Here is a 72,089-nt window from a genome sequence, read left to right on the forward strand (position 1 = left end):
CTCCATCACATTCAGGAGCATGGGGGATGCATGGGTGGGAGAGAGTTTTCCAGGGCATGCATATAGGGTATATAGATATGTTCAGATGTTGACTGAGTATTGACATAGTGGGTAGAGTTTCACACAATAACAGAGGGAGTGCTGAGTTCCCATCCTGGGGAACTCTGTTCCATCCCCCAATGGAATAGCAACAATCTGCCAAGTACAAGGGCAAGATCAGTAAAGAAGGATGGTCCAGTGATGGGCCCTTGATACTGATGACTTTGCTTATGAGTTTGTGTGCTTAAAATTTCAAATTGGTCTAGCGATGCAGAGTGCCTAAGAGTTACCACTTGAGAGCCTCCATTTTGCTCAAATGTAGCCACTCTCTAAGCCAAACTCAGCATATAAATGCATTACCTTCCCACCACATGGGACATGACTCCCAGGGATGAGCCTCCCTGGTGCTGAGGGATTACTACCAAGGGTCAGCTGGTGATGCAAGTAGAAAAAGATCTTGAGTAAAAGGGAAAAATGGTAAAGACAAATGAGTTTATATGGTTAAGAGGCTTCAAAATGAGTTGGGAGGTCATCGGAGGGGTTGTACTTACACATGTCTCAGCAGGATCTCAGAGACAGCCAAAGTAGATACAAACCCAGGTAGCCATGCTCCTGAGGGCTATGGAGACACCCAAATCCTACAGTCATGGCAGATAGCTCTTAAGTTCAGTGCCTTGCCAGTGGGTCCTACTTTGGAAACCATAGTATTTTTGAGCTCTAAAGGCCAGGGCAGAAAAGTGATTTTCTGACTGTGATTCAGAATCTGACTCATGTGGGTGCCACAAACCTAGAGTAGTCAGTCCTGGTGTCAGTCAGAACCAAAAAAAAAAAAAAAAACTTTTTAAAAATTGCTCAAACAAAAAATGTCCAAAGTATGAAGCCAAAGTAAATCAACTAGGCTGTGAGGAAAGAAGACTTCCCTTCAAGGAGAAAAGCAACCCTAGACCTAGGAGTAGTTAAATTTAACATCAATAGCATATCAATAAATAAGAGAGGACCTAAGGGACATTTGGTGGACTGTTTGAATACTAAGCCAGAATTGTTTGTTTCAATCACTTTCTAGACTCAATTTTGAACCTTCAGTAGTTTCCTTGTGGCTAACTCAGCCTTTGAGTCTCAGCTTAAATATCACATCCCTAAGGAAGACATCTCCCTACCCCCAAATCCTTACTAGATTAGATCCTTTGTTAATGTTGCCATAATATTCTTTATTTCTTCATAATGCTCATTATAATTAAAATTAAACCCTTATGCAATTATCTTCTGAATTCCTGTCTTTCTGCTGTATTTAAACTACAGGAGGCAGTGGTCAAGGCTATCTTACTCCCTGAAACATAGAATGTGGCCAATATTTATTTATTGAATGATCACAATTTGGATACAGGTTCTCAAGACTGACATTTCTAAGAACCTTGGAAATTAGACCTAGGTCAGACTTTAAATGGCAACTAGTCCAACCTCTATTCCACCATAAGAATTCACTCTCAAAATATTCAATTGATGATCATCTGGTCCTTGAACACTTCCAATCAAAGGTCAGTAAGTAATTTGTGAGACATGGAGTTCTACCACCCACTACTTGTCAGAATTTACTTTTATGGCGCTAATGTCTATAACTTATATTCCTGTGTCTTCATTCTAACCTCAGAAGCAATCCAGAATAAAATCACTACTTTTCCAAATAGAAGTACTTGAGATATTGTAAGGAAGGCATCATGTTCTACAATAAGTCTTCCTTCAGGAGTAAATCCTTAATTCTCATGTATATGAAATGGGAAAAATAATTCCCATACAATGTGGTTTTGATTCTCCTCATAGTCATTGCTCTTTTACTTGACATGTATCCCAATTTGCAGCCAGATCTTACGAAATTCCAAATGTGGTATAATCCAAGCAATGTTCAGTGAAACCATCATCTTCCTTGAGCTGGACACCGTAACTGTATTAATATAGCATGTCTTTGCATTGTATTTTACCCTAGAAAAAGTGAGTTCTATTTTGCTTGGCACTTGCTTAGTAAAGCTGTGATATCCCCTGGAAATATTTGAGTTACTTTTCTTTCCCATATGTGGAAAGGAAGTAGCTATCTTAATTCCCATTGTCTTGGGAAGATCATATGACATAATAGGTAGAAATGTCTTAAACAGAGCCTACCCCATAAGGCGCCTACCCCACAGACACAAAAAAGATATAGTATTTGTGGATTGTATTTTCTCTTCATTTCCTCCTGCTTATTTTCACCTGTCTTCAAGACTCCACCAAACCAGGTCTTTTTATAATGCTTGATGATCACTCCAGATAGTCAAGTTCTAAAGAAATGCCTTGGGCAGCTGTGAAGTCCTCATTTCAGTGGTGACATATTTTCCAGGCTTTTTAAAAGAAGTCAAGTTCAAGGAGGATGCCTTACACCAAGCCCCGAAGTCCATCCATGTCTACCATGCTAGCCTGGTGTTGTCACTGCCTTTCCACTCCCAACAAAGGTCCATCACAAAGGCCTATTTGCTGCTCCCCACAACCGACAAATGGAAGTGGCCTTCATGGCACTATCTTCTGTTTCTTAAAGGCTTGCAAATTATACCATGTGGATTTCTTTGGAAAATAACATATCACCTTTCCTCTACGCTGTAAAGAGCCTGTGTTCCCATACTTGCAGTTACTCTGATGCTTTCTATATGGCTTCATTTGTTTATTTCTTTTCCCTCTTCCTATAAGGAACGATAAAGAGCTCCGATAAGGTTTTCTACCTGTTTCTCACTACCTTAAGCAGAGAGAAGCCCAATCCAAGAATATTACTGGTTTTAAGACACATTTGAACAGCCTTTCAATTCTTAGATGATCCCTGAACTCAGAAAGGGCTTCAATACTTTGGTTTCCAGACCTTGACTCAAGATACATGGCTGGGAATTGCTGGCTTATTCTGCCTGGGACCTTCCCTGATTCCCTAATGGTGTGATGACAAAGAGGAGCAACCTGACCAACCCAATGCCCCATTAAATAATATGACTTTCTAACATCTCCTTTACAGTTGTGAAATGAAATTCATAGGTAATATCTGTCCTCACACGAATTTTAATTAAAAAATTAAATACTCTTACTGAAATATTAAAAAGCTAGAATTAAGTTATAATAAAACAAATATTTCAGTGTAAATACCAGGGCAATACTACATTAGAAGATGTAATAAAGAAGTCAGATGCTTGCACTTATGAATAAAACTATAATGGGTATAGCCAATATATCATAACTATCAAAGCAGGGATATATTGACTATTCAATTATTGTGTGCAGCATTGCTGCCCAGTTATGCAATTTTCTCAAATGATTAACTTCTTAACCAAATAAAATAGTCTTTTTTCAGTTTACATGGAAAATTCAGTGAATATTAAAACCATGGGAAAATATATTGGGTTAGTACATAAAATAGAGTTAGGTTCTAGGTCCAGATAGCTATGAACAGATTTTCACCATCACAAATGTCCAGTAGAACATTCCAAGATATTTTTTCTTATGCAAGAATGTCAAACACATGGCAGGATATCTAGAATCCTTGGCTTCTGTCTACTAAGTACCAGCAGTGTCAGCAGTCACTGTGATAACATTAATAATATTTCCTGTAATAAGGGTTGCCACCCACCCACTCCCTACTCCCACTGAGAACCACCTTGCTGGACAGAGTGGACATGGGAGCAGTAAGTCCAACTGAGCACTACCAAAGATCACGCTGTTTACCCCACTGATACTTGGTGCTGGAAAATTTGTTGAATGCTTAAATCTGAAAATGTAATCAATATAATTTTTACTTATTAAAAATATTTCCATTTTATGCTTGTAATAGGGTACCATCTTAAATATGACATAATGAAATTGGATTGAGAGGGGGTGCCTGTCTGAAACACACCTATTCTCTACATTCTCTGCAAAATTACTGTAGGGGAATAAAATAAATTCATAAGAACAAAGAGAATGGTAATGGAGATGACAAGTAGATGAAAACTATCAACAGCTTTTTGCAAATGACAGATAACTTATTTTACAGCCTGAAAAGACTTGGACTTAATTGTATGGATGCATGTGAAAGTGTGTGTGTGTGTATGTGTGTGTGGTTGGTGATATGAGAACAAGTTGAGAAATTACCACATAATAAATGTACTTTAAAATTAAAATTATTAAGTGGGGCACCTGAATGTATCAACAAATGGCCCATAATAAAATATCAAGAAATAAACCCAAGTACTTCTACATATATACCTAAGTATACATGTAGAAGTGACATTTCAAATTAAAAAGTCAGCAAATGATGCTAGAATAGCTTGTTAGTCATAGGCAAATAAATAGTTTCCCACTTACATGTAACAAGTAAAAGTCCTCTTGGATTAAAGAAATAGGTATGAATTTTTTTTAATAAATAGGGAAGCATTAGAAGAAAATATACATGAATATGTACTTATCCCTTAGGTAGGAAAGCCTTTCAAAACATTTTTTAGTGTACTATAATAAGATAGAAAATATTGAGAAAGATGATTGATATGGAGAAATTTGCTCCACCAAATATCCTTGAAAACAATAAAAGAAGAAGTGTGATATTTGCTCAAAAATAAAGAGAATAATAAATAATAATAGAAAATCTAGGAAAGAAATCCCTGTGTATGTGAGAATTTAGTGTAAGATAAATACAGCATACCAGTACCAACAGGAAGGACCGTTATTAATAATATTGGAAACTGACTACTGAATTTACAATAAACAAATCCACAGGTATGTGTAAAAATTTTAAACTTACATTTAAAATCTTACCACAGATAATAAACTTAAATAAGCCCTCCTGGTATGAATTATTAAAATATTATTTTAAAACTATAAAGAAACTAAAAGAAAAGATAAGAATACAGTTTTAAACCTCCTTCACTGGCAACACAAAAGCCCCAAAAGTAATGATCAGATTTGGCCACCTTTATTTAAGCTCTGTAGAATAAAATACGCCACAGAAAAATTTAAAAGGCAAGCAATGATATAAGAGAAATATACTTACAAAATATTTAAGAGACAGGGTCAATATTCATATTGACAAAATAATTTTAAAAGCAAGACAATAGAAAAAATGAGTACCTCATAGAAGCAGGTAAGTCACAGGGAAAAAATAGAAAGATTAAGAGTTTGTTCACCTCTGCATAATATGTAATTAAAAACCAGAAAAAACATGAAAGTATGGGTAAACAATGAAAGAACATAATGGATCATGGATTACTGTTAATCAAACTATGTTCAAGTTCAAAATAAAATAATAAATATAAAGTATAATTCCATTAAAATAATATATACATGCATACGTCATATATAAAACATATATTAAGGTTGTGATTATGTTTTTATTTGCTTCTTTGTTCATTTCTTTATTTTTCTTCTCTTTGTCTAGTATTTACAATCAACATGTAACACTTTTGTCTGATTATTAGTTCATTGCATTGTTATTCATTTGCTCATTTATTTGTATCAAAGGAATATATATACATAATCTTAAAAGTCAAATACCATTAAAAGTAATAAAGAAAAAAATTTTGTCTTCAGCTCCATTCCACTCTATTCCCAAGTTTGATCAACAGAAGTAATATTTTCTTCTCTTTGGTTTTTTTCTTATTGTAGCCATCTCTAAGGTTTTTTGTATTATCTAACCAATTCCTCCCAATAATGGAAGAAAAGAATTTAACACTGCTAAACACACTTTCACTACTCCATCTTATCAAGCTATATATAGCATCATTTTAAATCAAATCAATATTTAATATTCACATCATTAAAACTATAAATATTTTTCATAGCTCAGCCAAATAACATAATATGATCATCTTCCCTCTATTGTAATATTTTGTTTTTCTTGAGTTAGCAATTGCATCTTTTTTCTCTATTTGCTTGTTTTTCTAAGTAATGAACATTATTTTATCCTCAAATTTTCAAACATAAGTTTAAAAGTAATAAGGAAGAGGGGAAGGAGTGAGGGGGTTGGGTATATGGGAATCCCCTATATTTTTTATGTGAGTTTTCTGTAGCCTAAAGCTTCTTTGAAGATAAAGTAGAAAAAAATAAGACACTGGGGGACATAAGGAAGAAATTGTCACTGTATATAAAAGATAATCTTACAGTTATGAAAGACATTTAAAAATTTATTTTATTTTTCAATTTTTAATTTTACTTCTATTTTTATTTATTTTATTATTATTATTTGTTCATTTTTTGGCTTTGGGGGGAAGTTTTGGATCACAGAATGGTCACAACTGTGGCAGAATAGATCACTGGTACAGGGTATTGGTGATAAGGGTATGGCTGGGAAGGGGTGCACCTGGGGCATGCCTCCGTGGCATATGAGTATGTTCAAGTGCTCATAGGGTATTGTCTCAGTGGGTGGAGACACACATATTAACCAATAGAGTTTTGAATTCCCATCCTGGGAAGTCCTGCTACATTCTCTAATAGAGCAGCAAGGATCCCCCAAGTACATGGGCTGTGCCTTACGAAGGAGGACAGCCCATTACACCAGGCCCTTGATATTGATGGTTATACTTATGAATCTTTTCTTGTGAAATTGAAAACTTAACCTATGATTATATATTGCCTATGACTTACATCCTGAAAGCCTCCTTGTTGTTCAAAGGTGGTCTCTCTCTAAGGCAAACTCAGCAAATAAACATACTACCTTCCTCCGGAATGGGACATGGCTCCTAGGGATGAGCCTCCTGGCTCTGAGGGATTATTAGCAAGTGCTGTCTAGCAATGCATCTGGAAAAAGACCTTGACCAAAAGGAGGAAATATTAAATACAAATATGTTTGTATGGCTAAGAGATTTAAAAGTGAGTCAGGAAGTCATTCCAGAGGTTATAGTAATGCACATCACAGCAGGATCTCATTGACTGTCACACTAAACAGTGCCTCAGTGGAGTTTCTGAGGGCCCTAGAAACATCTAGACACTATAGGAAGGGCAGACAATCCCAGGAATTTGGCACTCTGTCAGTGGGCCTTACTTTGGAATATATCTCCCCCAATGCAACAGAGTTAGACTCATTTATAATTTTCCTACACATGGCTCTTCTGCCCCTTTTATTTGAACCTAAGTCAGGACTGTACTTCTTAAATATATGTCCCAGAGACTTAAATCTTTGTTCATATGCTGATTGAGCCCTGAATCTCAGCAGAGTTGCAACACCTACTCTCCAGTTCATTGGACTCGCCCAGGACAACTAACAAAAGAATGATGATGGATAACACCCATCCCAGGAAGCGGAGGGTGTCTGCAACTGCAAGCAAGATAGTCCCATCCATCTGCCCCATGAAATCAAAACCCCCTCCCAATCAGAGGCAGGGTGGGCATCACCATCCCCAAACCCTCAAGACTAACGAATGAACAAACATAAGGGTGGGGGGAAGGCAAATATGGACTAAAGTAGACTTATTATTATTCTAGCAATGGAAGAACTTGTATCATTGATATAAAGGCAATGGCCACCAGAGGTTCTGAGGGGAGGGAGAGGGAAGAATAGGTGTAACATGGGAGCAGTTTTGGAGCATTGGAATTGTCCTTCATGACATCGCAATAATGGATACAGGTCATTATATATTTTGTCAAAACCTATAAAATTGTGCGGGGCAAAGTGTAAACTATAATGTACACTATAGTCTGTGGTTAGTTGCAATGCTTCAATTTATGGGTTCATCAGCTGTAGCAAATATACCACATTAAGGAAAGATGTTAATTGGCAAAAGTAGGGAAGGAGGAAATAGTGGGGTATATGGGAATCCCTATATTTTTTATGTAATATTTATGTAATCTAAAGCTTCTTTTAAAATAAAATAAAAATTTAAAAATTTAAAAAGAAATTAAAAATGTATACATTAAATGTGGTCAGACAAATCAGGCAACAATTTCATTTGTTTCTTGGAGGCTTATCTACTAGAGCAGTCACTCCTGTCTACTATGGATTTGCTCAGAAACCATGCTCCTGGAATTTTCCTTCACTGTTATCCTGAAAATTCTCCTCATCTTCCTCCTGGTGAGGTTCCTGAGACTGAGATTCATGTTTTACTCTTACTTAGTTTACTCCACTTTGATACTAGTGTATCTTTTAGAGGCTGCCTGAGAATGTTCACGCGAGAAGTACATTTTTGAGATATTGTGAGTCTGAAAAGTTTTTTTTTTTTGCCTTCAAACTTCATTGATGGTTTAGCTAAATAGAATATTCTAGATTGGAAATTATTTTCCCTCAGGATTTTTGCATATTTTTCTACTATTTGCTGGCTTTTAATAATTCTATTGAAAACCCTAATGCCATTTTGATACTTGAACTATTGTGGTAGATTGAATTATATTCCCCAGACAGAAAACAAAACAAAACAAAACATGTTCTTAATCTTAATCCACATTCCTGTGGGTATGAATGCATAGTAATTAGGATCTATTGGAAATGTTATTTTTAGTTAAAGTGTGGTCTACTGAAGTATAGTGGGTCTTAATCCAGAGTACAGGAGCTGTTTATAAACAGAAGAAATTCAGACATAGTAAGAGAAAGCTAAGGGGAGGAGCCAGAGCCTGGAAGTCAATGGAACTGGAAGAGAAAGAAGAGGACATTGCTGAAGCAGAGATACAAGCCAAGAAACCCCAAGAATCACCTGCAGCCAGCACCAAAATGTTATAGACTTTGGAGAGAAAGCATTACCTTAACATCACCTTGATTTGGGATTTGTCCTGGTGTTAAAATGGTGAGCCAGTAAATTCCTGTTATTTAAGCAAACCCATTGTCATAGCAGCCTGGCAAAACTAAAACAACTTAGTGTTGCCCACCCTCCTTCTTTCTCTCTCCCTTCTTTGGGTAGGGTCTTTCAGGAATTTTTTGGTCTTCATCTCTGGTATTTCGACCTTCTTTATCCAAGTCTAGTGTTGGCTTTTTTTTTTTTAATGTGCATAGGCTTATTTTTTGGGGGCTCCAATCTGAAAATTTATGCCCATCAGTTTTAAGAAATACAATACTTCTTGATAAAGATTTTACTTTGTTCTGTTTTCTATCTGGAATTCCTATTATTCAGTTGTTATATTTTTTGGCAAAAGATAATTTTCTTAGTCTTTTTCTTCCAGTTTTCCATCTTTTTTGTCTTTTGATGTTATTTATGGAAAAATTGCCTCAAAAATATATTCTAAACATTTTATTGCCATTTTCTGTAATCCTCTTTGTAGGTCATAAGAACTCTTTCTTATTTTAGAGACAATCCTGTGTTAAGCTAACCTGTTCTTGTTTCAAATGCAATTCCCTACCTTACTAAGAATTTTAATTGTAGTTTCTGTGTTTTAAAGTTTTATTCTCATTCCTTATTCAGCTTTGTTTCCTCTGAGACCCTTTTCTATTTGTTCATATTGATCTATGCCTTTCACGTTAGAGGATTTTATTTCCAATGTTTGTTTTTCTTTGGCTGCAATTACTGTCAGTTATTTGAGCAATGTTCCCATTTTTGATAATGATTAAATAAGTAATTATTAGTCTAAATCTTAGGGTTTGCTATAGTCTAGGTTTCATGAATAACCATATTAATTTGATTAATTTCCTTCCAGCAATAATTTCATTTAACAAGAGTGATAAAGGCAATATACAGAAAATGTAACATTACTAACTAAAGTTTTGAATATAAAAATATACCATTTTCACAAAGGTGAAAAATGAAAAATAAGAAAGTACCATAGCTCTAATAACTATGCATAGTAATATCAAATAAACTTAATATATGATGTATGGTTAATGATTACATATCAAGTCAAACTGCTTGACTTCACACATATAATGCTATTGTAGTCTCCATGTGTAATACTGTAGGGTCTCTGAATTTCTCTGGTAATAAAGAAAATAAAATTACTATACACCCACTGCACCTCATGATCTTAGAGGTAAAAACATATCACTTTCTGGACATCCAAATCTGCAGAATTAGTCATTCTATAAAGTATTGAAACAAGTTTCCACAAAGCACACATAAATTCCAACCTTGTTATTTTAAAGTCACATGTTGAATCCTTTCTCTTCTTAGTTTTTTTGTTTGTTTGTTTTTCTTTCTTACTACAGGAACATCTCAAGGAAAAGAAGAATATGATAACAATGTTGTAGTTCCAACAAAAGTTAGGCTTTGCATGAATTATTTATGTTTAAAGGTTTGTCCTACTTAGAATTCATAATCTACCTTATTTTACAGCAGAAAGGGAAATTATGGCTCAATTTACTAAAATAATTATAATCATAATCACATCTGTTCTTGAAGACTGTCAGATATCTCCAGAGTGCACTGCATACATTTCCTTTACTAGATTCCCTCTTTTATGAGTTAATTAAACAATTTCACAGCATTATTTGTACATCTATTCTGCAAGGCATATTGTTTGTGCAGAATCTTCCCTTTAATAGCACTATTCTTCAAACATATGTTCATTTAAATTTTTTTCGAGATTTTATTTAAAAACAATTAGTGCATTTACCCTACCATGTTATCACCTTCTTTGGATTTTGAAGCACCTCTGTTTCTACCTCATGGAAACCCTAATGTGGCCAACTATTTCTGAAGAGAGAAAAAAAATAAACCCTCCTTATCAAATGTCTCCATTCAATACACAAAAATGTCAGAGCAAATTACCCCCAAGTGATGGCTGCTCAAGATTACCCTGGAATTCAAGTACAAAGTCAATAAGAACTTTCCTCAAAGACACATAAAAATGATAATGCATGATGGTGCACTTCTCCACTCCACTCATTTTGTTTTCACGAAGATTTACTTATAACTCCAACCAGATTGGATTCATTATAAACCAGAGTAAAATGACAAATTAAAGAGAAAGAAATGGATGCAAGAGCTCTTTAAGTTTATTTATCAAAGAACAACTGAATCAGTCAATCCCCAAGACTTATTTTCCAGGGAAAGTGACACTGCACATTGTTATGAATTGGTTTATCTTACCTAAACATTTTAATGGAAGGAGATATCATTTGCCATATATTATGAGGGGGAAGTTTCCCTCCCTGCTTGACTCAAGTTGTGCAGGATTTCTTTGCCTGGTGAGGTTTGCTCTATGCAACTTACTCAATGGATTTATCTTCTTGTTCTGCCTGTCTTAGAATGTTACTGTGAAAAGACAGAAGCTTTCACCATTGTAGATGATGTATCTCATGTGAAGAAGGGACATTTGGTTTTCCTTTTTTGAAGAGTAGGGTCACAATGAAATCAGAATTATATTTTTACACTTGTTTAGATAGCTGGTGGCACAGAAACACACTTTGCCCTTGCTTTTGAACAATGGACAAATGAAATATGATCCTCTATCTGTGACTTTGAAAGTCTGATATGCATTCACTTTGATGGAAACACAGTGTGTGAAAAATGAAGAACCAGTATGCTTCCATCACTAGTCCTCTATTTATTTTTTATTTCCTTTCCTTTCCATAACCTGAACTTGGTTTTAAAGGAATAAAATAACCTGAGATTTTGAGGCATCACTAAGAATTTAATTATGTTCATGAAATGAGCATCTGATGTTATTTAGGTTACAAATGTGACGTGGTAATTATTTGAAGGTTTTAGAACAATTGCAGCCTAGATTAAGTACTGATCTTGAAATATTTCTTCAACTAGACCTTCTAAGATCTCCAAACAGGAACGGACTCCTATAACATTATCTTAGAACTTATGAGATGCCATTTGGGGAAAGAAGAGCTCTCTGATGATTACGATCCTTGGATCCACTGGGATGGCATTTCTATCACATGTGAATGGTGTGCTTCTGGCAGTGCAGTGTATATCGCCGTTCACCAGAAGCGGAGCACAAGTTATTTAAAGGGAGCTCATATAGGGATTATTTAGCATGGTAGCAATTTGGAAACTACTGAAACTAAAAGTGTTTTGTTATATGGATATTAATATATCAATATAATAAAGTGCTCTTTGGACATTAAAAATGATAGTTACATATTTTTATTTATTAACAATAATAGATTTTATTTATTGATACTGTGACAGTTTGAGTCTTTTATGGATGCCAGAAAATTCTGTTCATAAAGGTAATCCATTCCTGTACATGTAAACTTATTGTAGGTAGGAGCTTTTGATTAAAATTACTTCAGTTAAGGATCTGTGATGAGATTGCATGACCCTGGGCGGGTTGTAATCCTTCTACTGGAGTCCTTTATAAATGGAGAAATAAAAAGCCACAAACACAGAAAAAAAAAGGCTGCAGAGACAAACTCTTACTAGCTGCGAGGAGGCCCCAGGAGCCAAAAGTAGAAATCAACAGAACATAAAAGCTGAGAGAAGGCTACTTTAGTCAGAATCTGAAAACAACAAGGCCCTGAGGAGAGGGGAGGGATAAGCAGGTGCCTCCATGTGCTTGTAGCTTCATTCCCAGCTGTAGCTTGGGAAAGAAGGTTCTCCTGATGGTGCCTTGATTTGGACACTTTCACAGCTTCGGAACTGCAAGCTTTTAACCTAATAAATCTCCATGGTAAAAACCAACCCATTTCTGGTTGCTCCCAGCAGCTTTTAGCAAACTAAAACAAATATTAAATAGTGATTATTAACACAAAGAACGCAAACTCTTAAAAGTATTTGGATAAAAATGTAATATGCATCAAAGGGACTCATTATTTATATGGTTTTTTGAGAATGGATGAGAGCCTAGATGGTAAACTTAGTGGTTAGAGGTTTCCATCTTGGAGCACACTGACGGAGTTCATAAATCCCACTCTGAAGGTTATATTTATGGGGGTGAAGAGTGGGGGTCCACAGGTGATCATGACATAAATAAACAAAGAAGATGATGTTAGATATTCAAACATTTATTGAACACCTATTATTTTCCAACCATTTTTAAATAAATTACAAAAATGTATTTAATATTGCCTGCTGCAATAGAAGATAGACATTATTGACATTTTAAAAAGGAGACAACTAAGATTCACAAAGATTAAGTAATGGAGTCTCCAAGTATTGTTTTTTCCACTCCATCGAGACTTCTTTCAGAGAGCCATGCATTCTGTTAAGGAGTGCCTCCCTCCATCTTATTGTATTCCTTGATGCACAGAGAGTTATAAACAGTAGCTAATAGCACATATTTCCAATGAAAGTTTTAACAATTCAATTGGTTTGTTGGTATGAAGCTGACATTTCAGGTTGATTTGCAGAATCAAAATAGTAGATAGTAATAGCTGGAGGATGTTCAGAGATCATTTTATTTAATCTTATTATTTAGAAAATGGTCATAAGCAGGAAGGAAGACAAATATGTCAATGATAACTGTAGTGCTCCAAGGAAAAGCAAAGGAAAAATAAAGCACATTCCTTATAGAACAATTATATCTCACAGAAAAGATAACTCACATTATATAAATGAACATTTCTCTCAGCTTCAAAATTGAAATTTTTGTTGTCAGACATCCCTTTTCCTCCTTGGCTAACTGGTAACTTGTTTCAAACTCCTTTTTATGCATGTTGTGGCTCTTCCGGAAGAAAGCTCCACAAATAAACACAGGACACTAAACAGGCTCCATCTACAAACGTGCTCCTAGCAGGAATGTCAAGGGCTCTGTTTGTTTCCCTTTGCTTCACTGCTCCAGGCAGGCAGCAGACAGTCACCCAGCTTTGCCTTCAAGAGCAGAAACAGACAAAGAAATCCCAGGACCAAATTATATAAAAGATCTTTTGCAAATCTTCAGGGCCAGTGGCTTTTCAAAACCTAAAACTTTCGTCTGAAAATTAAGGGCCAAGATGAAATCCAAACTGGAGGCAGGAGGGGTGGGAAAGAATGACAATGACTGAAGAGAAGCACCACGAACTCTGTCTGCAGTGAGAGCTTCTGAAAGAAGGATGGGGGAAGGGCTCAGTGGTAAGGAACTTTGTGAAAGCAAAGACAGATTTAGTACTTCTTCAGCAACACATGTTCACCTGTCAGATTTCTATTCCAGAGGTAACTAACCTAATTTGACAAATCATAACAATGGCTGAAACCCAACTCTTCTCTGATCGTTTGAGTCTGTATAGTGAATACTGTTTAAAAACCATGAACTTGAAAGAACTGTGCCTAATTAACATTCTCCTGATATCCCAGCAACTAACAAACCTGCTAGTGTAGGGGTGGAGTGGGATGGGGTGGAAAGCATTCACACTTCCTTAACGAATTAGGGCTAAAAACAAAGGCTCCAAATTAGCTAAAATCAATTAAGGTGACAGCAAAATTATTTATTTATTTATTTTTTCCAACGTTACATTAAAAAAAATATGAGGTCCCAATATAGCCCCCACTCCCTTCACCCCACTCCTCCCACATCAACAACTTCCTCCATCATCATGGGACATTCATTGCATTTGGTGAATACATTTTAGAGCACTGCTGCACTACATGGATAGTGGTTTACATTGTAGTTTACACTCTCCCCCAGTCCACCCAGTGGGCCATGGCAGGACATACAATGTTCAGCAACTGTCCCTGCAGTATCACCCAGGACAACTCCAAGTCCTGAAAATGCCCCCGCATCATATCTCTTCTTCCCTCTCCCTACCCTCAGCAGTTACTATGGCCACTTTCTCCACATTAATGCTACATTTTCTTCCATTACTAATCATGACAGTTCCAGACTATACTATCAACACTATCAGTTAAATGTATAGGCAGAGAAGTCTGTAACATATAAAGAAGCTGCTGGAGTTCCTTGAAACAGTTCATAAGGGGTTAGTGCTTAGAGGATTTTATTAATAATAAGCAATGTCTGATGGAGATTTACCTAGGAAGCAGCCCTCTGTCCTGTGCCAGCAGATTACCCAGGTCTGATAGGGCTTGGGTGATTCTAATTAGGATAATTCATTTGAAGTTGGGGGATGGAGAATATAGCTAATCAATAAACTTTCTGATAGATCTAGGTGTTTATTTGTAACTAAACATATGAATGCTCGTATATTTACAAATAAAATAGTTGCTTTAGATTACTCCTTAGTAGACTTTTTGTAAGTAAGATCAGTTCTATTTTCTGCAAAGCTTTCAAGGCTAGTAAACAATTACCAAACTTTTTCTTTAGGGTTATGTTCAGTTCAAAACTTGTAGAGATTCTAAAAAGATACAAAAATGGTTCTTGTGGAAAACACAGTTTTGGGTCATGAATACCCTTGTTTCCATTTTTCTTTTTTCTTTTTTTTTTAAGATTTATTTTTTATTTATTTCTCTCTCCTTCCCGCTCACCCCTGTTGTCTGCTCTCTGTGTCCATTTGCTATGTGTTCTTTTCGTGTGAGGCGGCTCTCCTTGCAGGGTGCACTCCTTGTGTGTGGGGCTCCCCTACGCAGGGGACACCCCTGTGTGGCACAGCACTCCTTGTGTGCATCAGCACTGCGCATGGGCCAGCTCACCACACAGGTCAGGAGGCCCTGGGTTTGAACCCTGGACCTCCTACATGGTAGGTGGACAGTTGAGCCAAATCCACTTCTCTTCATTCTTCTTTATGGTGTTTTGACTCCAAGAATATCAGGAAAATTAGATGGCTTGAGAGGATTGTCACTGTCAACATAATAATAAATTAACAGAGAAATACTCATGTTAGGATAATTGTTTAAGGGTGATTTTAAATAACAATAATTACACTTATCATAACTGCCTTCCTTTCTAGACCAAGTTTTTAAAAATGGAGCATTTGGGGAGATTATAGTAGAAAGATGAGTATCACCCCTAATATTATATACTCTCACCTAAATCAACTTCATCAAAGATTCCATTGGATTCCTCCCCATCAGTGTACACTGTAGATATCCTATTCTTCCCCGAATGTGGTGGTGTTTGCATAGGTGTGTTTGTTTACTTAATGAAGTGTCTGGACGCCTCTACTGGTGTTTAGGAAAATATCAACTGAGAGAACCTCTGTTAAGTATGCTGTGTTACCATGGGATACCCTGTGTTCTCTTCTCTGGCAAATGACATTCTCTCCTGGCCATCAGAGCTGCACTAACTTACCAGCCTGGAGATTATTTTTTCACCCTCTGTCAACTTATATCATGTCTGAACTTCCTATTCTCCAGGGATTAGTACAGCTTTTCCATCAAATCAGCTGTTTCCTTTTTTTTCAATAGGGATAAAACAGCTTTGTTATAAATTAATGGTGTCCACATCAGATGGGGTGGGAGGGGCAGGAATCCACTTGTTTCATATCTGTTGTATTTTTGGTCTAGTACAACCAACAAAAACCTAAGCCACAGGGAGAAGCTGCCAAAAGAGAGATGGGTAGGAGATAATAAAATCCAGAATAGGCAGAGAGAAGAGTGACATGATATTATTTCTAAAACATACATAAAGGAAGGAGATCATTACCTTTAATTGTCACCTTGTTACATGGCACCCTCTTTTATTAATTCCTGCACAAATGTCAAAAATATGAGAAGTTTCTTCCCACATTCAATACCGTATGGAATTCTTGGTAATGTTTGGGATATATCATCCCCCGTATACCTTCACTAATGGAAGAAGAAGGCAGAGAAAAAGGAAAAACTAGAGTCAAGTAGCCATCAGCAAACTTAATGGATATATAGACACCTATGTATTTCTAAATTGAACCTGGGTACATACTTGAAATACAGACAAAGGGAGATATTTCTATTGAGTAAATTGCTTATGTCCTAGGCCAAGTTCCCTAAGAGCAGAGCCTGAAACTAGAATTCTTCTTCAAGTTGTTTTTTAAGAGAATGGTCTAGTGGGAAATGTGTGAAGAATGAAGGAAGCAGGATATGTAAAAGAGAGAAGTTATGCAAGAATGTCATGGTGCACCTTGCCTCAGTATGATTCTGTAGGGAGTTCTGGTGATATGGGCTATGTGTGGGAGCTCTGTGTTTCTTCATGAATAACTTGGGCTTTGTGTGTAAATTTGCTAAAACTTTAAATTTCAGCATATCATGTGTGCATGCAAACAGTAAGAACTACAGCCCCACCTTTCATAACCATGCCAACCACTCCAGTCTGTGTAGTTCCTGGAAAGTCAATTAAATGATAGAGGCTCTATAGACTTCGGATATTCAGGGAGGGTGCAAACTAAATATGTTAATTTAAGCTTATCTGGAATATGGGGGATATGTATTAATTCAAGCTTATCTGGTACTCAAACAAAGCATCATTTGACTCCCCACTCCTACATTCTCTGTATAAAAGGGACCCAAAAATCCTATTGAGGCTCGGCTTTTTGGACAAGAGTTCCTTCTCAAAAATATTCCTGAGTCCTGGTCTTCCATACATGATCATTGAATCTCTCTGCTTCTACAACACTGGTATATAAATTGAACCATACACTTATCTTCCACTCTGAGACAAGGCAGTGGGATTTGGTACCCTGCCAGTCAATATATGGCTTTTGGCTAATCTTCTGGTCCCTCTGGCTGAGGTGGTTCTACTTATTCCAAAGATTTCAATTGTGAGTCATTATCAGCAGCAACCACAGTAGTCTTTAAAGGGCTCCCCCCGGGTGCTGGGAGACAGTAAAAGAATCTGCTACCTTTGATGCTGTTAAGGCAATGATTTTATTTTATTTTTTATTTCAAATTTTCTAAAATTTACAAACACTCTACACCCACAAAGCAGCAAAACAGCAACTTCCTCCCTCTCCCTATCCTCTGGTAGTCTCTAACCTACTTTCTATCTCTGAATTTACTGTTTCTATATATTTCAAATAAGTCAATCAGACAGTATTTGTCCTTAAGTGCCTTGTTTATTTTACTCAGCATGATATTTTCAAGGTTGACATTTATTATTTCAAGGTTATGCCATTTGCTGAGAACCAGTATTCAAGTTCATACTGAAATAGTGGGCAGGTCAAAACCAGTTTGTTGGGGCATGTTTTTGTTCTTGTACCTTTTTCTTTAACTATAGGTCATAAAACCTAATCATGCACACAAAACACTGACTCTTATCTTTTAGACAATCTTTGAGACACCAAGAACAGAGTTCACCTCTCTGGGAACCAAGGTTATGAGGACAGGGAGACATTGGAAGCAAATCAAATGTGAAAGGTCCTTCAATAAGGAAGATCCAGCCTAAGATCCACTCTACCACATATGGACAAATCTATAATTAACTAATTGGACTACACCAAGTCAAATCTCCTCACATCTGTCCCACTCCCATTCCCATAAAATGTCCCTTAGCGCTCTAATCGGATAGACAGAGTTAAGCCTTGTCACCTGTCTCCATGCCAGTCAGCCTTGCATTAAAGCCCCTTCTCTCAAAATTCTGACATCATAGTATTGGCTATTATGTTCATTGGGCAGTGAGCACTTGCTCATAAAAATATCAAACAGAGTGTTTTGTGTTTGTCTGGCAAACATACAGGCTAATGAGACCCACTAGGTCATTAAGACACACATAGGGATAAAAGAATAGTTTGCAATTTTCTTGACCATCCCACCAAGCCTATCTACAATCCCATTTTTTCACTAGATGATGGGTAACAAAATCAGAGTTTCTGACAATTAAAAAATTGCACTAGGATTTCCTTTCAATAAAAAAGTTAAATGAAATATTCTTGAAGTATAAGAAATACAAGTCTATCTATCAGTGTTAGTAGTGTTTCTGACAATTAAAAAATAGCACTAGAGGGCCCTGAGCCTCATAGAGTTGCAACACCTACTCTCCAGTTCATTGGACTCACCTAGGACAGCTAACAAGGAAATGATGGTAGACAGCGACCATCCCAAGAAAATGAGTCTACAACTGCAAGCAAGAGAGTCCCATCCATTGACCATATGGGACTTAAGCCCCCTCTCAATTAGAGGTGGAATGGGCATCAGTATCCCAGAACCTTCAGGATTAGGGAACAAACTATGGACTAGAGTGGACTTACTGATACTCTACTATAGATTTACTGTGATGCTAACAATGGAAGAACTTACATCATTGATGTGGAGCCAGTGGCCACTAGAAGTTCTGAGGTCAGGGAGAGGAAAAACAGGTGTAATACAGGGGCATTTTGGGGATTGGCAATTGTTCTGAATGACATTGTACCAACAGATACAGGCCATTATATATCTTACCATAACCTAGAGAATTGTGTGGGAGAGCGTATAAACTACAGTGTAAACTATAATCCATGCTTAGTGGCAATGCTCCAAAATGTGCTCATCAATTGCATTGAATGTAAACACACTAATGAAGGATGTTGTAAATGTGGGTAAATGTGGGCAGTATGGGGAGTGGGGCATAGGGGAATCCCTTATATTTTTTATGTAACATTTATGTAATCTAACTATCTTTTTTAAATTAAAAATTTTAAAAAAGAAATAGTACTATGATTTTCTTTCAATAAAGAAGTTAAAATGAAATATTCTTTAAGTATAAGAAATAAAAAAATTCTACTTTTCAGTGTTAGCCATGCAAGGATACTTTTGTCAAAGAAAAAGATATTTAACTTGTAATGATATTAGGAGTAGCTCTTACTCTTTGCCAAGGACCACAAAACATTCTAATTCTATTCTAAGTCTATTGTCTTTTTGTGTAAAAAGTCAAAATATCGGTTATTTAAGGGATTTTAAGTTTTGTGGAATTTGTGGAATTTGTGTGGAAAATGAAAGCTAAGATTCTGCTTACATCCCTCAAGTTCTTCTGATAAGCATATCTGCTAACACATAGAAGCAGCAAAATGATACTCTTATTTTGGTCACCTGTGCATCTGCCATAGTTGAACATTTATCATTTTTAAATAAGGTTGAAAAGGATTCCTGAATAAGCCTTTACAGTGTCTTAAACATGAAGTGAATCTGCCACTGTCCAGAGGAAGGTCTCTACCCCTACTGAACATGCTTCTAAGTGGACATGAGGTCATCCTCAAGGCTCAAGACAAAATCATGGATTGTGGTGTCAAGGAGGTCTTAGATTTAGCAAGTACTTTTCTGTCGATTAGCTTTGTGAACTTGGATATGCCACTTAGACTCTCCAAACTTGAGCTTTGTCAGTTATTTTTTAAAAAAAGAAGTATTGGTAACATTATCTACCTTCCAGAGTTATTCTGAAAACTGGATAGGATGAATACAAGATAAAGATAGGCCACATATGACCTCATCTTCTGCTCAAAAAACATGAAAAGACAGCAAATATGTATTTTAAAGATACAAAAATAATTTGAAAGCAAAGTTTAGTTGGTACACTCCAATTAAAACTCCAAACAAACAAAAAAATCACACACACACACAAACAAATAGAAAGTTTTAAGTGTCCAGTTATGTGGAAAATACAGTCTGAGGAAATGCCCTAGAGTTCCTTCACAGAGTTAGTGAAGGTAATTGTAGAAGGCCCTGAGACCGTCCTGCTCTCTGCCTTTCCATTGAAATACTTGAGAAGGTCTACAGGGATGCAAAATTCCAATATATCTTATTTTTATGATAATGTTCCCATTCAAATATGTTGTACCAGCACATAGTCTCCATAAGAGCACTGTAGCTCTAAGTTTAACATATGGCACTTTCAAGGCATAGAATGGAGATGATAAAACATAATAAAGAACTTAGCTGGTCTTTGGCCCAATTTCTGCACAACCTCTACATCCTTTGCCATGGTAGGGGTGTCTTTTGTTATTCACGGTGGTGGGTCCCAAATTGTTTATGTTAATGAGATTGCTCAGGGAGCTGGCTCTACTAGAAAGATCAACCATGTGATTAGGTGGTTGGGCTAGGAGTCAAGTCATACCAGCCTGATCTCCAGAGAGGGAAGATGGGATTGGAGATTGAGTTCGATCACATAGGCATAGATTCAATCATGACTATATGATGAAACCTCATAAAATTCTGGACATCCAAAGCGCAGAGAGTTTCCCATATTGGCAGTAAGCATTGATGTGTTGGGAGGGTGATGAGTTCTGACTCTACCTAGAGAGGACATAACAGATGTATTTGAGACCCTCCCAGAACGCTGTCCTATGCCTTTCTTCTTTTGGCTTCTTCTGTTGTATACACTTTATTTGCTATAATAAAAACTATAATCATAGTAAACCATTTTCCTGAGTTCTGTGAGTCATTCTAGTGAATTACTGAACCTCACGGTGTTAGGAGAACCCCAAAATTTATAGCCAGATGACTAGAAGAACAGGTGGCCCAAGAACCCCTGAACTTGCTACTGGTGTCTGAAATAAGGGCAGTCTTATGGAAGGTTATCTTTAATCTGTGAATCTGACCTATGAGTAGTACAGTCAGAATTATATTGTAGTTGGTTTCAGAATGTATTGTAGATGGAAAGCACAGTTATTGACAGTTGGAAACATTTCTAATGAAATTATATAGCAAGAGTAGCACTGGAATCAGTCATTAAACTACCTGAAGAAAAAAATCACTATCTGGTTATTGAGCAAAGAACAACTAAAATTTTGAAACAGTAGCAAATATTCATATTCTATTTACCGTGTAATGTTATACATAGTTGTAACTTTGTAAAAATAAGAATTGAACTGCTAAAGATTCCCTGACTTAACTATCTAATTTCAGACATTATTTCACATAAGGATCAAGGTAAATGCACCATTTGAAGCCAAACCAAGAGGAGGAAACTCCAATATCTCCTTATGGTGACAGCCAAGGGTCAAAGAATTAGTACTTGCATTTTTGTTGTTGTTGTTATATAAGCCTTATGTCTCTTCTTATAGTTCTTCCTTTCTCCTTATAGATATTAAACATAATAACATTCACTTGTCCAAAGATACAAATTAATTATAACCATTTTACAAAATAGGCTCACAATAGTTTAGTAAAATTAAATTAGCAGAAAAATTAATAATCACCTTCGGTATGTTCAATTTTGCATTTTTCACAGTCACTGAATTTTTCACTGGGGACAAAAACTAAAAAAAAAACTCTAGAAATGGTAATTAGAGTAATTCCTACAAAAACACTATTTTTTCAGGTTTTAAATTTAAATAACCTACTTTAATATGCATACTTAAAGATTCTGAGCATAGTTTAATGCTGTAACATTTAATTACTTACATTTTCAGCCACCATAAATCAAAAATTGTAATTTGAATGTATATTAATGTATTCTTGACCTTGGAGTTAATTACTAACCATCACAGGCTTTAATTATTGTTGGCAAGCTGGGAATATAGGAAAGGAAGACCTGCTGAAACAAGAAATAGAAATAGGTTTATGGATACTGAGAAGGTTTAGGAAAGTTAATAAAATCATACCCAAGTAACATGCTCAGGAAATGTCACAGTTGTTTCTAAAGAAAATCTATCAAATGCCAAGAAGAATAAATGATTTAATATGAAAACATTGTTAAAGTATTTTATCAATTCCAAACAAAAAAATCTAGTAGGTCTATGTGTGACTAATAAATAAAATGTAATTCATGTGATCAAAAATAATCCTGAAGAGGAGACAGGGTAAGATGGTGGCTGAATAAGGAGCTCCAAGAGTCAGGTTATCCTACAGAACAGTTAGTAATCACCCAGAATTATCTAAGGCACCTGTGTGACGGCCAAGGTGACCAGAATAGCATTCTGCAACATCCTTAGAAGAATGGAAGGAGGAGACTGCCCATCTGCAATGAGGATTCATGAGTAGAGCACACCATGCCACAGAGGCTGGTGCCCATCCTCCACTAGCGATGCAAACCACCTCAGGAGCTATTCCATGGCTAGAGTTGGAAGCTCCAACTCCAAAAAATGGGGGAGGAAGGGACAGTTGGCCACTGACTTCAGCTACTAATCAGTGAATTCGACTGGCTAAAATATAATCCTAAGAACAGTTAAAATTTGAACCTGTCCAATTCAGAAAGATGCGAATTCAACTCTGCCCCTGACATGAGGGGTAGGGGGGTTGATGGAAAATCACAGTGGTGGTAGGAACTGGCTTCTTTCTACCCCGCTCAGATTGCAGCCCTAGCCTAGGCTCCAGTCCCACCTCCAGCAGGGAGGAAGCTGGCAGAAACTGCACCAGCCTCTCCAGAAAACCCCAGGTACTTTCAGCCTGCACAGACTGAAAAGTCAGACAGGTCGGAAGGAAAGATTCTGGGAATGAAAAAGAACTCCGAACATGGAAGTAGGTAAGACTCCTAGGTGAGCACAGTCTGGAAAGCCCTAGCTTTAATTGCTAGGAGGGGGAGGCTGATCACCTCCTGAGAGAACCCTGGGGTTCCATCCCCGTACCCCAATAGAATAGGAGAGGAGCAATGTTTCCTCAGGCTTTGGGGCAATTGCAGGTGCTTTCAGTTCACACAAACTAGTTTGTTGTGCACCTTCTACTTCATCTCCACACCTCCACCCCCATAGGATAAGAGGGGGCTGATGTTTCCTCAGCCTCAGGGCTGAGGCAACTGCAGGCTCTTATGGCTTGCATGAACTCGACTGTTGGGCACCTGCTATGGTTCCATCCCCACCCTGGAGGGTGGTATTTCCCCAGACTCTCTGGGTAACTGCAGGTTACCCAGACTGAAAGTTGGGTGCCTTAGCTTCATACCTGCTCCCAAGTAGGATAGGAGGGGAACTGTGTTTCTTCAGTCTTTCCAGTCAACAGCAGGCACTTTCAGCCTACAGGGACTGAACTGTTGGGCATTGGTGGTTCTGTTACAACTCACTAAAGGGCAGAAGGGACAGTATTGCCTCAGCCTCTCATGATAAGTGCAGGTGCATTTAGCCTACATGGATTAGATTATTGGGTAATTTGGAGGGTCTATCCTCACCCCTGGCAGGGGAGAAGAGGGGCTGGTGCTACATCCATCTACCCAGACAAAGGTGGTCATTTTGGACCCCAATGGCAAAGATTGCTACCCACACCTGTAGCTCCATCCCCACCCTAGGCAGGAGAGGAAGGGGCATGAAGCTTCATCAATATCTCCAGGCAAATACAGTCTTGACCTGCATGACTTAGATTATTACACATGGCTGCAGCTCTGTCCCTACCCCTGGCAGAGGAGAAAGATGGGAGAAGCTTCATCAGTTCCTGAGCCAAAGTGGGCAGCTTCTACCTCCACAGCTGGCAGTACCAACTACATCCTTGGTTCTTACTATACAAGCAGCAAAGGAAAATGGGCAAGAAAACCCTAAACTAAAGGGAGAAACTGCACCCAGAATAAATACCTCCAGTAAGCCAGGTGCCAAGACAACAACTAAAAATTACAATCATACCAAGAAACAGGAAGATATGGCCCAGTCAAAGGAAAAAGACAAGTCTCCAAGTGACATAAAGGAGTTGAGACAACTAATTATAAATGTTCGAACAAATCTCCTTAATAAATTCAATGAGATGACTGCAGATATAAAGATATTAAGAAAACACATGGTGAGCCACAAAGAAGAATTTGAAAGTATAAATAGAAAAAATATCAGATCTTATGGGAATTAAAAGCACAATAATTGAAATAAAAAATACTCTGGAGATATATAACAGCATATTTGAGGAAGCAGAAGAAAGGATCACTGAGCTTGAAGACATGGCCTCCAAAAGCAAACATACAAAAGAGCAGATGAAGAAAATAATTGAAAAAAGTAGAACAGGGTCTCAGGGAAATAAATGACAGCCAGAGATATGCAAACACTTGTGTAATGGGTGTCCTAGAAAAAGAAGAGAAGAGAAAAGAGGCAGAAGGAATATTTGAAGAAATAATGGTAGAAAATTTCTCAACCCCATTCATGGGCATAGATATCCATGTCCAAGAAGTACAATGTACACCCATCCAAATGAATCTCTAAATAGACCAACTCTGAGACACAAACTAATTAGAATGTCAAATGCCAAAGACAAAGAATTCAGAGAGAGCAAGAGAAAAACTACACTTAAGGTAAAAAGGGTAACTAATAAGATTAAGTGCTGATTTCTCATCAGAAACCGTGGAGGCAAGAAGGCAGTGGTATGATATATTTAAGACACAGCAAGAGAAAAACTGCAGTCAAGAATCTTATATCCACTAAGATTGTCTTTCAAAAATAAAAGTGAATTTTGAATACTCATAAATAAGCATAAACTGAGATAATTTGTAACAAAGAGACCAATTTTGCAGTAAGTACTAAAGAGAGTGCTACAGTGAAAAGTAAAAGGAGTGAGAGCATTGGAAGAGAATATTATGTCAATAAAAGTAACTAAAAGTGTCAGGAGTGGTGAAAATAAAATATGACAGATACAACCCAAAGGTCAAAATGGGTGAAATAAGAACTGCCTTTACAGTAATAACATTGATTGCTAATAAATTAAACTCCCAATCAAAAGACACAGACTGGTGGAATGTATAAGAAAATATGAGTCATCTACATGCTGTCTACAAGAAACTCACCTTAGCCCCCAAAATACCAGTAGATTTGAAAGTGAAATGCTTGAAAAAGATATTCCATGCATGCAGTAACCAAAACCAAACAAAAAACAACAACAAAAACAAGGAAACAGACAAAAATACTGGAGTAGCTATACTTATATTAGATGAAAATGACATAAAAGCAAAACTTTTACTGAAGATAAGAAAGGACATTAGACATTAATATAAGGGCTAATTCACTAGGAAGAAGTAATGGTCATAAATAAATATGCACCTAACCAAAGTGCCCTAAATTACATGAGACAAGCACTGGCTAAACTGAAGGGTAGAATAGCTATTTCTACAATAATAGTTGGAGACTTCAATACATCACTCTCAGTATTGGATAGAACATCTGGGCAGAGAATCAATAAAAAAAGAGAGAGATTGAATAATATGATAAATGGAATAATCTAATAGACATATAGAACACTGTACCACAAAACAGCAGGATGTACCTTGTTTTCAAGTGCTCATGTATCTTTCTCCAAGATAGACCATATGTCGTGTCACAAAGAAGATCTTAATAAATTTAACAAGACTGAAATTATACAAAGCACTTTCTCTAATCATAAGGGAATAAAGTTGGAAATCAACAAGAAGGGGAAATGGGAAAATTCACAAATTTGGAGATTAAACAACATGCTGTTAAATAATCAGTGGGCCAAAGAAGAAATTGTGAATGATATCAATAAATATCTTGAGACAAATGAAAACAAGACACAGCATATCAGAACCTTGGGGTGCAATGATGGCAGTGTTGAGAGGGAAATTTATTGTCCTCAATACTTACATTAAAAAAGAAGAAAGTACTAAAATCATTGACCTAACTACACAGCTGGAGGAACTAGATAAGGAACAGCAAATTAATCCCAAAGTAAGCAGAGGAATGAAATAACAAAGATCAGAGAAGAAATAAATGATATTGAGAACAAAAATATAATTTTTTAATCCCCCCATGGCTTTTTGCGTGCTGTCTTCTCTCTTGTTCATTTCCTGTGCATTCTTCTGTGTCTGTATTTTTATTTATTTTATTTTCCCCTCTCCCCTTGCAGCTTGCTTGCTGTCTGCCCTCTGTGTCCATTCACTGCATGCTCTTCTGTGGTTTTTTTTTTTTTTGCTTGTCTCCCTTTTTTGTTGTGTCACCTTGCTAAGTTGGTTCTCTGTGGCGCCTGCAGGCCAGGTGGTGCTCCACAGCATCTGAGGGCCAGGCAGCACTCTGCAGCATTTGCGGGCTGCATGGCTCTCTGCAGTATGCAGGCAAGCCTGCCTTCTACAAGAAGGCCCTGGGTGCAAACCCAGGACCTCCCATTTGGTAGACAGGAGCCCAACTGATTGAGCCACAGCCACTTCTCCCAAAATGCAATTTTAACAAAATCAAAAGTTGGTTCATTGGGAAGCAGATTTGGTCCAACAGATAGGGCATCCTCCTACCACATGGGAGGTCCAAGGTTCAAACCAGGGTCTCCTGACCCATGTGATGAGCTGGCCCACACACAGTGCTGATGCACACAAGGAGTGCTGTGCCATGCAGAGGTGTTCCCTGCATAGGGGAGCCTCATGAGCAAGGAGTGCACCCCATAAGGAGAGCCGCCCAGTGCAAAAAAAAAAAGTGCAGCCTGCCCAGGAATGGCACCACACACATGGGGAGCTGACACAGCAAGATGACACAACAAAACAAGACACAGATTCTGGGTGCCACTGACAATAAAACAAGCAGACACAGAAGAACATACAGCGAATGAACACAGAGAGCAGACAACTGGGGGGTGGGGGATGGGGAGAGAAATAAATAAATAATCTTTTTTTAAAAAGTTGGTTCTTCAAGAAGATTAATAAAATCGACAAACCCTTAGCTAGATTAATGAAGGAAAAAGAGAAGATGCAAATAAATAAAATAAAAATAAAATGGAGACATTACTACTGACCCTGTAGAAATAAAAGAGATCATAAGAGGATACTATGAACAACTATATACCAACAGACAATGTAGACAAGATGGAAAAATTCCTAAGAATGTATGAAAAACCATACTGACCCTAGAAGAAATAGAAGACCTCAACAAACCAATCATAAGTAAAAAGACTGAAGCAGTCATCAAACAACTCCCCAAAATGAAAAGACCAGGACCAGATAATTTCACAGATGAATTCTCCCAAGCATTCAAAGAAGATTTAATACCAAGCTTACTCAACCTCTTCCAAAAAATCGAACAAGAAGGAATGCTACCAAACTCATTCTATGAAGCAAATATCACCTTAGTATAAAATCAAGATAAAGATATTATGAAAAAAGAAAATTACAAACCCATTTCCCTAATTAATATAGATGCAAAAATCCCCAATAAAATACTTCCTTATCAAATCCAACAACACATTAAAAGAATTATTCATCATGATCAAGTCAAGCAGATTTTATACCAGGTGTGCAAGAGTGGTTCAACACAAGAAAATCAATCCATGTAATACACCACATGAATAAATCAAAGAAGAAAAATCACATGACTCTATTGTGATTGATGCAGAAAATGCATTTGACAAAATAGAGAATACTTTCTTGATTTAAAAAAATACTACAAAAGATTAGAATAGAAGGAAATTTTCTCAACATGACAAAGGCCATATATGAAAAACCCACGGCCAACATTGTACTCAACAGTGAAAGACTAAAAGCTTTCCCACTGAGATCAGGAACAAGACAAGGATGCCCACTGTCACCACTGTTGTTCAATATAGTGCTAAAATGCTAAAGGTTCAAGCCACAAGAATCAGGCAAGAAAAAGTGATAAAGGCAACCCAATCAGAAAGGAAGAAATAAAACCTTTTGCTATTTGCCGATGATATGATCCTATACTTAGAAAGTCCTGAAAAACCTACAATGAAGCTGCTAGACCTAATATATTATTTCAGTAGAGTGTAGGATATAAGATCAATATGTTAAAAATCAGTGAGATTTCTATACACTAGTAATGTGCAAATTACTTCTTCCTGGAGGAAGTCAGGGAAAAAATTCCATTTATAACAGCAACTAAAAGAATCACATATTTAGGAATAAACTTATACAAGGATGTAAAGCAACTGTGTTCAGAAAACTGCAATGTATTTGTAAAAGAAATTTTTAAAAGACCTAAATAATTGGAAGAACATTCCATGACATGGATTGGAAGACTAAATATCATTAAGATGTCAATTCTACCCAAACTGATATACAGATTCAATGCAATCCCTATAAAAAATTCTACCAGCAATTTTCACACAAATGGAAAACACAATTACCAGGTTTATTTGGAAGGGTAAAGTGTCCTGAATAGCCAGGAACATCTTAAAAAGGAAAAGCAAAGTTGGAAGACTCTCACTTCTGGACTTTAAATCATATTACCTAGCTGAGGTGGTAAAAACAGCATTGTACTGGCATAAGAATAGATGCATAGACCAATGGAACAGAATCAATGGTTCAGAAACTGACCCTCCTATCTATGGTCCAGTGATTTTTGACAAGTTTGTCAAACCCAGTCAGCCAGGGCAGGACAGTCTATTCAACAAATGATTCTGGGCGAACTGGATATCCATAGCCAAAATAAGGAAAGAAGACCCTTATCTCTTTATAAAAAATTACCTTTATTAAAAATTAACTCAAAATAGATCAAAGACCTAAATATAAAAGCTAGAACAATAATACTCCTAGAAGAAAATGTAGAAAAACATCTTCAAGACCTGGTGGTAGGTGGTGGATTCTTAAATCTTACACCAAAAGCAAAATCCACAAAAGAAAACATGGATAAATAGGACCTACTCAAACTTAAACACTTTAATGATTCAAAGGACTTGGCCAGAGGTGAAAAGGCAGCACACTCAATGGAAAAAATATTTGGAAACCACATACCTGATAACTGTTTGATTTCCATTCTATATAAAGGCATCATACAACTCAACAATCAAAAGCAAGCAATTCAATTTAAAAATGGGCCAAAGACTTAAACAGACATTTGTCTAAAGAGGAAATACAAATGGCCAAAAGCACATGAAAAAAATATTCATTAGCTATTAGGGAAATGCAAATCAAAACAACAATGAGATATCATCTCATACTGCATAGAATGGCCATTAGTAAAAAGACAGAAAACAATAAGTGCTGGAGAGGATGTGGAGAAATAGGAATACTCCTTCATTGTTGGTGGAATTGTAAAATGGTGCGGCCTCCATGGAAGTCAGTTTGGCAATTCCTCAGGAAGTTCAATATAGAAGTACTATATGATCCAGCAATTCCTCCACTAGGAATATATTGGAAGAACTGAAAACTGTGATGCAAACAGACATTTGCATACTGATGTTCACAGTGGCATTATTCACAATTGCCAAAAGATGGAAACCATCCAAGTGTCCATCAACCAATGGATGGATAAACAAAATGTGGTATATACATATGATGGAATACTATGCTGCAGTAAGAAGAAATGAAATTGGGACACATATGATAACATGGATGAATCTTGAAGACATTCTGCTACATGAAATAAGCCAGGCACAAAAGGATAAATATTGCGTGGTCTCACTAATATAAACTAAATACAAAGAGTACATGCATGGAGTTAAAACCTAGAGTATAGGTTATTAGGAGATAAGAGGAGGATTTCAAAGGACTACTCATAATTAATTATGTAGGAGTTTTAATTAACTTGACTGTAAAAGTGTAAAAATGGATAGAGTTGATGGAAACACATTACAGTGAGTAGCAACTGGTTTATAAATGTAGTTGTGACTGTAAAGAGTAGTCTAGGGATGTAAATGTCAATTGAAAGAAAGCTAGAGAATCATCTAGGCATTGAATAACACAATCAACCCAGAGGTGGATGAGAATTGTGGCTAATAGTACAAATGCAAGAATGTTCTTCTCTGAACTTGAACAGATGTACATCAAAATTGCACATTGATGGGAATGTGGAGAAGCATAGGAAAAATACAATTAGTGTAATCTATGGATGATAATTAACAATAATACTGTAATATTCCTGCATTAATGACAAAGATGTATTGTGTTAATAATAGGAGGGTATGGAAAAAATATGCCAAATATATGCTATGGACCATAGTTAATGATAATAGTCTGATGATATTATCTCATAATTTGTAAGAAACATTCCACAATGGTGTGGTGTGTTGGTGAAAAAGGATGTTGTATGGGAATTCTACACATGTGCATGATCATTTTGTAAGTTCACAACTTCTATAATAAAAATATATTTTTAAGAAATCCTAAAGAATTCCATACTAGGATAAATATATTCACCTTAATATATAAATTAATTATCTAATTCTTAGCTAGTATATTTTGGCATATTGGTAAATTAAGTCTCATACATTTATTAAGATTATATTATGATTCTGGCCAAGATGGCAAAACAGGGACCAGATTTATTCTCCTGCCTGAAATAACAACAACAACAAAATTCCCAGTTTTTGAAACACAAGACATTGTGAAAGGAAGGAGAATGATCCCTGATGGATGGCAAATAAATGAGGTGAGTCCTACATGAGGTGTTCCAGCTCATAGCTTGAAGAGAATTTCCAGGGTCTTATTCAGGGAGGGGAAATCTAGGAAGAGTCTGACAAACTGAATGAATTGAGGAGATGATCTAAAAGTCCAGAGACAACAAGACCGCTAAACTTTGCAGAATAGAGCACTAAGAGCAGAGAGATCAGCACAGGAAACGGAGATCAGCAGAGGGCCTCTCAAGTATTGAGAGTGTACAGACTGGAGCCTTCATGGGAGGAAACAAGCTGAAGATTAGGGAAGAATCATCTAAAAAGCTTATGCCCTGCATCATCCCATAATCTCAAGACAGTGCCTATTACCTTCAGCCAAATGTTTCATACTGTAGAAGTCTTCAGAAAAAGATCTCAGAAGGACTTTAACTCGATCATGGGGAATACCTAGCTCCAGAGTGCACAGGGCTCTGCTTCTGCTTAAAATTTTTTAAAGAAAGATCCAAAAGAATCATACTGTTTCCAAGTCATTTAATTATATTCCAGAAAAAAATGATCAAGAATACTTAGAGGAATATAAAAACATCTGGTACCAAACATTAGAAAAATCACTGTCTGGTATACACAAAAAATGATTACATGACAGGTAAAGAAGCATGAAAATATGACCAGTATGGAGGAGAAAAATCAACCAGTCAAAACTGACAGATATTAGAATTAACAGACAAAAAAATATTAAAAGAACTATTATAACCCTAATTCATATACATAAAAAGTTAGAGACATGGGATATATAAAAAATGAATTTCCAAATCAAATTTATAGAGATTGAATGTATATGAATGGAATTAACAACAGATTAAACACTGCAAAAGAAAAGATTAGTGAGATTTTTTAAAAATGTGCAATGGAAACTGGCTAAAATGAAGCACAAAAAGAAAAAAGAATATAAGAAAAGAGCACCAATCAGCAGTGGGATAATTTTAAGCAACCTAATATATGTGTAATTGTAGTCCTTAAAGAAATGAGAGAGGGGATAGGGAGAAAAAATATTTGAAAAACATTGTCTTAAATTTTTCCAAATTTGATGAAAACTATAAACCCACTGACCCAAGAATGAAACCAAAATATAAGAAACATGAAGAAAACTACACCATGGCACAAAATCACATTGCTTAAAACCATTGCTACAGAGAAAATCTTAAAAACACTAAGAAGATATGACATATTACATATTGGAATAAAGATAAAGCAAAGAGCAGATTTTTTTTTGGCCAGAAAAAATGCAAACAAGCACACAGTGGAGCAATATCTTTAAAGTAGTGAGAAAAAAAGCTGTCAACCTAAGTTATGTATCCAGAGAAAATATTTTTCAAAAACAAAGTTAAAATAAAAACATTTTTAGATATAAACAAGTTGAAAGAATTTATCAAGAACTGACCCACATAACAGGAAACATTAGAGGAGAATTTTCAGACATAAAAAATAATACAAGAGAGAAACTTAGATTTATTAAAAAGAGTAAACAGTCCCAGAAATGGCAATGATGTGGATTAATATATGATACTTTCTTTTCTTGTTTGTTCAATTTTTTAAAAGATTAATTGTCTATACAAAAATAATAGCAATGAGGGGACAACAGGCAAGATGGTGGCAGAATAAGGAGCTCCTAGAGTCAGCTCCTGCTATAGGGCAGTTAGTAAACACCAGAGCTATCTGGAGCTAGCTAAAGCACCTGTTTGGGGGCTCCAGGAGACCAGAGGAGCATCCTGCTACATCCTTGAGGGAACAGAAGGAGGAGACTGCCCATCTGCAGAGAAGATTCGTAAGTAGAGCACTCCACACCATGGACACCTGTGCCCATCCTTTACTTGAGGCACAAGCCACTTTAGGAGATGTTCTGCAGCTGGAATTGAAAGCTCCACTTTCCAAAAACAGGGGTGGAAGAGATGTTTGGGCACCAACTTCAGCTACTAATGAGTAAATACAGCAGGCTAAAGCATAATCCTGAGAAGAGCTAAAGTTTGGGCCTGTCCAAATCAGAAAGAGGCTGGTAGCTGCCATCTGAACTTCACACCTGGCAAGAAGGGAAGTGGGGTAGACTGAAAATCATAGTGCTAGTAGGGATGGGCTTCTTTCAACCCAGATCAAATTGCAGGTCTAGCATAAGCTCTAATCCCACCTCTGGGAGGAAACTGGGGGGACCTATGCAAGCCTTTCTGGGAACTTACTGGCCAGCACAAGCTGTCCCAGGAGCTATTCTGTGGCTGGAATTGGAAGCTCCATTTCCTAAAAACAGGAAAGGAGGAGATGGTTGGCCACTGATTTTGGCCTGGCTAAGGAATATTAGTAGCCTTGCCTGGCTAAGGTATAACCCTAGGAACAATTAGGGTGTGAATCTGTCCAAGTTGGAAAGAGGCCAGTAGCTGCCATTTTGACTCCACCCCTAGCCTGAGGGGAAGCCAGGCCAAAAATCACTGTGGCAGTAGGAACCAGTTTCTTTCACCAAATTCAGCCTGCAGCCCTAGTTGAGGCTTTAGCCCCACCTCTGGCAGGGAGAAGGCTGGCAGGCCCTGCACCAGCCTATCCAGGTAAATGCAGGTACCTTTGGCTAGCAGACTGTATAATCAGAAGTCTATCTGGGCAACAGCAGTCACCTTGAACCCACACTGCATAGATAGCTGCCCATGCCTTCAGCTCCATTCCTGCCCCAGGCAGAGGAGAAAAGGGTGAAAACCTCATCAGTCTCTCTAGGCAACTACAGTCTTGGCCTGCTCAGCTTAGATTATTACACACAGCTGTGACTCTGTCCTATCCCTGGCAAAGAAGAAGTTGGGAGAAGCTTCATCAGTCCGTGGGACAATGAGGGCAGCTTGAGCCTTCACAACTTATAGCACCAACTACATCTTTGGCTCTTACTGCATAGCCAGTAATGGAGAAAGGGCAGGAAGCCATAAACTAAAGAGAAAAACTGCACCCAGAATAAATACTCTGGTAAGCCAGATGCCAAGGCACCAATAAAAAATTAAAATTCACACCAAGAAACAGAAAGCTATGGCCCAGTTAAAAGAACAAGATAAGCCTCCAGATGACATAAAGAAGTTGAGACAACAATCATTGATGTTCAAACAAATCTCCTTAATAAATTCAATGAGATGGCTAAAGAGATTAAGGATATTAAGAAGATATTGGATGAGCACAAAGAAGAATTTGAAAGCATACATAGAAAAATAGCAGATCTTACGGGAATGAAAGGCACAATAAATGAAATTTTAAAACTTGGAATCATATAATAGCAGATTTGAGGAGGCAAAAGGAAGGATTGGTGAGTTTGAAGAAATGGCCTCTGAAAGTGAACATACAAAAGAACAGATGAAGAAAAGGATGGAAAAAATTGAACAAGGTCTCAGGGAACTTAAAAACAGCAAAAGACATGCAAACATATATGTCATGAGTGTCCCAGAGGGATAAGAGAAGTGAAAAGGGGCAGAAGGAATATCTAAAGAAATAATGTTATAAAATTTCCCAACCCTATTGAAGGACATAGATATCCATGTCCAAGAAGCACAACATACTCCCACCCAAAAAATTCTGAATAGACCAACTCCAAGACACATACAAATCAGAATGTCAAATGTCAAAGACAAAGAGAGAATTCTGAGAACAACAAGAGAAAAGCAATGCATAACATGTAAGGGATACCCAATAAGATTAAGTGCCGATTTCTCACCAGAAGCCATGGAGGCAAAAAAAATTGATATGATATATTTAAGATACTACAAGAGAAAAACTTTCATCCAAGAATCTTATATCTGGCAAGACTGTCTTTCAAAAATGAGGGCAAGATTAGAATATTCTCAGATAAAGACAAACTGAGAGAATTTCTAAGCAAGAGACCAGATTTTCAGGAAATGCTAAAGGGTGTGCTACAGCCTGAAAAGAAAAGACAGGAGAGAGGGGCCTGGAAGAGAGTCTAGAAATGAAGATTATATCAATAAAGGTAACTAAAAATGTCAAATGAGTGGGGAAAATAAAATATGACAGATAAAACTCAAATAGGAATAAACTTGTGCAATGGTGTAAAGCACTTGTGTTCAGAAAACTGCAACTCATTGTTAAAAGAAATCAAAAAAGCCCTAAATAATTGGAAGAACGTTCCATGTTCATGGATTGGAAGATTAAATATCAAAAAGACATCAGTTCTACTTAAATTGACATACAGAGTCAATGCAATCCCAATAAAAATTCCACCAGCATTTTTTAAATTGAAAACAAGATTATCAAATTTATTCAAAAGGGTAAGGTGTCCTGAATAGCCACAAACATCTTAAAAAGGAAAAGCAAACTCACATCTCCAGACTTTAAATTATACTACCTAGCTGTAGTGGTAAAAACAGCATGGTACTGGCATAAAGACACCCACATAGGCCAATGGAATGAAATTGATGGTTCAGAAATAGACCCTCACACATGTATGGTCAAATGATTTTTTGACTAGCCTGTCAAACCCACACAACTCTGGCAGAACAGCCCATAGTCAAAAGAAGGAAAGAGGACCCCTATCTCATACCTTATCAAAAAATAAACTCAAAATGGATCAAAAACCTAAAAATAAAAGCAAGAACCATAAATCTTCTAGAAGAAATTGCAGGAAAATATGTTCAAGCCCTGGTGGTAGGTGGTGAATTCTTAAAGGAGTAAGAGGAGGTCTGAGATGGACTACTGATGTTCAATGTATGTAGAAGTTTTAATTAACTTCTCTGTAAAAGTGTGGAAATATATAGAGTGAAAAATAGTTAGTTTATAAATGGGAGTGTGGCTAAAAATGGTAGTCTAGGTATGTAAATGCCAATTGACAGAATGCTAGAGAATAATCTAGGAACTGAATAGCACAGTAAACCAAGAGGTGGATGAGAATTGTGGTTGATGATACAAATGCAAGAGTGTCATTTGTGAGCTAGAGCAAATGTACATCACTACTGCAGGGTGAAGGGAATGTGGAGAAGCATAAGAAACATACAACTGGAATGACCTATGGACTATGGTTAGCAGTAATCATGTAATATGCTTTCACTTATGCCAAAGATGCACTCTGTTGATAATGGGGCAGTATGGAAAATGTGAGCCAAATGTACATGATGGATGTGGTATTATCTGTACAAATTATCTGTAACAAATGTTCCACCACAGTGTGGTGTGTTGATAGAGGGGTGTTGTTTGGGAATTCTGCACATGTGCATGATTCTTTTATAAGTTTACAACTTCTGTCATAAAAAAATATATTTAAAAAATAATAATAGGGTGGGTTGGGGGAAAAATACACCAAATGTAAAGTAAGGACTAAAATTAGTAGCAAGATTTTGACAATATTCTTTCATAATCTATAGCAAATGTCTCATGACTATGCAAGGTGTTGGGGAAGGGTTGATATATGGAACCCCTGTATAATGTTATGCATGTTTGCTTTGTAAGTCCACAACTTTTATTATACACTTTTTGTTTATGTATATTCATATATAAATGATATAAAGATAATAATAATAATAGGGTAGATTGGGGGAAATACTTTGGTTAGTAGTGGAAATACTTTGGTTAGTAGTAATATTTTTGCAGTGCTCTTTAATCATTAGTTTCAAATATTTAACAACAATGTAAGGTAATGGTGGTAGAGTGAGTTATGAGAATCCTGTATGATGCTATATGTTTGTTTTGTAAGTTCACAACTATTACTATACACTTATTGTTTATGAATGTTTATGTGTGGGTGATATACTTCAATAAACTTTTTAAAAACTGAAAAAAAAGCAACGAATTGTGATGTTTAGTACATAAATTAGGTATATATGAATTATAAATATCTCTATATATATACATAATAACATAGAGACACAGTGGAGAGATACAATGGTATATTGTAATAAGGATATTATACCACGCATGAAATGGTATAACATCATTTGAAGGTAGAGTGCATAAGTTAAAGATGTATAATGTAAATCCTACCTTTAGTGTTTAGCTACTCATTCATAAAAGGTTATAAAGATTAATTTTTAAAATGTTTGATTAACCAAACACAAAGAAGGTAGAAAAAGAGAGAAGAGGAAACAAAGTACAGATGGAACAAATAGAAAACACAAATGACAAGATAATAGATTTAAATCTCACCCTATCACTAATCACATTTAATGTAAATGATCTAAATACCTAAATTAAAAAGGCAAATATTTTCAAATTGGATAAATAAGCAAGTGTCTGGCTGTAAACCTACAGAATAGGTTCTGCCCAAGTTTGAAGGGAATTTAAGACCAAAAAAACTGAAAAGGTCACTCCGTACAGCAAAACAGTAAGAGTTTATAAGGGAACTTACAAACTGGGAAGTTGATCCTGGGCAGTCACAAGACATTCAAAGCAGCACTCCACACTATCCAGGGTGCTACAGAGGGTTATATAGGGTAAGAACAAGGAAGGCACAAGATCATAATTTCTTTGAAGCTACTGATGGGTATCAGGAATTGTTCTAGTACAGATGGTTATTGGGTTTAGGAATGTGTATGTGCTTTAAGATGAACCTTCAGGGTTTTGTTTATTTGTTTGTTTGTTTTGTTTTGTCTTATCTAGGAATTTATGGCTTCTCTGGTTTATGGCTTCACAGAAAGACTCTACTATCTACTTGCTTACAAGAATCACATTTTAAATGGACAAAAATAGGTTAAAAGTAAAAGAATTCAAAAAGATAAATCATACTAATAGTAATTAAAAGAAAGCAGAGTGGTTATATAATATCGACAAAGTTGATTTCAGAGGAAAGAATATTATTAGGAATAAAAAAGATCATTTTATAATGATAAAGGAACAATTCATTAGGTTGACATAGCAATCCTGAGTTCATCTACATAAAGAAAAAACTGAAGAACTTAAAAAGAAATAGACAAATCCACAATTATAGATGGAAATTTCAATAATCCTCTATCAAAACTTTAGAAAAGAAATGAAAGAAAATCCATAAAGATATAGAAAACATGAATTAAGCTACCCACTAAGTTGTCCTAGTTGATATGCATAGCACTGTACCAGTAACAGCCAAATAGTTTCTTTTCAACTGCATACAGAACATTTACCAAGATAGACATTTTTTGGACAAAAAAACAAGTTCCAATAAATTAAAATGAATTAAAGCCATAGAAAATATATTCCACAAGAAAAATAGAATGAAATTAAGAATCAATAATTGAAAGTTTGCAAATATATGGGAAAATATGAGTACACTTCTGAATGACACAAAGACCAAAGAAGAAGCTTAAAGAGAAATTAGAAAGTATTTTGAATAGAATAAAAATGAAATATAAACATGGTAGAATTTGTGGGATGCTGCTAGAGCAATACTTAGAAGGATATTTACAACTTAAAAGCCTATATTAGAGTAGAAGAAATTTCTCTAACCTCAACTTTCACCTTCAAAAATAGAAAAAGAAGAGGAAGTTATACCCATAGAATCAAAGAAATAAAATAGAGAAAATCAGTCAATCTAAAACTTATTTGAAAAGATCACTTAAATTGCTAAAACTCTAGACTGACAAATCAAAAGGAGAAAGAGAGAAATAAGAAATAATCAGAACAGCCAATGAGCATATGAAAAGATGCTCAACCTCATTACTCATTAGGGAAAAGAAAATTAATACCCCAATGACATAACACTAAACACCCACAAGAATGGCTAAAATTAAAGACTGCCAGCACTTGAATAGCAAGGGTCACACCCAGTACCCAGGTAATTGTTTCTAACATTCCAATAAAATTTGGAACCAGGGCTCTTTGGAGAAATGGTTCATTCTAGTACTGGCATAGGAAATACACTAGATGGTTCCTGGAGCATCTTATAGCTAGAAAATAATAAAATGCTAAAATTTAAAAACTTTTTATATTTCAAAACCTCCTCACATTTGGGGGTATGTTAAAAGGACACAGAAGCCAAATAAAAGAGTTCTCAATGGCCAAAGCTGGAACCATTGAGCAACAAAATATAGTATTGAATGATAACCAGGGTATAAAATAGGTTGCCATGAATCCACACTGACATAAAATTGAATGTAAAAAATGGGAGAGAAGAGAGAAATCTCTGATGCAGAGGAATTCAAAATAATTTATGTAGTAAGGCATAACTGCCCACTCCTTAAGTGTGGGATGCACATAGTAACTTCCTTCCAAGGTGTACGCTATGGGAAGGTGTGAGGAAGAATAACTTTACAATGGACCAACATGACACACACTACTTTGGCCAGGTGCCCAAGGTCAACATAAATAGTAGAGAAATAAGTCAAGATGATAGTGTGTACCCTTCGTATGATGGCATGAAAACAGCGGTTTGTCTCTGTGATCTTCCTCCCCAAAACACATGACCCCAATCTAATGAGAAAAACACAAGCTTTGGCCATTGAGTAAGAGGTGAAAGAGTCTCATCCATTACCACAGAGAAGATATTTAAGAGTGAATAGGCAATCTTTTCCACTTTTCCTAAGTGTCTACATCCTTTTCTTTTTTTTTTTTTTTTTTTTTTTTCCTGTCTTCCAAAAGGTTTAGGTCACAGTAAAGTCCCGTATAGAATATAGGGGACTCCCATATACCCAATATCAAACCCTTTTCCCCCTTGCCCAGAAATTATCTTTTTACATGTGGATGTTATATTTTCTGCAACTGATGTGGAGATATTGAAACATAGCTACTAACCACAGTTCCATTATGGTTTACATTATAGTTTACATTTTAGACTGTATACTTTTATAAATTTTTGGTTACATTATGGTTCACATTATGGTTTATATTTTAGAACAAACACTTCTATAACTTTTTGGTGAAATTTAACATGGTCTGTATCCATCATTGTAGGATTGTATAGAACACTTCCATTGATCCCCAGGTAGCCCCTCTTCCATCTATTCTATTCCTCTCTTCCCCTCCCCTTAGGGCCCAAGGTGACAACCAGGCTTCACTACTTGAAGGACAAGATTCATAGACACTTGCAACAATGCTGAAGGCTTGACGCACTAGTCTGTCCTCCCCCATTGGGAGTCAACCATGCTCTCAAGAGACATCCTTCCCTCTGTTTGAGGATATCAGGGCTCCCCAGGATAGGGGCATAACACCTTCCCACTCATTGTATGGGTCTCCACCCACTGATAAAACACACTATGACATGGTGAGCACTCCCACACTCCCTAGAAGCCTGCCCCAAGTGCACTTGGTGCCAGATGTCCCCATCAAACACCTTAAACCAGTAACCCTTCCTTATTATAATTTCTAGACAGTTTTCTCAACATTAGAGTTTCATTCACATAATTGACAATTTTTCATGTTCACCTGCTCCTCCAACCCTCCCCCCAATTCCTTAGACCATCTGACCCATCCTCCCAACCCTAGTCCCCCTGCAAGCCTGCAAAGCCCAACCCAATAGTATCCCTATATCCCCGTCTATCCCTTCACTGCACAACTACTTACATACCCATTATCATAGATTTCATCCATGTGGGCATTGGCTCACAACCTTCCTCTACCCACTATTTCCTATAAGCCTATCTTCCAGTCTCTAGTTCTCTCAGACAGCTTGATTTACTTAATTCATATCAGAAAGGTCTTGTAGTGTTTGTCCTTCAGTTCCTGGCATGCTTCACTTAATATAAGGTCCTCAAAATTCATCCATGTTATCCAATGTGTTAGTACAGTATTCCTTCCTACAGCTGAGTAGTATTCCATTGTATGGATATACCACATTTTGTTCATCCATTCATCTGTTGATGGATCTTTGGGTTGATTCCAACTTTTGGCAATAGTGAATAATGCCACTATGTATGTCAGTGTGCATATATCAGTTCATGTCCTTGTTTTCAGTTCTTCTGGGTATATACCCTGCAGTGGAATTGCTTGCTCATGTGGCAAATATATAACTAGTTTTTTGAGGAACCACCAAATTGTCCTCCAAATGGCTGTATCCTTTTATATTCCCACCAGCAGTGGATGAAGATTCCCATTTTTTTCAGTCTAATAGGTGTAAGATGATATTGCAGTGATGAAAGGCAAAATGTCAAAAAAAAATTTATATTTTTCATATTTTCAATACTCCAATTTGTTTTTTCTTTATTATAGTTTTTCTAAATTATTATGTATTCTATTTCTAAACTTTAAACCTATCATTACTATTTCATTTTCCAATTAATTGAATTTGGTAAAATATTAGACTTCATTTTTGAAGAAGTTTTGGATCACAGAGGGGGTCAACTATGGCAGGGGAGGAGCACTGATGTGGGGTGTCATTGATGTGGAATGCATAGGTGGGAGGAAGTTCTCTAGGGCATCCATATATGATATATAGATATGTTCAGATATTAATTGGATATTGACATAGTGGGTAGAGTTTCACATGACAACTGAGGGAGTGCTGAGTTCCCATTCCAGAGAACTCTGCCACACTCCCCAATGGAGCAGCAGCAATCCCCCAACTGCAAGGGCAAAGACCAGTGAAGAAGGATGGTCCAATGATGAACCCTTGATACTGATGACTATGCTTATGAACTTGTGTGCTTGAAATTTCAACTAGGCCTAGAGCTGCAGGGTGCCTAAGAGTTACCTCCTGAGGACCTCCATATTGTTCAAATGTGGCCACTCTCTCAGCCAAACTCAGCATGGGACATAACTCCTGGGGATGAGCCTCCCTGGCACGAAGGGATTACTACCAAGCACCAGCTTGGGAGGCAACTAGAAAAAGACATTGAATTAAAGGAGGAAATGGTAAAGACAAGTAAGTTTATATGGCTTATAGACTTCAAAATGAGTTGAGAGGTCATCAGAGGGGTTGCGCTTATGCACATCTCAGTAGGATCTCAGAGACAGCTGAAGTAGATACAACCACAGGTATTGGGGCTCCTGAGGGGTATGGAGACACCCAGGTCCTACATCCATGACAGATGGCTCTGGAGTCTAGTGCCTTGCCCTACTTTGGAATTTGTGCTCCTGAGTGTGATGGAGTTGGACTCACATGTGACTTCTCTACACATGCCTCTTCTGTCACTTTTACTGAACTTGTGGTTGGTGCTGGGGTTGGTGTATGCCCAGAAGACTTGAATCTCTGAACTGTCCATGTGCCAGCTGAGCCCTGAGCCTCAGCAGAGTTGTAACACCTACTGTTCAGTTCATTGGACTTACCTAGGTCAGCTAATGAGGAGGTGAGGATGGTCAACTACCACACCAAGGAACTGAGAGTCTACAACTGCAAGTAGGAGAATCCCATCCATTAGCCATGTGAAACCTAAGCCCCTCTCAATTTAGAGGTGAAGTGGGCATCACCACCCCAGGGTCCTCAGGAGTAAAATATGGATTAGAGTGGACTTACTGGTATTCTACTATAGAATTACTGTGACTCTAGCAATGGAAGAAATTATATCATTGATGTGGAGATAGTGGCCACGGAAGTTGCTGAAGGCAGGGAGAGGAAAAAAGAGGTGTGACATGGGGGCATTTTTGGGACTTGGAGTTGTCCTGAATGATATTGCAGGGACAGATGCAGGACATTATATATCCTGCCATAACCAAATGAATGAACTGGGGGAGAGTGTAAACTACAATGCAAACTATAATCCATACTGTGTAGCAGTGTTTCAAAATGTATTCATCAAATGCAATGAATGTGCCACAATGATGAAAGAAGTGGTTGATGTGGGAGGAGTGGGGGTGGAGGTAGGGAGTGGGGGTATATGGGAACCTCTTATATGTTTTAATGTAATGTTTTGTGTGATCTACGTATCTTTTTTTAAAAGATAATAAACTTGTTACTTATTTTAAAAAAGAGTGAACAGAGACCTAAAGTTTAATTAATTGATAACTGGTACAATACTTATAAAACCAATAAAAATAAATGAAATCTAGGGGGGAAAGGAAGTGAGATAATGTATGTAAATCACTTGGCACAAGGCCAGGCATATTATAGTTACTGCACAAATTGTTATTGTTATTAATGCTATTGTGATGCTTATAATTATGATAATGCAGTAACAAATTAAATATAGGCATAGTATCTTTTACAACCATGTTTTATGTAGATCCCCAACAATTTTAAATAGATTTTTTGGTCTCAAGGTTTCCCTTGTTAGATCTATAGGACTATTTTCCTTGCCAAACCTTTCACACATGGTTTATTTGGGGAAATAGGATAGATAGAGCAGACCAACAATGACAGAAAGATTTTCCCCCATTCTCTTTACTTTATTTCATTAATTGTAAAAGGAATACATCCATTGTAAAAATATGAAACAGGAGAAATGAATTGAGGGAAATATATGAAATATTTCCCCCTCAATCTTTCCCATTTCCCAGAGGTAACCACTGTTAACAGTTTCTATGTATTTAAATTATACTAATAATTAATAGCATTTAATATTTTATAATTATGTATATGTATTGATCACTGCTCTAAGATTTTTACAAGTATAATTTCATTTAATCCTTACAGCAACACTTTGTGGTTGGTATTATTACATTTACTTAATATATAAAGATATTGAGTCATTTACATTTAATCAAAATGTAAAAAATAGAGGCAAGAGAAGTCCTGTAAGAAAAAGTGAAGTGAGGAGGTGGGGCAAGATGGCGTCTGAGTGAGTGCACCTTATAATCTCTTCTGAAAAGAAGTGGCTGAGTAGGGTTGGAATCTCGCTGGACCGGGCTGTTTCAGGTGTTTGCAGGGCAGGAGGTGTCTGGATCAATTTAGTAAGACAGTGACAGAGACAATTTTTGTAAAAGGTAAAATATTGGGTCTTTTTCATGGAGATCCGGGCTGCGTGCAGGATGATTCCCCTTGGGGCTGTCAGCCCAGTGGCAGCGATTCCTGGAGGCTTTGCTATGCTGGGGAGTTCCCAAGCCCTGAGCGGGCTATTCGGGGGCTTGCAGGGTGGGAGGTGTCTGGAAGTCGATTTGGTGAAACAGAGACAGAGGAGATTCTTGTAAGACGTGGAATTTTGGGTTTCTGACATGGAGATCAGAGCTTCCGGCTAGAACCCCTTGCCCTAGGGCTGGCGGCCCATCTGCAGCATCCCCGAACTGTTTTGTAGTACAGCAGCACCCCCAGCAGGCTGTTTTGGGGGCTTGCAGGGTGGGAGGTGTCTGGAAGTTGATTCAGTGAGACAGAGACAGAAGAGATTCTTGCGAGACATGGAATTTTGGGTTTCTGACATGGATATCAGAGCTTCCGGCTAGAGCCCCTTCCCCTAGGGCTGGCAGCCCATCTGTGGTGGTCCTTGAATTGTTAGTAGTACAGCGGCACCCTCCGCAGGCTGTTTCAGGGGCTTGCAGGGCAGGAGGTGTCTGGAAGCCAATTTGGTGAGACAGTGACAGAAGAGAATCTTGTGAGAGGTGGAATTTTGGGTTTCTGACACAGAGGTCAGAGTTTGTGAGCATGACCCTGCCCCCTAGGGCTGGCGCCCAGCTGCGGGGATCCCTGAAGGCTGTGTTGCGCTGCAGTGCTCCCAGGCTCCCTGTTAACTGGATGTGTGGTTCCCAGCTCTGTGTCCCCTAAACCCTGGTGGCCCACACCCTAGAGACTCACACCTCTTGAGTCTGCAACATCACACACTTCCCATCCCTGAATCAACCATGCCCTGAGGTCCATCTGAGGTCCTTGATTGTCCTAGCTCTTGGTGTTTGTGGGGTTTTTTTTTCCTTTTTCTCTTTTTTCTTTTCCTTTTTTATTGTCTTGATTGCTCCTGGTTTTTTCTCCCATTGTATCCCCCAAGGTCCTTTTTCATTTATTTAGGTTTTTTTCCTTCTTTTCTTTTTCTTGCTTGTTTCCCTCCCTTTTCTTTGCCCACCCCCCTTTTTTCTTCTCTTTTTCTTCTTATTTTATTTTATTTTATTTATACAATAGGTGCTGCAGGGAGTGCCTCACATTTGCTGTGTTTCCTCATCCTCCATTTCCTCATTTCTGTGTGAATTGATTTTGGCCACCTACACTATACCCTTACCCCACATCTTGCTATCCTCCATTATCTACTGTCTCTCTTACATTCTACCTCCCTTTCTTTGGTCCCCAAATTGTCTAACTTTTAATTTCTAATATCTTTGTTCTGTTTTCTGTCTTTTATCCACTCTTGATATTATTGTCTTTCTTTTCTCTTTCCCCCTCTCATGAAAACACTGGCTTTTTAATTTATACTATATTCCTCCCTATATTCAGTTGCCTATCTCATTATAGGTACTCTACTTACTGCTGTAACTCTACAAAATTTACATGAGTCTAATATCCATTCTCCCAGGTCTCACATTGTTGCTCTGTTAACATTTATTACCAATACTACTTTACACATTTTCTTTTCTTACACAATTTCCTTTCCCTGGCCCTAATATTTTCCTTCAAAGTGAACTTAGCCAGCAACAAGAAATTAGAATAAGAACAAAGTGACAAAGAGAAGACATAACACTTACACAAGAACAACAACTAATTAATCCCCAAGACTAGACAAAGAAGCTAAGGAACTGATTAAACCCATCAAGATAAAATGATGACCAGACAGCAACAAAAAACTGCAAACCAAACCAATAATCAGGAAAACATGGCTGAATCCAATGAACAAATGAAAAACCAGGAAGGGGAGCAGAACATCAGACAGGTAATGAGAGATCTCAGAACATATATTAGAGACCAACTTAATGAAGTAAAGGAAGAGTTTAACAATATGAAGAAAACACTTGGAGAGGAAATTGCAGACATATGCAAAAAGATAACAGATATGATGGGAATGAACACCACAGTTCAAGAAATCAAAAATACACTCACAGCAAATAGCAGCAGATTAGAAGAGGCAGAAGAGAGAATTAACAACATGGAAGACAGTACATCAGAAATCAAACAGATAGTAGAATTGATCGATAAAAAGATAGAAAACATCCAGCTAGGACTTAGGGACCTGAATGGCAATGCAAAACACACAAACATATGTATTATAGGCATTCCAGAAGGAGAAGAGAAGGGAAAGGGGACAGAAGGGGTGTTGCAGGAAATAATGGCTGAAAACTTCCCAAATCTGAGAGAGATGGATGTACATGTCCAGGAAGCACAATGCACCCCAAACATCATAAACCCCAACAGGCCCACCCCAAGACATATACTTGTCAAATTATCCAAAGCTCAAGACAAAGAGAAAATTCTAAAAGCAGCAAGAGAAAAGAAAACCATCACATACAAGGGAGGCTCCATAAGATTAAGTGCTGATTTCTCATCTGAAACCATGGAGGCAAGAAGGCAGTGGTATGATATAGTCAAGGTAATAAAAGAAAAAATTTCCAACCAAGAATACTCTACCCAGCTAAACTAGCATTCACAAATGATGGAGAGTTCAAAATATTCACAGATAAACAGAAATTGAAAGAGTATGCCAACAAGAAACCTCCCCTTCAAGAAATACTAAAGGGAGTTCTGCAGGAAGAAAGGAAAAAACAGGAGAGGCAGAGTTGGAGGAGAGTGTTAGAGCAACAAAAAAGACAAAAAGAGAAGGAAAAAAACAAACAAAATATGACAAACACAAGTCCAATCAAAATATGGCTAACATAAATAACTCCTTGAAGGTAATAACACTGAATGTCAATGGATTAAATTCACCTATCAAAAGATTCAGACTGGGACATTGGATAAGGAAATATGACCCATCTATATGCTGTCTACAAGAAACACATCTTAGACCCAGGGATTCATGGAGGCTGAAAGTGAAAGATTGGAAAACAATCTTACAAGCAAACAATAACCAAAAAAAGGCAAGAGTAGCTATATTAATATCAGACAAAATAGACTTTAAATGCGAAACAATTGTGAGAGACAAAGAAGGATACTACATATTAGTGAAAGGGACAATCTCTCAAGAAGAACGAACAATCATAAATATTTATACTCCTAACAAGGGCACCTCCAAATACATGAGGCAAACACTGGAAAAACTAAGTGAAAGAATAGATGCATCTACAATTATAGGGGGAGATTTTAATACACCACTATCAACTTTGGACAGAACATCTCAAAAGAGAATCACTAAAGAAATAAAATATTTGAACAGTATATTAGAGGAGCTGGAGCTGGATCTAATAGACACATACAAATCATTACACCCAAATACCACAGGATATACATTTTTCTCAAGTGCACATGGATCATTCTCCAAGATAGACCATATGCTAGGCCACAAAGAAAGGCTCAATGAATTCAGAAAGATCGAAATCATACAAAATAATATCTCTGACCACAGTGGAGTGAAGCTGGAAATCTGCAAGGGCCAGAGGCCCAGATCTCACACCAAGATATGGAAATTAAACAGCACACTCTTAGAAAAACAGTGGGTTAAAGAGGAAATCTCGAAAGAAATTAATAACTACCTTGAAACTAATGATAATGATAACACAACATACCAAAACTTATGGGATGCAGCAAAAGCAGTACTGAGAGGGAAACTTATAGCCATAAATTCATACATCAAAAAAGAAGAAAGAGCAAAATTGAAGAACTAACTGCACATTTGGAGGAATTAGTAAAAAAAAAAACAAAACAAAAAAACAAAACTAACCCCACAGGAAGAAGAAAGAAAGAAAGAACAAAGATAAGAGCAGAACTAAATGAAATAGAAAATAAGAAAGCACTTGAAAAGATAAACAAGACCAAGAGCTGGTTCTTTGAGAAGATCAATAAAATTGACAAAACCTTAATGAGACTAACAAAGAAAAAAAGAGAGAAGATGCAAATACACGAAATAAGAAATGAGAAAGGAGAGATCACCACTGACCCCACAGAAATAAAGACTATCATAAGAGGATACTTTGAAAAACTATATTCCAACAAAAATGACAACTCAGAGGAAATGGACAAATTCCTAGAAACACATAAGTAGCCTATATTGATGAAAGAAGAAATTGATGATTACAACAAACTAATCACAAGTAAAGAGATGGAATCAGTCATTAAAAACCTCCCAACTAAGAAGAGCCTAGGGCCAGATGGCTTCAAGGTGAATTCTACAAAACATTCCGGAAAGAACTAACACCAATCCTGCTAAAACTCTTCCAAAAAATCGAAACAGAAGCAACATTACCGTACTCATTCTATGATGCCAACATTACTCTAGTACCAAAGCCAAACAAAGACACCACAAGAAAGGAAAATTACAGACCAATTTCTCTAATGAACCTAGACACAAAAATACTCAACAAAATACTTGCTAACCGTATTCAACAACACATTAAATGAATTATATGCCATGATCAAGTGGGATTCATTCCAGGTATGCAAGGATGGTTCAACATAAGAAAATCAATCAATGTAATACTTTATATAAACAGATTGAAGGAAAAAAATCACATGATTATATCTATAGATGCAGAAAAAGCATTTGACAAAATACGGCACCCTTTCTTGATAAAAACCTCCAAAAGATCAGAATACAAGGAAATTTTTTGAACATGATAAAGAGTATATATGAAAAAAGCACAGCCAACATCATTTACAATGGTGAAATCCTAAAATCCTTCCCTCTAAGATCAGGAACAAGACAAGGTAGCCCATTCTCTCCCCTTCTATTTAACATTGTCTTAGAAGTACTTGCTTGAGCACTGAGGCAAGAACCAGATATAAAAGGCATTCAAATTGGAAAGGAAGAAGTCAAAATTTCATTATTTGCAGATGACATGATCCTATACATAGAAAACCCTGAGAGGTCTACAACAAAGCTTCTAGAACTCATAAATGAGTTTAGTAAAGTTGCAGGTTATAAGATCAATGCACAAAAATCAGTAGCATTTCTGTACACCAATAATGAGCAAGCTCAGGAGGAAATCAAGAAACAGATACCATTTACAATAGTAAATAAAAAAGTCAGATACCTAGGAATAAATTTAACTAAAGATGTAAAAAACGTATACACAGAGAATTACACAAGACTGTTCAAGGAAATCAAAGAAGACCTAAATAAATGGAAGAATATTCCCTGTTCATGGATAGGAAGACTGAATATTATTAAGATATCTATCCTACCAAAACTGATCTACACATTCAATGCAATCCCAATAAAAATCAACACAGCCTTCTTTAAGGAACTAGAAAAACTAACTATGAAATTTATTTGGAAAGGAAAGAGGCCCTGAATAGCCAAAGACATATTGAAAAAGAAAAATGAAATTGGAGGAATCACACTACCTGACTTCAAAACATACTACAAAGCTACAGTAGTGAAAACAGCATGGTATTGGTATAAGGAGAGACACACAGACCAAGGGAACTGAATTGAGAGTTCTGATATAGATCCTCAAATATATAGCCATATAATATTTGATTAAGCTACCAAACCCTCTCAACTGGGAGACAATGGCCTATTCAACAAATGATGCCTGGAGAACTGGATATCCATATGTAAAAGAATGAAAGAGGATTACCATCTCACACCTTATACAAAAATCAAGCTCAAGATGGGTCAAAGACCTAAATATAAGAGCCAAGACCATAAAGACTTTGGAAAGCAGTGTAGGGAAGCATATACAAGACCTTGTAATAGGAAATTGCTTCATGAACTTCACACCAAAAGCACGAGCAGCAGAAGAACAAATAGATAAATGGAACCTCCTCAAAATTAAAGCCTTCTGTACCTCAAAGGAGTTTGTCAAGAAAGTGAAAAGGGAGCCTACACAGTGAGAGAAAATGTTTGGTAACCATATATCGGATAGGAGACTTATAACTTGCATATATAAAGAACTCCTATATCTTGAAAATAAAAAGATAAACAACCCTTTTTAAAAATGGGAAAAAGAATTAAACAGACACTTCTCCAAAGAAGAAATACAAATGGCTAAAAAGCTCATGAAAAAATGCTCAAAATTACTAGCTACCTGGGAAATGCAAATCAAAACTACAATGAGATACCATCTTACTCCCATAAGATTGGCAGCTATGAAAGAAAACAGAAGAATACAAATGCTGGAGAGGATGTGGAGAAATGGGAACACTCATCAACTGCTGGCGGGAATGCAGAAGGATCCAACCATTCTGGAGGACAGTTTGGCAGTTTCTCAAAAAATTAACCATAGGTTTGCCATATGACCCAGCAATTCCACTGCTGGGTATATACCCAGCAGAACTGAAAACAAGGACACAAACCAATATATGCACACCAATGTTCATAGCAGCATTGTTCACTATTGCCAAAAGTTGGAGTCAACCCAAATGCCCACCAACAGATGAATGGATAAATAAAATGTGGTATATACATACAATGGAATACCACTCAGCTTTAAGAACAAATACACTACAAACACACGTGATAACATGGATGAATCTTGAAAACCTTATGTTGAGTGAAGCAACCCAGGCATTGAAGGACAAATACTACATAACCCCAATGATATGAAATAAGTAAACCAAGCTGCCTCAGAGAGCTAGAAACTGGATGATAGGCTTACAGGAAATCAGGGGGTAGAAGAAGGACGTAAGCTGACGTGTACATGGGTGAAATCTATGATAAGCTGGAGGTAAGTATGTGTACACAGAAGGGATAAAATGGGGGCATAGGGTTACCTTTGGGTGGGGCTTTGTGGACTTGAGGGGGGCTAGGGATGGGAGGATGTGTAATATTGCCCAAGTAATTGGGGGGAGGGTGGGGCAACATATGAACATAGGAGACTGTCAGGTGTTCATTGAGAGTATAATGCTGAGAAAACCTTTTCAAAAATATAATAAGGAAAGTTACCTTTTTAAGATACTTAAAGGGGATAATCTGACTCAGGACAGACTCCTAGGGAATATGTGAATGCTCATTTTGCCAGACTGGGTTATATCATTGGGTAGAGACCCATATAATGAGAGTGAAGGTATACCCACATCCTGGGGAGGACTGAGGCCATCAAATAGAGGGAACTGTATCTTTCAAGAGAAATGGTGGCTCCTAGGGCATTAGGGCAGTTGAGCATGTCAAGCCCTCAACACAGTTGCAAGTATCTCTGAACATGGTTCTTCAAGAAATGAAGATTGACTGTCACTGTGGGCCCTAAGGGGAGGGGGAAAGAGGTATTGAATAGATGGAACCAATGTAACTGTGTGGGCAATAGAAGTGTTTCACAAGAGTACGCAAGGATGGATATAAGACATGTAAAATTACACCAAAAATATATAGGGGCTGATAGGCTAAAATGTAAATCATAATGTAAAACATAAGATAACTAAAAATTTAGAAAATTGTATAGTCTAAAATATAAACCACAATATAAACACAAATGTTACCTTGTTTGAAAGCTATTGTCTCAATATCTGTACATCAGTTTCAGTAAATATGGTATGAATATGTTAAAATATTATTGCTGTGGAAGGGAAAAGGTTTTATGTTGGATATGTGGGAGTACTGTATAGTGTATATATGAATTACTGTGATCTAAGACTCTTGTGAAGATAAGCTTAATAATTAGAAAAAAGAAAGGAAAAAGATAGGATGTAGAATTTTTCCAAATTAATATGTATTCTATATCTAACCTTTAAGCTCATCGCTATATTCCATTTTACTATTAAGGAACCCTGGCTATATATTGGGCTTCACTTTTCAGGAAGTTTTGGATCACAGAGAGGTTCAACAATGGCAGCAGAGGAATACTGGTGTGGGATGTTATTGACAGAGGACATATGGTTGGCAGGGAGTTCTACAGGGCATATATCCAGGGTACATAAAAATGTTTGGATATTTTCATAGTGGAAACAATTAAAAACAACAACTGAGGGAGTGCTGAGTTCCTAGCCAAGGAAGCTCTATCACAGTCCCTAAAGGAACAGCAACTATCCCCCAAGTGCAATGGCAAAGACCAAAAAAAGAATGAAGGTCCAACAATGAGCCCCTGATACTAATGACTATGTTTGTGAGCCTGTGCACCTGAAATAAAAACAAGGCCTAGAGCAGCAGTGTGCCTAAGAGTTACCTCCTGAGAGACTCCGTGTTGCTCAAATGTGGCCAGTCTCGAAGCCAAACTCAGTATGTAAATTCATTGCCTTCCCCCCAGTGTGGGACATGACTCCTGGGGATGAGCCTCCCTGGCACCGAGGGATCACTACCAAGTACCAGCTGATGACGTAACTAGAAAATGACTTTGATAAAAGGTTCAACTCGGACCAGCAGAATATCTCTGTCTACATATAATAACAGGAGTTAAAAATGCTTTTTGACCTAAATCAAGGGGGAAATGGAAAGGACAAATGAGTTTATATGGCTATGAGTCTCTAAAAAAGAGCCGGGAGGTTATCAGAGGGGTTGCCCTTATACACACCCCAGCAGAGTCCCAGAGACAGATAAAGTAGATACAACCCCAGGTATTGGCTCTTCTGAGGGCTACAGAGACCCACAGGTTTTATGGTCATGGCAGATGGAGTTCATTGCCATATCAGTTGGCCCTTCTTTGGAGTTGGTGTGTCTGTGTGATGGAGCTGGACTCAGATGTGATCTCTTTTCACAAGCCTTTCCTGTTACTTTACCAGAATTGTAGTTGGTGCTCAGGTTTAAGATATACCCAGGGGATCTGAATCTCTGGACTGACCATATGATAGCCAGGCCCTGAGCCTCAAGAGACTTCAGCTCCTACACTCTGGTTTATTGGACTTACCCATCTCAGCTAACATGGAGTTGAATAAGGTCAACCACCACACCATGGAGTCAAGAGTGCCTACAACTGAAAGCAGGAGGATTGCATCCAGCATCCATGTGGAATCTAAGCCCCCTCTTGACATAGATGTGGAATGGACACAACCAATCCAAGGTCCACAGGATGGAGGAATAGAATATGGATTAGAGTGGACTTACTGATATTCTATTCATGAACTATTGTGATTAGTAATCGAAGAAAATATGGCATTGGTGTGGAGAAAGTGCCCATGGTGGCTGCTGGGTGTGGGGAGTGGGAGGAAGAGTTGAGATGTGGAGGCATTTTCAGGACTTGGAGTTGTCCTGGGTGGTGCTGCAGGGACAATTACCAGACATTGTAGGTCCTCCCATGGCCCACTGGGTGGAACGTGGGAGAGTGTGGGCTATGATGTGGACCATTGACCATGAGGTGCAGCGATGCTCAGAGATGTATTCACCAAATGCAATGAATGTGTCATGATGATGGAGGAGAACATTGCCTTGGGGGGAGTAGTGGGGTTAGTGGGGTGGGGGGCATATGGGGACCTCATATTTTTTGAATGTAATATTTTTAAAAATTTAAAAATTAAAAAAATTTAAAAATTAAAATAAATAAAAAATAAAAAGTAAAGAATTAAAAATTTTTTTAAAAAGGGAGGGGACATAGGCTCCATATCCTGATGGAAGAATGTTGAATAAATCGTGTCCATATTTTAGAACAGCCACTGGACCCATATTGCCTGGTTTGAAGTCCATCTCTGCCACTTACCAACAAGTGACCATAGGGTAATTAATCTCTTTCTCTCCATCAATAAGGGGGTGGGGTAGTTCTAATCTTCTGGGTTTGTTCTTAGGACTAAATTAATTAAAAAATTAAAGTGCTTAGAATCGTCAATAAATTTCAGTTATTTCTATACTGAAAAAAAAAAAAGAAAAAGTGAAGTGACATTTCAAATAGTGGGAAGAGCATGTGCAAAGACCATGAGAAGTTGACAATTGATGGCAAATGATGTGAAGAAGGTGAAGGTTTTAGCCTTGTGATTAATTAGGGGAAGAGTGCTCCAGGCATAGGGAATCGGCCAGAACAAAGGCCCTGAAGTGGGAGGGTAATACCAGCCAAGTGTGGGAACATCAAGGAGAACAGATGACTGGAGCAGAGGAAGGAGAGTGAGGTCTACAGACAGGTTCCAGCCCATGACCTGTTCTGCTATAACCTCGGTACAGAAATTAAGAATAAACATTTAGAAACTTCTTTAGCAGTTTGACAGAGTACTTTTGTGTCTGTTGAATTAAATAACAAAAAAAATTAGGGGCTGCATTTTTTATATCTTTTTCTGTTTTTTTTTTTATTTTATTTTGGGGGGAATTCATTTTTATTGCATTTTACTAAAGTACTGTATATGTTAGATTCATTGTTTTATTAGTTAATTTGTAAACAGTCTGTTATCATAGATAGCCTTGTGGAAACTGGGAATTTTAAGATGTAGATAGTGATTCAGAAGATACGGATTAGGGCCAGAGATCTGTCATTTTTGTCAAGCTTCCAGGTAATGCTGAAGCTTCCAGTCTGCAGAGTAGGAATATTCTAGGACTGGGTTGAGAATAGACAGTAGGATGACATTAGTGGTAGTGACACAATATACAAATTGTATATATATTGTATTAGTCAGGGTTATCTAAGGAAACAGAATCAACAAGAGATATCTGTCAATAGTATGCGATTCTCTAAGAGTCTCTCACACAGCAATGGGAACATTCCACAGGCAGGCTGCAACCAGGGGCTGCAATGGAAGTCCAATGAAGATTCTTGACAAGTTCTGGGAGATGGTGGCTGTCCAAAGACGAGTTGGGAAATTCTCTCTTAATGCTAGAATCACCTCCCTTTTAAGACATTCAACTGATTGGGTTAAGCATCACTCATTGCTGATGACAATCTCCCTGACTGATGGATGTAATTATAACCAGCTATCTACGATTTACCATGCAGTAAAGTCAATGCTGACTAAAGTCCATAAATGCCCTTGTATGACAGTTAGCCCAGTGCTTCCTTGACCAAACATGATTACCTAGCTGAGTGGACACAATAGCCTAACCATTACATATATATTAAAACCAAAAGGTTTTCCAGATATATTGACTGTGGGTTTGAGATGCAGAGAGATGTCGAGATGACGCTGAGATTTTTGCATAAGCAAATGAAGGTATCAATACACACAGCTAGTGAGGGAAGGTGTTTGGGGATTGAATTTAGGCTGTCTAACAACAGAACCTGAGCTGGTAACTGTTTCATCCCACCCACTTTTTGGAAGTGGTCCATACCGTTGGAAAATACCCAGAAGACAGACTTACCATTTGGATCTTTTTCCAAATAAAAACAAACACAATAAGCCATGATATGTACAACTATATTTACAAGTCCCTAAGTCAATAATGGCAGCAATAACAATAACTTGCAAATTAACAAAACCAAGGATATAAGGGGAAAATAGTGCCACAACTGAATTAAAACCATGACCTGTTAACCCATCTGCTGAGTCATAAAAGGAAATATACCAAATGAATAGGTCTGAACTACCTGAGGGTCTCTCAAGAGCAGATAATTAGAACTCATAATTTTCTCTGAAAGGATGATGGTTAATTAGATTTTACAGTAAAATATATGAATGAATCAACATCGTGTTGATGCTGTATTGATAAGTAATAATGTCTGAATAGCATATGTTGTGCCAGGTGTGTGTGTGTATGTGTTGTGTGTGTGTGCATTAAATTGCTAGGAAAAACAACAACTGTTAATAAAGATCATTGCCAGGAAACAGTGAAGTTGACAGAAGGATGAAGAAGGAGGTGGAAAGGTAAATAGCCTCTTTTTTCTGATATATGCCTCTGAATTATTTTAATTACTTTATAACATGCTACTTTTGTAAATTTTAGGGCAGTATAGGAAAGGGGAAAAACTTGCAAGTCTTTCGACTTCCTACCTCAACTTAAGGCAAATGTCTTCACCTTCTCAGAAAAGCTAAAATTTTTCTATAAATTTTTCTTACTTTGATTTCCAGATATGCCCATAAAGGAATTTCCCTGAGCTGTAGACTACCATATAGACTAAGCAATTAAATCTCATGCAAACATATACAGTTTTTCCTCTGACTATCTCTAACAAACATCAAACCTAAAAATAATTGATATAAAAAGACAAGTATAACTTGAGAAGGTTAGAATAGCACCAAAATTTTTCCATGTGATAAAAATAGCACATGTTCAGTAAGGGAATCAAATGCATTCACAACCAAACATGAAGTCCTCCTGCTGTAATATTTTTACTTGTTGAACTACACTTATAATGTATTAGAGCTTTGGGTTGCAAAATCAAATATTACCTTCACAGATCTAGTTTTTTTAATATATTTTAAAATTATTTTTAAAAATACTTTAGATTACATAAATGTTACATAAAAAATATAAGGGATTCCCATATGCCCCCCTCCTTATACTTCCCACACTTCCCCACATTAACAACATCCTCCATTAGTGTGGTACATTTGTTACAATTGACGAACACATATTGGAGCATTGCCACTAACCATGGATTATAGTTCACATTATAGTTTATGCTCTGTCCCACACAATTTTGTAAGTTATAACAAAATATATAATGGCCTGTATCCATCATTGCAACGTTATTCAGGACAATTCCAATGTCCCCAAAATGCTCCCACCTGTTTTTCCCTCTCCCTCTCCTCAGAAACTCCAAGGGCAACTGCATCCACATAAATGATAAAAGTTCTTCCATTGCTCGAACAGCAATAATTCTATAGTAGAATAACAGTAAGTCTATTCTATTCCATCATTCACTCCCCAATCCTGAGGATTCTAGAATGGTGATGCCCACGCTACCTCTAATTGAAAGGGGTCTTAGATCCCATGGGGCAGATGGATGGAACTGTCTTTTTGTAATTGCAGACTCTCTCTGTTCTCTGGGATGGGCATTGAACTTTATCATCTTATTATTAGTCATCCTGGGTGAGTTCAATGAACTGGAGAGTAGGTGTTGCAACTCTGTTGAGATTCAGGGCCCATAGACAGCCCAAAGACTTAAGTTTCTTGGACATAGACCTATCAAGTTTAGCACTAACTGTGAAATCTAGTTTTAAAGAGTTGCCTAACCTTACCAATCACTATTTTACCTCCAAGGAGAATGCCTCACAATCTGCTAGATAGGTGCAAAAAATGTGGAGGTAAATGGTCTTTTCTTGACTGTAGTCAAAGCATGATGTACTAAGCAGGTGGATCTCTGTGTGGATCTGATTGTGAGCTGTATGTATAACCCTGTACTTTATAAATTTAACAATTTCAATGCTGAGCATAAGTAGGTAGATTCGAGCACATGTCCTATGAATCTTCATGTTACTTTTGTTCACAAATCACTTTTGTTCACAAATTCTATAGTGGGGAGAACTAGATTGAGGTTAGAATCTTGGCTCTATGACTTACTAGGGAGACATCAACAGTCACTTTTTATTGTATTTTTTGAAAATACATAGATCACAAAAAAATGTTACATTAAAAAATATAAGAGGTTCCCACATACCTCCCTCCACCCCCCACACTCCTCCCACCTCAACAACCTCCTTCATCATTGTAGCACGTCCATTGCATTAGGTGAATACATTTTGGAGCATTGCTGCACCTCATGGATTATAGTTCATACTGTAGTTTACACTCTTCCCCAGTACATTCAGTGGGTTATAGCAGGATATATAATATCCAGCATCTGTCCCTGCAATATCATTTAGGACAACTCCAAGTCCCAAAAATGCACCCACATCATATCTCGTCTTCCCTCTCCCTGGCCTCAGTAACTACTGTGGCCACTTTCTCCACATCAATGCTACAGTTTTTCCCATTACTATTCACAATAGTTCTATAGTAGAATACCAGTTAGTCCACTCTAATCCATATTTTATTCCTCCATCCTGTGGACCCTGGGATGGTGATGTCCATTCCACCTCTATATCAAGAGGGGACTTAGATCCCACATGGTTGATGGATGCTATTCTCCTGCTTGGAGTTGTAGGTACTCTCAGGTCCCTGTTGTGGTGGTTGACAATCTTCATCCCTTTTAGCTGACCTGGGTAAGTCTAACGAACCAGAAAGTAGGAGTTGCAACTCTGCTGAGGCTCAGGGCCCAGCTGGCACATGGCTGGTCCAAAGATTCAAGTCTCCTGGGTATACACCAACCCCAGTGCCAACCACAGGTTCAGTAAAACTGACAGGAGAGGCATGTGTAGAAAGGCCACATCTGAGTCCAACTCCATCACACTTGGGAACACAAATTCCAAAGTAGGGCCTATTGACAAGGCACTGAACTCCAAAGCCAACTGCCATGACCATAGAACTGTGTGTCTCCATAACCCTCAGGACCCCCATACCTGGGGTTGTATACACTTTGGCTGTCTCTGGGATCCTAATGAAATATGTGTAAGCGCAACCCCTCTGATGACCTCCTGACTCTTTTTTGAAGACTCTTAGTCATATAAATTCATTTGTCTTTATCATTTCCCCCTTTTATTCAAGGTCTTTTTCTAGTTGCATCACCATTTAGTGATTGGTAGAAATCTCTTGGTGCCTGGGAGGCTCATACCCAGGCATTATGTCCCATGCTGGGGGGAAGGCAATGCATTTACACTCTGAGTTTGGCTTAGAGAGTAGCCATATTTGAGCAACATGGAGGCTCTCAGGAGGTAACTCTTAGGCATCCAGCAGATCTAGGCCTACTTCATATTTCAGGCACACAGGATCATAAGCGTAGTCATCAATATCAAGGGCTCGTCATTGGACCATCCTTCTTCACTCATCTTTGCCTTGCACTTGGGGGATTGTTGCTGTTCCATTGCAGAATGTGACAGAGGTCCCCTAGCTAGGGACTCAGCATTCCCTCAGTTGTCATTTATTACTGTAACTACTATGAAAATACCCAATGAATATCCAAACATTTTTATATACCCTATATATATGTCCTGGAGAACCCCCTCCCAACCATGTGTCCCCCATCAATAATACCCCACACCAGCATTCCTCCTCTGCCATAGTTGAACACCTCTGTGGTCTAAAACTTCTTCAAAAATGAAGCCTATTATATTGCCAAATTCAATTAATAGGAAAATGAAATAGTAATGATAGGTTTAAATATTCAAAATAGAATACATATTAATTTAGAAAAACTAAAATAAAGTAAAAATAGATTGGGGTGTTAAAAAATGAAATATATCATAAAACTTTGTTTTTGACATTTGCCTTTCATCACTGTAATAGGTGTTTCCCTGGCTGTACAGTGGCAAGGCACTTTCTTTCCTTTCTTCCTCAGGGTAAACATCCTTTTTTTTCTAATTTTTAATTTTGTCTTCAAAAAAGTTTTGGACCACAGTAATGTCACATATACAATATAGGGGACTCCCACATATCTAACATCAAACCCTTTTCCCCCTTCCCCAGCAATGATCTTTTTACATGTTCATGTTATATTTGCTACAGCTGATGTACAGATATTGTAACATAGCTAACAAACATGGTTCCATTTTGGTTTATATTTTAGACTGTATAGTTTTCTAAATTTTTAGTTACATTATGGTTTACATTATGGTTTACATTTTAGCCTATACACTTTTACACATTTTTGGTGAAATTTAACAAGTCCTATATCCATCATTGCACAATCTTGTGGAACACTGCCATTGCCCCCTAGTTACCCTGCTTCCATCTATTCTATTCCTCTCTCCCCCTCCCCTCGGGGCCCACAGTGACAACCAAGCTTCACTGCTTAAAGGACCAGATTCTCGGATACTTGCAACAATGCTGAAGGCTTGACATACTAGACTGTCCTCCCCCATTGGGAGCCACTAATTCTCTTGAGAGACACAATTCTCCCTGTTTGAGAACATCAGGCCTCCCCAGGATGCAGGTGCACCTTCCCACTCATTGTATGGGTCTCCACCCAATGATATAACACATTATGACAAGATGAGCACCCACACACTCCCTAGAAGCCTGCCCCTGTGCCAGATGCCCCTTAAACAGGTAATGCTTCCTTACTATATTTTCTAAAGAGTTTTCTCAACACTATAGTTTCAACCACATACCCAACAATTGCCCTGTTCAATTGTTCCCCCCAACCCTCCCCCCAATTTCTTGGGCCATCTGACCCATCCTCCCAACCCTAGCTTCCTTCAAGCCTGCAAAGCCCAACCCAGTAGTATCCCTATGCCCCCATCTTATCCCTTCCCTGTACAAATACTTACCTCCACTTCATCATAAATTTCAACCATGTAGACATCAGTTCACAATCTTCCTATCCCCACCAATTTCCTGTAAGCCTATCATCCAGTCTCTAGTTCTCTGAGACAGCTTGGTTTGCTTATTTCATATCAGAGAGGTCATGTAATATTTGTCCTCCAATGCCTGGCTTGCTTCACTCAACATAAGGTCCTCAAGATTCATCCATTCAACAGTCACTTAATCTCTTTAAGTGTCAGTTTTCCTATCTATAAAATGAGGATAATATTGCCTTTCCAAAGCTGTTTTGAGGCTTAACGAGTTATAAAGAATTTGTAAAACTACTTTTACTCAGTAAGTGAGGCATGTAATAAACCCACAATAAGTATGAATTGATTTTAAGGTATCATCCAGAAAAGAAATGTACATGGTGTAGGAGTTTGATATGGTTATGAATTCCAAAAGTAGATATTGGATTATGTTTGTAATCTGCTCTGTACCTGAGCATGATTGAGTTATAATTAGAGCACTGAGTCTCCACCCCTTGGTGGGTGGAGGCTCACAGATAAAAGTCATGGGAAAAACAGAGTTGAGGGGTTTTAATGTTAGAGTTTTGCTGTTGGTGTTTGAAGCTGAAGACTTAAGCTGGAGCCCTGGGAAGTAAGCTCACAGAGGAAAGGAAAGCCAGGCCCAGGAAGAAGCAAGCCCTGGAAAGAAAAGGACCTTGAACCTTGAACCCAGAAAGAAGTAAGACCCAGGAAGCCTGAACCCTCACAGCCATTGGCAGCCATCTTGCTTCAACACGGGGAAATAGACTTCGGTGAGGGAAGTAACTTATGCTTTATGACCTGGTACCTGTAAGTTCCTATCCCAAATAAATACCTTTCCTACCCCAAATAAATATCCTTTATAAAAACCAACTTATTTCTGATATTTTGCATCAGCACCCCTTTGGCTGATGAATACATGGGATATCAGATCATATTTTAGAGACTGCAAATAAAATGAAGGCTGGTCTTCCACATAGATAACTTGGCCCAGTCTATGTATTCTCTGGGAAGGGTGATCTGCTAACTGAATAATATATAAACAAGGACTCAGTTTTTCTTCATTATGAGTCCGTGTCTTCTCGCTGTAACCTAGCAGAAACTTAAAACTGTGGCAAATAAGTTGCAGGTAAAAGCACTGGGCATTGAAGGAGGGCATAGAATGTTTGCTGAAGTCAAGGGAAAGGGAAACAAAGAAGAAAATACTGACTTTTCATTCTCACTTAAGGACCTCCTGTGTCTATGCTGTAACACCAGTAAATTTGCATGCAAGGAATTCCACAAGCAAAGAGGCCTGTTTCAGGTTTGAAGGTATCCCAGTCCCAGCTCTCACCCCTACAGGCTTGAGTGAGTGAAACTGGCAAAGTATGAGTTCAGGTGAAGATAGAGGCAGGTGCTCTGTACTGAGAAGCTGTCTTGGAAATAGGACTGGGTTTACCAGACTTCATCAATATACAAGTGGGAACTGTGTGGCCTTGCATAACCTCAATCCAAAAGGATGATTAACTGACCTGTTTCTGCAGTTGGATGGGAAAAATGTTGAGTGAATAAACTCTGCCTTAGAGGAAAGATTATCTCTTTCCTAGAACTAATTTCCCTGCCAGGCAGCAGCAGAAAACACTATAAATAGGACCTAATATAGTATGAATGCATCCTAAATTTTTATCTTATGCTTTGTCATCTCACATTCTCCTTGAGATAATTTTGGTATTATGCTCATTTTTCTAATGTTGAAAACCAGTGCATGAAAAGGCTTACTGATAACTGTGTTTATTTATGGCTAATTAGAAACCAAGAATTTTAGTAACAGCTGTTGCATTTAGATCACTTTTTTTTCTATTTGGGGTTTTGACATGAACATCAGTCATAATGTATATGGGAGTTCCTGGTGCAGTCCACACACATATTAGGTGTTGAACAAATGTTAGCTTTCATTTAAATGTTTTTGTAAGTTTTGCTACTTTTATGGTTAGAGTTTGGACATGCCTAATAGTTTTAAATGGGTCATCTGGTTCACTAAGAATCAAATGAGGCTGGCGCAGGTCCCCACAGCTTCCTCCCTGCTGGAGGTGGCACTGGGGCCTAGGCTAGAGCTGCAATGTGATCTGGATGGGAAGAAGCCGGTCCTCACCAGCACTGGGATTCTCAGTCCGTCCCATTCCCCTCACGCCAGGCGCAGTTAAGATGGCAGCTCCCAGCCTCTTTCTGACCTGGACAGGCTCAAACCTTAGCTGTTCTCAGGATCATACTGTAGCCCACTGGATTTCCTCATCATAGCTGAAATTGGTGCCCAACGTCTCTTCCTCCCCTGTTTTGGGGAAGTGGAGCTTTCAATTCCAGCCGCGGAATAGCTCCCGATGCGGCTTGTGCCTCCAGTGGAGGATGTGTATTTTACCAAGAATAATAGGGAACTTTTTGGAGGGATTGAGGAGGAGGAAAGAATGGAAAGATCTGCTCTTAATATAGAAAATTTGTGCTATAGATCAATTGTATAAAGACTTTTCCATACCTCCAAAGCACAATGGTTTAACTTAGAACACTTGTCAATAGTTAATAAACAGATGAATGATTCCCAACGAGGGCAACACAAGCATATATAGCCTGTTATTTTACTCATGGAAAATGTGCACTCAAAATAAATAAATATTTGATGTCTGCTTCTAGCCCAAATGGCATAATGGGGACTGGAATTTTTGCTCCTGCCAAAACAATAAAAAAGCACAACAAATATACAAACAAAATAAGGGTTTTCAGACACTGGACCTCAGGCTGTGCTGAATAATTTTGCCTGTAAGAGAGGAGCAATAAAAAACAGGTCTGATGTATACCTTAGCTTATGGCCTTGAAAGAGTTTCCAGGTTGCAATGTAGGGAGAGGAAACCCAAATAATCTCCTTGATTTGAGGTGACAGGAGTCTGGGGAGATCACAGTGCTATAGTGTGCAGAACAGAGTACAGGAGAAGAGATAGTTAAGCAGAGCAATAACTCCAGGTATCTGGAGAGGGTCCCTCCTTGAGTCTTGACCTAAGTGTTCCTCAATACATGAGTATAAAAAAAATATGCATGGCAAGGAAAGGAACCACTCAAAAGGAGAAGGAATGATCCTTGGAGTTCATATAAGTCCAACAATCATCTGTATTCCAGCTTGTATTCCCACCAGTCTGAGTGGAAAAATCTTATAACTCATGGGCTATTGGGAGGAATTCTCGAAGAGATTTCCCTCTATAGTTGTGAAAAATTAGACTTGGATTAAAGTCTTCTCTGGTCCCATTTAACAAAGATTAAAAGGAAGCTTCAAAAGGATCAACCTCTTTTCAATAACTTATCAGATCTGTGTCCCAGAACAGAGTTCAGGAATATTTATAAGAATACAAAAGTGTCTAACTCCTGACAAGAGAAGCAGCAAAATACCAGCCATTATGAAAATAAAAGCCCATCAATTGAAGGTAACCAAGAAATGACACAGATGATAGAAGTTCTTGTCAAGTACATTAAAACAGTTATTATAACTGTATTCCATACATTCAAAAGGTTAAAGGAAAACTTGAAATTATTAAGTAGAGATATGGAAGAAAGTTTTTAAAAAAGACCTACCTTGAACTTCTAAAGATAAAAAAAATAACACATATTTTCTTAGTAAAATATTGCACCTTTAGGCAACAAGGCATAAATATCCCTTTAGATAATCTTTACCTGCATCTTACAATATTTTGATATGAAGTTCTTTTTATTGCCATTTAGTTCAAAAGATTACTATTAATTTAATTAAGATATTACAATATGCACCCATTATTTAGTAGATTATAATGTTAGCTGCTACTTTTGTTCTTTTCCTGGACAATGCAAAGTCAATTCATCACTTTATTGCCATTTATACACCTTCCAGCAAAGCAAACAATCTATTTTAATTTTGTGTGTATTTTAAGTTATTAAATTATTGATATTATTTTATATAGTCAATATTCAGAAAACGTTTTACATAGAAAAATAGCCATTTAGATTTGTCCATATATTTGCCAATTTTTTGCTCTTCTTTCCTTTTTCCATTTATTTCCAAACTTGTACCTGGGATCATTTTTCTCCAGTCAGAAATTTAGTATTTCCTTTAGTATTGATAAGCCATCAATGATTCTCTTATTGCTGTTTTTGTGAAATATTCACCTTTATTCATAAGGGACTTTTGTAGCTGTGTTTACTTTCTGGCGTGCATAACTTCTTTATACAGTTTGCAAGAAAGGGCAATACTGAGGAGTATTTAATGGAAGAGAGAAGAGAAGGAAAATTTATCTTCTCAGCTACTTCTCATCTCCTATTATTCAAAGTTCTACTCATGAGAAGCAAATTCTCCAGCACTGCTAGACAGCACCATCTGTCCCTTTTGTGGTCTTTCAGGAAGCCAGACAATACCCTGGAATGTAATGTGTAGAGTTTGAAAATGAGGATTGATGTCCTTAATTACTTCTAGAAAATCATCAGGCATTACTTCTCCACCATTGTCTCTCTTCTTCTAAGATTCCAGTTGCATGCTTACTGTAAATTATACATCTTTGACCTTCTTTTTCATTTTCTCCCATTCTTTTTCCTCCCTGGATTTCATTCTAGATATTTCATTTTGGACGATCTTCCATTTCCTATTTTTTCTTCTGCTGTTTTTCATCTTCTTTGAAACCCATAAGTTTCAAATACTATATTTTACAATTCGAAAACTTCTTCTGGATTTTTTAAAGTAAATAGTTCTCTCCCAAGTTCCCATTCTGAGCCTTTATCTCCTTGAATATGTAATGAACAGTTATCTTAAGGTAATGTCTTGTTTCATTATTTAGAAGCCATGCCTATCTCTTTCTATTCTGTTTTTTCCCCTTATTTTTTCTTCTTGTTGTCTTATCTCTTGATATAGATTCTAGATTTAATTGAAGTCTGTGCATTTCATATGAAGAAAAAGCTATAAAACACTTTAGGCCTATAATGATGCTATCTTTTTCTAAAGATTTGTTACTGGCAATTCTATAGGGGCATGCTCAATCAGAAATCAATTTTCAAGGAAGAGAAGGCTAATTAATAACCTCATAAACATATATATAGTGGTGGAAGTAACTCTTCATGAGCACCTACTATACTCGGCTTTTTGTATACATTATCTCTTTTAACCATGAAGTATTCCTCCAAACCAAGTATTATTTTTATGCTCTCATTCAAGGTATGAAAGCAGAAAGTCAAAATGCTGACAATTTAATCGAAATCATACCTTTAGTCTGCAACAAAGAATTCAAATTTTGTTCTGTATACCAAATAGTTTGCTCATTCCACCTCACTACACAACCTCCCTCTAACATTCTCTCTGCGTGATAGGAAGAGGTCCAGTTGTAGTGGCAAAAGTCATCAGGATTGCCCAAAGGTTAGGTAGAAACCCTAATGCATTGCCTCAGCACAACAGTAAGCTTCTGATAAGTAAAAAGTATAAGTAAAATAAAACCTGAGGAGTACATTAGAATGAAAGAAAACACCAAAATAGTATTCTGAAATGAAGGAAACAAAACCACAGGCCAGGCTAACTGAATGACTGATAACTCTGCGGCCGATTTGTTTAATGTCACAATAAAGTCCCTCCACTCAAGAGCATCCTGGTGAGAGCTCTTGAAAGCCCATCTCCTTGTGTGCTTTCAGCAGGTCGAAGTCAGCGTGGGCCCTTTAACTAGACATTTTCCTGCAGTCCAGTTACCCATAATTAAAATTATAGGGGAATTTACAGCAGTACATTCCTCCTCTCATGTGGTGGGAGACAAAGGAAGAGTTTCATCACCCCTTTTAAAAGATGGTTTAAAAAGTCAAGACTTCATGTTTTTTATTGGATAATTTATAGAGAATGTTGAAGTAGTTCAATGAAATCCATTAAATGAACCTTAATTTGAAAGGAATTCCTTCCCCCTAAAGGAGTTCCATTATTTGTATTTGTTTCTCACATCAATCAGGGTAGGAGTCATTCTTTTAAAGAGGCAGTTTGCTTAGGTATCTTATTTGGCCTTAATTTAATATCATGACAATAGGCAGTTGAGCTCAATAATCACTACCTTGCTGGGATATACTTCTCCTTTGAATGCTCTGAGTCTTTCACAAACAGAACTGAAGGTCTAGGTACTGCTATATCTATTTGTCATTCATTCTCCGGGTTTGCTTTGTGTTATTGAAGGTTTTAGTAGTTTCCAAGAACATCACTGTGTTCCATGTTTAGATTACTGAGAAAACATTTAAGGATGACTTTCATGTCAGTCAAAACCCAAATAAAAGAGGTGAAATGATTGAGTAAAATCACAAAAGAACTAAGGAAGGGGAAGCCCAAGTTTGAGAAAAGGTTGGAATTTCACCATGATCTGGAGTGCAAATAAACCATTGAGCTGCCTCTTGGAATTAACATTTCTCACGAGGTTTATAGGCTGGTCTTGTGTATTTCATAAGTTAAGGTAAAAGCTTCTCATGTGGACTATAGGCTGGTCAAATGTATTTCATAGGTTAAGGTAAGAGTAGGTTAGAATGTGATTTTTACTTTCTGTTGCAGCTGGTTCTTCGTGGCTCCTCTCCCAGTGCTGAGGCTAGTGATCAGGGAAACACAGGGGGTGGGGTGGGGGCCCAATGAGTTAATATCTTATTTAAAAAGCTAAGGCTGAATACAGACTAGTGAAAGAGGAAAAACTCTTCCATTGCAGAATATTAAAATCTGCCCTTCAAAGAAGGATTGAATACACTTCACAGTCCCACCCCTTCCCAGGCCTGACATCATTAGCCATCTCACAGGGCAGAGAAAAGTGTAAAAAAGGAGTGGAAACAAGCACCAAAAATACTTGGCCACTCCCATGTGTCCTGGGCAACTGATAACAGTAACAACTAAACACATTACATACTGCACATTCTAGATACCTAACGGATAACATCACACAATCTTGAAGATCGGAGAGAATTTTTTAAAATAACGAAAAGGAAGCTTAACTATGCTGGGTATATCTCCTCTCATGTTTCCATGATGTATCATATAAACGTAAAAGACAGTGGATGAAAAATGCAATAGCAAAAGAACTTGTATACAAATGTTCACAGCAGCTCTATTTGTAATAGCCCCAAACTGGAAACAGCCCACATGTCTTTCAACAGGTAAGTGGATAAATTACCTCTTGATAAATACTGGATAATTTATAAATATTGAATAAATATAAATGGATAAATATTGTACCTTCATTCAATAGAATTTTACGTAGCAAAACAAACTATTGGTATATGCAACAATCTGGACAAGTTTCAACGAAAGAAGTCAAATGCAAGAGAATAAAATGATAGTATCATTTATATGGAATTCTAAGAAAGAAAAATCCATAAGGCCAGAAAGGAGATTAATAGCTGCCTGGACCAGGGATTTGGGAAAGAGTATGGATATTGACTATAAAGGGACATGAATAAGGGTCTTTTTTGGCCAATGGGGATGTACTATATCTTGATTGTGGTGGTGGTGATAACAAGGGTGCATCTATTTATTAAAACTAATTGAATTTCATATTTCAAATGGGAATTTTTTATTGTATAAAAATTATACCTCAATGAAATTGGAGGTTTTATTTTTTTAATGCAATACATTACACTAAAACTTGAATATCCTCTTTGGATTCTACTCACATACCAATAAGAATAAGTAATACATACTTACGTAGTTAGAATATTCATTGTGTTATGCAACCAAAATGTTGTATTAAGTGGATTTTTTAATTCAAAGGTAAAGGAAAACTCCTTTCTCCTTAGCAGACTCTAAATGGGTAAATAGTTCTTTTGTAAGACAGTGAAAGATCCAGAATTCCAGGAGACAGTTATCAAAGACATGCTGCCCTTCATTTCCTACTCAAAATAATGCTAATTAGCAATCTGCTATTGCACACACTCTTTTCTCAGACTTCTGCTAAGGAAACCTCTTTCTTGAAAATTGAAAATACTGTGCAGCACTGAAAATCACCTCTACCTCCCCAGTCTTAGAAAGGGTGCACCCAAACAGGTGCATCCAGAGTTAATTCTGGACACTTCTGTCCTACTATCCCCATAATGTGACCTCTTCATTTTTAAAAGTACAAAATAATTGATAGTGATGAAATTTAATTATAAAATTCTTCTTTTTCAATTCGAGTACTGAGTGACATGTTTCTCCTATTCTCCAATGGAGATATTTCAGAGTAGCAAGCATCCAGAAATTATCTTCACATAGTATAAAATATAAAGATGGTAGAAAATCACATTTTTGCTCCTCCCCTAGTTAAAATTTAAATTACCCAATAGGAATAGAACATCCTAGGTTTAGCTCTACCATGCTATTAATGGAGTCAAAGATAATAGAAACTAATATTAATTGAATGCTGACTACATGCCAGATAATATACTAAGCACTTTATATCTACTAATATGCTTAATATGCACAATAATTATAAGAGATGGGTTCTCTTAGTATCACCATTTCACATGTGGGGAATTGGAATACAAAGAGGTGAGAAGAAATAACTTTCCTAAAGTTGTATAGCTAGAAATTGGTGGAGGGATTCACACAGTTTTCATATTATCAACTCTACACTATACTTCAGTGTTACATGGCCATTTGACAAGGCTTTGCTTGCTATTCCACGGAGTCTACACTCTCAGGCCCCTAGGTCTTTATTTGTCTTTTCAGAATCATGTGGTACCCTGATTCAAAGTTCCAGGCATACTGTTAACATCTGGGTCTCCCAGGAAAGTGGGCTCAATGCCAAAAGAAAGTCCCAGAAATTATTCTGTGGGGCCATTTTTTTTCCTTTTACCTGATATTTAGGAGGTTACAAAGAAAGAAAGAAAGATGCATTCTAAGTGAGATAGTCGTTTCACTTTCTTTCCTTATAACCTTAATATTATAGAAAATATATATCCAATATATATTTTAACCATAAACAAAAAATAAAACATGTAGAACACATTGTGTTAAATGTAATACTTTCATTCCCTAACGTAATTCTTACAGCAACATGTAAGTAGATATGATGAGTCCCATTTTAGATGAAGAAATGAGTTCTGATGAAGAAATGAGTTCTGAAAGGCTAACTAAGTTGTTGAAGTTAAGCATCTATTAAGTAGGAGAGCCCAGAATCCAAACAAGTTCTGTCTGCTTCCAAAGTACATACCTCTAGTCATTAATCTGCAAAGATTTAACATCCAAAAGTGATTCACTTTTTAGCTAGTTGTGACCAAATATGGGGATGATTCTAGGATTATTTTAGGGGAAGGGAGAAGTTCTAGAGGGATCTAAATCGGGCATCTATTGCCTTTTTCCTACTTTAATAGAACAGCAATCTCTGAAGTTATGAACTATCTTTTGTTTGAACAAATCCTGGATGCCTTAGTTATTTAGTAATGCTAAAATTGTGCACCTTATTCCAAAAAGTTCCCTACTTGAAAATCAAGTGCAAACAAATACCTTAAAAATATGAAATCCATACTTATGAATATTTTGCCAAAAGTGTTTTTATTAAGGGATGCGAAGTGATAAGCTGTATGCTTGCTGTCCATTACCACTCATAGGAGTTCTGTTGTAAATATTTTAAAAAGAAAAATAATTTCATTTGGCCCTATTACATAATCCTTGATGATGATTATTTCTAAGTTGCCTTATTTCTCTTACTATTTCTGATATAGACCAAGAAAATTTCAATTCTATTTTATATAATATTATGTATAACATAATAACATAATAAAATAAGCAAAAAATATTTAACTTGGAAGCATTCTGATGATTCATGGATTTAGAAGAAAAAGACTGTCTTAGGATGAACATAAAATACAAGCATTTGTTCCTAGTGCAGTTTTGAGTTTGAAATAGCTAAGAGAGTTTACAACTTTGAAAATGCTTGCCCTAGCTCTCTCTATTGACATTAGCATAAAGCTTTTATTTTTAATTATTGGCAATCTATATTCTAAACCCTAAAGATCTGCATTCATAACTAAAATGGAGGAAAATAAAATTAATAGAGAAAATTATGCTTCCAGTTATGACAGTAACTTTTACCTCATTAACCAGTCAAATAAGAACAACTTCACAACTGGAAAAAATATGAGGACAGCTGTTTGAAGGCATTAGAGAACAACAAGAAGCTAAGACTTGAAGGTCCAAGGAGATCCTGGAGAGAAGGGAAACACAGTGATTTCAGTCCAAGAGTTTTATCTTGGAAATATTTCCCAATATTCAAGAGGTGCAAAGTCCAAAAATTATCACATAAACCAGAAGAAAAAATTTAGTGGCTGAAACTAAAAGAAAAAAGTAGAAAGAGAACCACAGGTGTTCCAAATATTGTCTCTACCAAGTATGGGTTAAAAATAACTGTGGTTGCAGAGTGGATGTACACTGCTTCCCATGTATGAGGTGTTGGGTTCAATCCCTGCCTCCTAAAATACATACATACATACATACAATACATGCATACATACATACATACATACATACAAAACTGTGATTAATATGTTCATGAAATTAAATGAAAATATAGAGATATCACAAGAGAACTGCATCTTATTTTATGAAAAAATGAAATTGAAAACTACAGTAACTAAAAATTGAAGTTAGAGTTAACCTTTAATAAAAAAAAATTTTTAAGAACAGCTGACTAGAGGATTAGTGAAACAAAATAAAAATCAATAGAATATATGCTGATTGAAGGAAAGGAGACAGAAAACACTGGCAAATATAGAAAAGAACATAAAAGACAAAATCAAAAAAGTGAAAAAAGAGAATATATAGAAAATTGAACTTCCAGATGGAAAGGAGAAAGAGCATACATAAAAAGCCAAATATGAAGAGGGATTAGCCAGAGTTTTCAAAAAATTAGAGGAAGACATGCATATTCAAGAACATCCATGAACTCCAAGAAGGATAAATACAAAGAAAATCAAACCTAGACACATCCTAGTCAAACTACTGGGAGACAAAGTCAAAGAAAAATTAATAAAGGAACAGAAAATAAGACATCATTTCAAAGAGCAAAAGTAAGACTAATGGCTTTCTTTACAGCAGAAAGTATGGAAGCCAGAGAACAAACATGCCTTCCATATTTAAAATCATTTAACGATTTTAAGGTGCTCAAAGAAAATAAACTGCCAAACTAGAATTTTATATCCTGCCCCCCAAAAAAAGTTTTCAAAAATAAAGGCAATAGTCCTTCTGGCTCTGGACAAAATAGAGTGGATAAGTGTTTTTCTATTCCTCTTATTGAGTACAGCTAATAACTTTGTATGCTGCCTATAAAACAAATGTTAAAAGACTCAATGAGATAGAAAGAAAAAGACAGTTGAGCTTGGAACCTCAAAATCTGGAGAACAAAATTAATGAGTTTCCTGTCTTTTTAAAATTAATTCCACATATCCCAGACTGAGTTCTGTAGAAGCAACTTGGAACAATAAAAGGCACAGACAAAAATCTTCAGGAAAAAACAGCTCTTTCTAACCACAAGAATAGGAAAGGAATAGTCTATCGATAGAAAAAATGTCTAGACAATAATCACCAGTCAAACTCCACAGGAAAAACTGCGTCCCAACCCTATCCCCACAAAGAGAGGCCAAGTGAGGAGCTTAGGCTTCTATCTCCCCGCACCCAACAGCTGTAACAATGTGACCTTCAAACCCATCAGAATAGTGTCAGAGAAGGCCAAGTGGTGAAGGAGGAATTTCATTCCCACCAGCTAGCAATAAGTCCCCACTGCTGTGGTGTCAGTAAAGACTATGGGGAAACCTGGAATTCCACCCTACCTAATGGTATTGGAGTGCTCTCTCCCCTCCTCACTGGGATGGTGTCAGAGGAAGACTAATGCAGAATGAGGCCTTTCACCGCTGCTCAGTGATAACGATCCCTCACTGCAGTGTTAGTCAAAGCCAATGAGGAATAGTACAAAGCCCCTCTTCCCCATCAGTCTGGATTGTATCAGTGGAGGCCTTGAAGAAAGCAGAACTCCCATCCTTGCCTAGCAATAAAAGGAATCCCCCTCCAGTGTATCAAAAGACATTCAGTGGTGGACCTGGAATTCCACCCCCACTTGACAGCAAGGAGGTGGCATCTTTGCCTCTTCCCCCACCAGAGTGGTTTAAAGGAGACCTGCTAAACAGATTTAAGTAAGATCCAGAGTCTCATAACATAACACCCCAAATGTTCAGAGACAAAAGAAAATCACTTGTCATTCCAAGAACCAGGAGAATCTCAACTTGAACAAGAAAAGAAAATCAGTGGACACCAACAGCAAGATGATGTA

The sequence above is a fragment of the Dasypus novemcinctus genome, chromosome 7 (assembly GCF_030445035.2).
Source record: "Dasypus novemcinctus isolate mDasNov1 chromosome 7, mDasNov1.1.hap2, whole genome shotgun sequence".
Lineage (NCBI taxonomy): Eukaryota > Metazoa > Chordata > Mammalia > Cingulata > Dasypodidae > Dasypus > Dasypus novemcinctus.